The 72,089-nt window shown below is 41.0% G+C and overlaps 1 protein-coding gene across 1 annotated transcript; it reads left to right on the top strand.

Annotated features, from left to right (window-relative positions):
* The first annotated feature begins 15,237 nt into the window (after positions 1–15,237).
* Positions 15,238–51,087, top strand: LOC124595730 (glutathione S-transferase D6-like). The gene is made up of 6 exons (XM_047134601.1): positions 15,238–15,261; positions 25,184–25,336; positions 37,435–37,493; positions 42,874–43,012; positions 45,418–45,579; positions 50,880–51,087. The coding sequence occupies exons 2-6, from the start codon at positions 25,193–25,195 to the stop codon at positions 51,036–51,038; spliced, it is 663 nt and encodes a 220-aa protein (XP_046990557.1). The 5' UTR covers positions 15,238–15,261; positions 25,184–25,192; the 3' UTR covers positions 51,039–51,087.
* The last annotated feature ends 21,002 nt before the right edge of the window (positions 51,088–72,089 follow it).

Below are 72,089 nucleotides of genomic sequence, written 5' to 3'. Positions count from 1 at the left end.
AATATAAGTGACTTATTCGGAAATGAATTCTACGTAAACGCTTTCCTTGCCATCGCCAGTCAACATTTTATATCCTCTCTTCTTCGACCATCATCAGTTATTTTGCTGCCCAAATAGCAAAACTCATGAACAACCTTGAGTATCATATTTCTTATTCCGATTCCTCAGCATCACCTAATTTAATTCGACTACATTCCATTATCCTCGTTGTGCTTTTGTTAATGTTCATCTTATATTTTCCTTTCGAGACACTGGCCATTCCGTTCGACTGCTCTTCCATGTTCTTCGCTGTCTCTGACAGAATTACAATGTCTTTGGCAAACCTCACGGTTTTTTATTTCTTCTCCCTGTAGTTTAATTCGTACTCCAAATTTTTCTTTTCTTTCCTTTACTGGTTGCTCAATATACTGATTGAATAACATTGGGGATAGGCTCTGACCCTGTCTCATTCCCTCCTCAACCACTGCTTCCTTTTCGTGCCTCTCGATTTTTATAACTGCCATCAGGTTTCTGTACAAATTGTAAACACCCTTTCGCTCCCTGTATGTTACCTTGCTACGTTCAGAATTTGAAAGAGAGTATTCCAGTCAACATTGTCAAAAGCTTTCTCTAGGTCTACAAATGCTATAAACGAATGCTTGTCTTTCCTAAACCACCCTTCTAAGGTAAGTCGTAGGGTCAGTATTGCTTCGCGTGTTCCTACTTTTCTACGGAATCCAAACTGATATTTCCCGAGGTGGGCTTCTATCAGCTTTTCCATTCATCTGTACAGAATTTGTGTTAGTATTTTGCAGCTGTGACTTATTAAGCTGATAGTTCGTTAGTTCTCGCACCTGTCAGCACATGGTTTCTTTGGAATAGGAATTACTATATCCTTCTTGAAGTGTGAGGGAATTTTCTCTGTCTTATACATCTTGCTCACCACATGGTAGAGTTTTGCATGGCTGGCTCTTCCAAGGCAATCAGTAGTTCTGACGGAATGTTGTCTACTCCCAACGCCTCGTTCCGACTTAGGTTTTTGAGTACTCTGTCAAATTCTTCACGCAATATCGTATCTCCCATCTCACCTTCATCTACGCCCTCTTCCATTTGCATAATATTGCCCTCAATTACATTGCCCTTTCATAGAACCTGGTCAGGAGCGGATAGAGGTTCAGGGCACTCTCTTGTCCTAGGGGTGGGAAATTGCCCCTAAAGGCGGAACAATCAGCAATGATCAACGACATGAGGGTGCAGAAGGCAATGGAAACCACTGCATTAAAGACACGTAACGTGTATCCACAGGACATGTGGCCTGTAATTGAAGAAGTGTCATGATGATCTCTCCATTGGCAAAAGATTCAAGAGTAGTCCCCCATTCGGATCTCCGGGAGGGGACTGCCAAGGGGGAGGTTACCATGCGAAAGAGATTGAATAATCAACGAAAGGGTAGCGTTCTACGGTCGGGGCGTGGAATGTCAGAAGCTTGAACGTGGTAGGGAAACTAGAAAATCTGAAAAGGGAAATGCAAAGACTCAATCTAGATGTAGTAGGGGTCAGTGAAGTGAAGTGGAAGGAAGACAAGGATTTCTGGTCAGATGAGTATCGGGTAATATCAACAGCAGCAGAAAATGGTGTAACAGGTGTAGGATTTGTTATGAATAGGAAGGTAAGGCAGAGGGTGTGTTACTGTGAACAGTTCACTGCCCGGGTTGTTCTAATTAGAATCGACAGCAGACCAACACCGACAACGATAGTTCAGGTATACATGCCGACGTCGCAAGCTGAAGATGAACAGATAGAGAAAGTGTATGAGGATATTGAAAGGGTAATGCAGTATGTAAAGGGGGACGAAAATCTAATAGTCATGGGCGACTGGAATGCAGTTGTAGGGGAAGGAGTAGAAGAAGAGGTTACAGGAGAATACGGGCTTGTGACAAGGAATGAAAGAGGAGAAAGACTAACTGAGTTCTGTAACAAGTTTCAGCTAGTAATAGCGAATACCCTGTTCAAGAATCACAAGAGGAGGAGGTATACTTGGAAAAGGCCGGGAGATACGGGAAGATTTCAATTAGATTACATCATGGTCAGACAGAGATCCCGAAATCAGATACTGGATTGTAAGGCGTACCCAGGAGCAGATATAGACTCAGATCACAATATAGTAGTGATGAAGAGTAGGCTGAAGTTCAAGACATTAGCCAGGAAGAATCAATACGCAAAGAAGTGGGATACGGAAGTACTAAGGAATGACGAGATACGTTTGAAGTTCTCTAACGCTATAGATACAGCAATAAGGAATAGCGCAGTAGGCAGTACAGTTGAAGAGGAATGGACATCTCTAAAAAGGGCCATCACAGAAGTTGGGAAGGAAAACATAGGTACAAAGAAGGTAGCTGCGAAGAAACCATGGGTAACAGAACAAATACTTCAGTTGATTGATGAAAGGCGGAAGTACAAACATGTTCCGGGAAAATCAGGAATACAGAAGTACAAGCCGCTGAGGAATGAAATAAATAGGAAGTGCGGGGAAGCTAAGAAGAAATGGCTGCAGGAAAAATGTGAAGACATCAAAAAAGATATGATTGTCGGAAGGACAGACTCAGCATACAGGGAAGTCAAAACAACCTTTGGTGACATTGAAAGCAACGGTGGTAACATTAAGAGTGCAACGGGAATTCCACTGTTAAATGCAGAGGAGAGAGCAGATAGGTGGAAAGAATACATTGAAAGCCTCTATGAGGGTGAAGATTTGTCTGATGTGATAGAAGAAGAAGCAGGAGTCGATTTAGAAGAGATAGGGGACCCAGTATTAGAATCGGAATTTAAAATAGCTTTGGAGGACTTACGGTCAAATTAGGCAGAAGGGATAGATAACATTCCATCAGAATTTCTAAAATCATTGGGGGAAGAGGCAACAAAAGGACTATTCACGTTGGTGTGTAGAATATATGAGTCTCGCGACATACCATCTGATTTTCGGAAAAGCATCATCCACACAATTCCGAAGACGGCAAGAGCTGACAAGTGCGAGAATTATCGCACAATCAGCTTAACAGCTCATGCATCGAAGCTGCTTACAAGAATAATATACAGAAGAATAGAAAAGAAAATTGAGAATGCGCTAGGTGACGATCAGTTTGGCTTTAGGAAAAGTAAAGGGACGAGAGAGACAATTCTGACGTTATGGCTAATAATGGAAGCAAGGCTAAAGAAAAATCAAGACACTTTCATAGGATTTGTCGACCTGGAAAAAGCGTTCGACAATAAAAAATGGTGCAAGGTGTTCGAGATTCTGAAAGAAGTAGGGGTAAGCTATAGGGGGAGACGGGTCATATACAATATGTACAACAACCAAGAGGGAATAATAAGAGTGGATGATCAGGAACGAAGTGCTCGTATTAAGAAGGGTGTAAGACGAGGCTGTATCCTTTCGCCCCTACTCTTCAATCTGTACATCTAGGAAGCAATGATGGAAATAAAAGAAAGGTTCAGGAGTGGAATTAAAATTCAAGGTGAAAGGATACCAATGACACAATTCGCTGATGACATTGCTATCCTGAGTGAAAGTGAAGAAGAATTAAATGATCTGCTTAACGGAATGAACAGAATAGTGAGTGCACAGTATGGTTTGAGAGTAAATCGGAGAAAGACGAAGGTAATGAGAAGTAGTAGAAATGAGAACAGCGAGAAACTTAACATGAGGATTGATGGTCACAAAGTCAGTGAAGTTAAGGAATTTTGCTACCTAGCAGTAAAATAACCAATGACGGACGGAGCAAGGAGGACATCAAAAGCAGACTCGCTATTGCTAAAAAGGCATTTCTGGCCAAGAGAAGTCTACTAATATCAAATACCGGCCTTAATTTGAGAAAGAAATTTCTGAGGATGTACATCTGGAGTACAGCATTGTACGGTAGTGAAACATTGACTGTGGGAAAACCGGAACAGAAGAGAATCGAAGCATTTGAGATATGGTGCTATAGACGAATGTTGAAAATTAGGTGGACTGATAAGGTTAGGAATGAGGAGGTTCTAGGCAGAATCGGAGAGGAAAGGAATATGTGGAAAACACTGATAAGGAGAAGGGACAGAAGGGACAGGATGATAGGACATCTGCTAAGACATGAGGGAATGACTTCCATGGTACTAGAGGGAGCTGTAGAGGGCAAAAACTGTAGAGGAAGACAGAGATTGGAATACGTCAAGCAAATAATTGAGGACGTAGGTTGCAAGTGCTACTCTGAGATGAAGAGGTTAGCACAAGAAAGGAATTCGTGGCGGGCCGCATCAAACCAGTCAGCAGACTGATGACAAAAAAAAAAAACCTCTATATACTCCTTTCCGCTTTCCCTTAGGACTGGTTTTCCATCTGAACTCTTGATATTCATACGGGTCTCTTTAGTTTTCTTGTAGGCGACATCTATCTCACTCCTAGTGATATATGTTTCTGCATCATTATATGTTGTGGTAGATATAAAGACAAACATATTACAGAGACACCAAAAGCACAACATGTTATCACGCCCAGTACGTTGCAGGAAAATTTCTGGCTAACCACTAGCTTTCAGAACAGCTCCCAGTCGTGTTGTAGAGGATAAATGGGGGCCCCGTATGGTTTTCAGGGGAATGATAGACCATTATTCCCGTAAAATAGTGGCACGTTAGATAACTATGATGGTGATCACGTCCCCTTCTCTCCAAGTAGGCCATAAAGGCTCAATAATACTGTTACCTGCTGACTGTGGCCGCCCGGTGGGATGCGACAATTCATCCTCCTGCTCGCAAAACCAGTCCTGGACGATGCGAACTGTGAGAACAGAGACACCGTCGTATTGGAACACTTCCTCCCCATTGGGAACAAATATTGTACCATGTGATGGACACATAATTCTTGGCAATAATGGCCCTTGCAGAGAAGCATGTGGCCCACGATATGGCTGCCCGAATCATCACCGAACTGCCACCGCGTTTCACTCTTGGGGCGTAAACTGGGCTGTAAGTTCGAAACAGTGTGAAGCAAGACTCGTCCGATCAAAGAACTTTCTTCCACTGCACCATAGCCCCGGGTTTTATAGCTCCGGCACCAAGTCATCCTGTGACGGACATTTGTGACAATGATGTGCGATTTTGGAATCCCAGCTCGCCCTGTATTCACGAGGTCGACGTTATATACTGCAATGAATTTTGCAGCTGCCGTCCTCTTTAATTTTCATCACAGTGCTGTTAGAGAATTGTCTATCATGCGTTTGCCCGCATTGTGGCATAATGGGTGACTGGTTTCCCTCTATGAGGCAAAAATTTCTGATACAGTGACTCGTGAAATATCAGACACTTGCGCTATGATGGTTACGGAAGCACCCACCATACGAACACCAACAATTTGCGTAGGTTCTACTAATTCACTCAACACTTCATAGAACACTATTGTGACCGCGACTGACGCTTTTAATCTTTTGGGGTTTTGCTTACGTGCCGTTCGTGATCAAATACAACAGCGCAATCTGCAGGTTTGCCGAGCATCTGCAGCTATGCGTTTTACAAGCTGTTTCGATATTTTTGTCCTATCCGCGTACGAGCTACTTGTTTTCTTACATTTGGTGCAATGCCGAACAGCGAATGAGACGCTGCCATCTTGTTTGTGTTTGATTAAGGTCTTCTTCTTAAGGTCTTCCACAGAAAAAAAGTTAAATAAGAAATAGTAACCTCCCAGAAAACAATATTGGTATATGAATATGGCAACAGTAAATACTACAGATCACTTGCGTAGGTCATAAATTCATCACACTGTGCGCTATAGCTTAGTAAAAGCCGTACGTAAATATGTTTACTTGTTTTGTATGTGTTTGTAGCTCTCCGTCTCAAGTGCTTAAGCATGTATGTTTACTGGGAGAACGCTGCTGAATCTACTGTATATTTTAAGTGTTCTCTTCGTAAATGTGTGATGATGCATATTGTATATTCCCTAGTAATATATTCCTATATCTTCTGTTACAGAATATTCCAAAAACGGAATTTAATCCATACAAGTACAAAAATATTGCTGAGTGGCTCTCTAGAGTTGAGAGGTCTAACCAAAACTACGCAGACGAGATGAAAGTATTCCGTGAAGCCGTGAAACGTCATCTAGATAAGATGCAAAACAAATCAAAATGATAAATTTTTTAGTACCCACTGTTTTGCATATATTTCACAAATAATGTTTTAAATTAAAAATATATTAATTTATTATGAAGTTGATAACTACCATACAAGTATGCATTTTTGTTTTCAGTTCTTAGTGCGACATACCCAGTTATCAATGATTTCATAGTTTCGTCAAGTCATTACGTATAAAAAAAGTGTTTAAAACACGAACTGCCGTTGATGTGGACTGAGTGGCACACCAGATGTAACACTTCGACGATTTGTAAGGAATGGGTCGCCAGATTGTAAACATAAAGGCACTTCCACCTTCACCTCTAGCAACATTCGTCTGAAGTATTTAGGTTTGTCTAAAGTATTTTTCTCGATGACTAAATCAAGCCATGTATTATCGTGTCTAGGTAACATTTATAGCACCAGCAAAGTTTTGAAAAATTCTTCTGGTGGCCTCACTGACCTTACAAAATGAAATATCTTGGAAATGCTATTTATATGAACAAAGGGACAGTGAACTTATCACGCCGCCGGAATGTGAGCAGAGTACAATTAAACCTGATGACCCCAACCACTCTTGATGAACACCTCTGATAATGTTACGCCAGTGTATGTTAAATGAAGGCGGTATTTTCAACTTTTACTGTATTAATTTTGTTTCTTCACAGCTACTTACAGCCTTTAAGTCCTTCTAGAGTGATTTATGGTTCTTGTGAACAAATAGAATTAATACAATGAAGATTCTAAATACCCCTTTCATTTATAAATTCCTTGGTGTGGTACCCTCCATGAAATAAATCAGTGTTTGTCGTAACATTGTGCATGCCCACTGCGACAATCCACTCCAGTACACTTCGTACAAACGCGCTTCGTCATCCATACACATAGCGGGAATCTTCCAATATATAGGAATGGTAGAAGAAAGGTTAGAGCTTAATGTGTAGTTGACTACAAGGTCGTAATCGACGGAGCTCAGGTGGTAGTGTTTGGAATGCGATGAGGAAGAAAATACCCCGTACACTTTCAGAGGAACGTTACTAGCCTTCCCGCCAACCGATCTAAGAACATGGCAGAGATCGTCTAAAAAGTCTGGATACACAGGCGGGGATCCAGTGTATTGTTAATGCGCCACGTCGCTCGGTATGTTCCAATACTAGAAAAAGAAAGAGAATTGTCCTTAAAGGAGTGCAATCTACACGTTCATTGGTATTAGTATATTAGCTTCATTTGTATGTTGTTATTCTGTCCCTACATGTCATCATCTAGTGGTCGTTTGATTAGCCCTGCTGTCTCCCGATCACGGTGTTCCAGGATCGATTCCCGGTCGATCGGGGATTTTCGCTGCTCGGGACCGGGCTTGTGTTGGTGTGTGTGGTTCTTGTCGCCATTTCATCATCAACGACGACCAATTCGCTGATTTCGCATCAAATAAAAAGAGTTTTGGCGAACAAACTAGATGGGATTTCCCTGCCAATTATGCCATACACATATTCCATATTGTTCCCTCTACAATTATTGATCAGAATAGGATGCATGAAAGCATAAAGAACACCTCATTGTTCCGGACATTACCCAGTGTACTACTGTTTAGTACAGGAGGAAAATTTATGTCACCTGAGATTCACCTGCAGAGGGATGTGGTCATCTGTCTCGAAAGCTTTACTGTATTCCAACGAGTAATTTACTCACCTTAAATTTGTCTGTAATATTAGATTTTCCATTGCTTTTTGCAGAACGACTACAGTGTTCTCTCCTTTTCCGCTTATTTACCCTGTTATCATCACGTTCTAGACAGCAAATGAATACATGCTCCCAGCGCAGTAAAATCTCTCTCTCTGTCTCTCTCTCTCTCTCTCTCTCTCTCTCTCTCTCTCTATATATATATATATATATATATATATATATATATATATATATATATATATATATATATCAACAGTCACAACGCCCTCACCTTCCTTTTATCAGCTTCGTTGTGAGATTAATTAAATATTTCCGTCATCAAGATCTCTAGTGTTCATGTGATTTTAACACCATTTCAAAAACACTGAAGTTTTTATAGCTTACAAGCTTTCAGATTTGCAGTGAGTTCTCATTATCACTTCAGACGATATCCCAACAACGTCTAGGCTTCCTTGAACAGTTTCATCGGGGTTCGACAGCGACCAAAAATATCTTCGGTGGTCATCTGAAAACGACAACAGGCAGATTGTCAAAGCAAAGCGTGAACACGACAACTAGGCTGCAGACTGAAAAACTTATGAGCCATCAGTTTCGCGTACGAAACGCCAGGGATCATGAAGTTATATATTTTGCTCTGATAATTTCTAGTGTCATCTCTTTGTCTACATTTTGCTATTACAACTATTACCATAAATCTCTTATATTTTGCTTTGCTAAAAAACCTATTTTCACTTACTCAATTGTAACTATGATAAAATTATTACACTATTATTTATATATATATATCTAACGGAATGGCAGTTTAATGGAAACTGAGACATTTGAGAAATCATATTTTATAGAAACTGGACAAACGTAGTACTTGCAATAAAAGCGAGCTATTTGGCTCACGTAGGTAATTGGCGACCAAAGACATCCGGCATATGAAATCACCCTCATTCTAACAACAGCCTTACAATGAGGGCGGGGGAGCGGACAGTTGTTCAGGGGACACTCTTGCCCTTGGGGTGGCCCATTTACCCTGAAGGCGGAAGAATCAGCAACGATTAACGGCATGATGATGCAGAAGACAATGGAAACCACTTCATTAAAAACACGTGATGTGTATCGACAGAACATGTGCCCTGTAATTAAAAAACAGTCATGATGATCTCTCCATTGCCAACAGATTCCGGAGTAGTCTCCCATTCGAATCTTCGGAAGGGGACTGCCAAGGGGAAGGTGACTATCGGAACGTTAGAAGTTTCAGCGTGGTAGGGAAACTAGAAAATCTGAAAAGGGAAAGGCAAAGGCTCAGTCTAGATACAGTAATGGTCAGTGAAGTGAAATGGAAAGAAGACAAGGATTTCTGGTCAGATGAGTATAGGGTAATATCAACAGCAGCAGAAAATGGTATAACGGGAGTAGGATTCGTTATGAATAGGAAGGCAGGGCAGAGAGTGTGTTACTGTGAACAGTTGAGTGATAGGTCTGTTCTTGTCAAAATCGACAGCAAACCAACACCGAAAACGATGGTTCAGGTATACACGCCGACTATACAAGCTGAAGATGAAGAGATACAGTAAGTATATGAGGATATTGAGAGTGTAATATAATAAGGGGAGACGAAAATGTAATAGCTATGGGGGACTGGAACGCTGTTGTAGGGAAAAGAGTAGAAGAAAAGTTAACAGGAGAATATGGACTTTGGACAAGGAATGAAAGAAGGGAAACACTAATGAATTCTGTAATTAAGTTTCAGCTAGTAATAGCGAATACTCCATTCAAGAATCATAAGAGGATGACGACTTCAGTTAGACTACATCATGGCCAGACAGGGATTCCGAAATCAGATACTGGATTGAAAGGCTTATCGAGTAGCAGATACAGATTCAGATCACAATATAGTAGTGACAGTAGGCTGAAGTTTAAGGGATTGGTCAGGAAGAATAAATAGGCTAATAAGTTGGATACGGAAGTACTAAGGAATGAGGAGGTACGCATGAAGTTCTCTAAGTCTATAGATACAGCAATGAGGGAGTAGTTCGGCAGGCAGTACATTTGAAGAGGAATGGTCATCTCTAAAATGGACAATCACAGAAGTTGAAAGAAAAACATAGGTACAAAGAAGGTAACTGCGAAGAAACCATGGGTAACAGAAGAAATACTTCAGCTAATCGATGAAAGAAGGAAGTACAAAAATGTACAGGGAAATTCAAGAATACAGAAATACATGTCACTGAGGAAGAAAATAAACAGGAAGTGCAGGGAAGCGAAGACGAAATGGCTGCATGAAAAATATGAAGAAATCGAGCAAGAAATGGTTGTGGGAAGGACTGATTCAGCATACAGGAAAATCAAAACAACCTTCGGTGAAATTAAAAGCAAGGATGGTAACATTAAAAGTGCAACTGGGATTCCACTGTTAAATGCAGCGGAGAGAGCTAATAGGTGGAAAAAGTACAACGAAGCACTTTATCAGGGGGAAGAATTGTATGATGTGATGGAAGAAGAAACAGCAAGAAGGGGATGTTAGGAGATCCAATATTAGAATCAACATTTAAGAGGGCTTTGGAGGACTTAGGATCAAATAAGGTAGAAGGGATGGATAACTTTTTATCAGAATTTCTAAAATCGTTGGGGGAAGTGGCAAAAAAAAAAAAAAAAAAAAGTCTACTGGTGTGTAGAATGTGTGATTCTGGAGACATACCATCTGACTTTCGGAAAAATATCATACACACTATTCCGAAGGTTGCGAGAATTATCGCAGAATTGACTTAATAGCTCACGCATCCAAGCTGCTGTTAAGAATAATATACAGGGGAATGGAATAGGAAATTGAGATTGTATTTGATGCTGATCAGTTTGGCTCTAGGAAGTGTAAAGGCACCAGAGTGGCAATCCTGACTTCGTGGTTGATAATGGAAGCAAGAGTAAAGACAAAACAAGACACCTTCATAGGGTTTGTTGACCTGGAAAAAGGGTACGAGAATGTAAAAAGGTGTAAGATGTCCTAAATTCTGAGAAAATTAGGTGTAAGCTATAGGGAGAGACGGGTAATGTACAATATGTGCAACAGCCAAGAGGGAATAATAAGAGTGGACGCCCAAAAACAAAGTGCTCGGATTTACAACAACGTAAGACAGGGATGTAGTTTTTCGAATCTTCTTTTCAATATGTACATCGAAGAAGCAATGATGGAAATAAAGAAAATATTCAGGAGTGGAATTAAAATTCAAGGTGATAGAATATCACTGATACGATTCACAGATGACACTGCTATCCTGAGTGAAAGTGAAGAAGAAATACGTGATCTGGTGAATGTAATCAACGGTCTAGTGAGTATGGAATATCATTGTGAGTAAATCGAAGAAAGACGAAAGTAATGGGAAGTAGCAGAAAGGAGAACAGCGAGAAACTTAACATCAGGATTCATGGTCATGAAGTAGATGAAATTGAGGAATTCTGCTACCTAGTCGGTAAAATAACCAATGACGGACGGAGCAAGGACAGCAAAAGCAGTCTAGAACTGGCAAAAAAAGCATTCCTGACCAGGAGAAGTCTACTAGTATTAAACATAGGCATTAATTTGAGGACTAAATTTCTGAGATTGTACGTCTGAAGCACAGCATTGTATGGTAGTGAAACATGGACTGTGGGAAAATCGGAACACCAGAAAATCGAAGCACTTGAGATGCCGTCCTATCGACGAGTGTTCATTGATTCAAATGGCTCTGAGCACTATGGGACTTAACTTCTAAGGCCATCAGCCCCCTAGAACTTAGAACTACTTAAACCTAACTAACCTAAGGACATCACACACATCCATGCCCGAGGAAGGATTCGAACCTGCGACCGTAGCGGTCGCTCGGTTCCACACTGTAGCGCCTAGAACCGCTCGGCCACTCCGGTCGGCGACGAGTATTGACAATTAGGTGCACTGATAAGGTAAGGAATGAGAAAGTTCTGCGCAGACTCGGAGAGGAAACGAATATGTGGAAAACACTGACAAGGAGAAGGGTCAAGATGATAGGACATCTGTTAAGCCATCAGGAAATGACTTCCATGTTAGAGGGATCTGCAGATGGCAAAAACTCTAGAGGAAGACCGAGAGTTGAATACATGCAGCAAATTGAGGACTACTTTGCAAGTGCTGCTCTGAGATGAAGAGATTGGCACAGGAGTGGAAATCGTTGTGGGCCGCATCAAACCAGTCAGAAGACTGATTACTCAAAGAAGAGAAAAAGTAACTGAACAGTTTTTGAAATTTGGAAAGAATTCTATTTTCTTTACCATAGCTGCTGTTTTTCGTTATTATTATTATTATTATTATTATTATTATTTTCGATTATTCCCATTTAAGAGAGCGTTTGAACTTGAATTCCTTTATGATGATTGTTTGTGTTTTTTCTGAGCCCAAATTTTCTTCATGTGTTCACTGTGTTGTTTCTTTCGTTCCGCTGTCCATTTGCATCCTGGTCTCTTCTGTGTTGTGGTGTCAAATTTATGTTTTTTGATGATGTTCCTGAATTCAGTTCTGTTTTCTGCATCGTTTACTGTTATTTGTGCTTGTCTGAGGTCCTCTTCAACTTCTTTTATCCATTTTGTTTTTCCCCTGCCTGAGTTGATGACTTTAAGAATTCGCTTTGAAATTCTGTTTTCATTCATCCTGTGGATATGTCCGTAGAACTGCATTCTTCTTTTCCTTACTGTATCTGTAATCTTGTCTGTGTATTTATATAATTCTGATGTTGGTCTCTTCTTCCAGATTCCTTGCTCTTGTATCGGGCCAAAAATTTTCCTGAGAATTTTCCTTTCTTGTTTCTCTATTTCTTTGATTTTAGTTTGCCCACCTATTTGTGTTGTTTCAGATGCATACAGTGCCTCCGGAAGTACGACAGTGTTGTAGTGCCTCAATTTTGCGTTAGTGGATATGGACTTTTTGTTATAATAGTTCCACGTGAGTTTATATGCTTTCTGTAATTTTTTTATTCTTTCCTCATTGGCCTTTAGGTTGATCCCTGATGGCTGAATGATTTCTCCCAGGTATTTAAAATGTGGTACTTGTATGATTTTCCCATGGGTTGTCACAATAGGCAATTTGTCTTGTGGCACTCTTTCTATGTACTGGGTTTTCTCATATGAGATTTGCAGGCCAGTTCTTTGTGCAATTTCGTGTAACTTCTCTATGGCGTTAGTGGCTTCTTTTCTATTATTTGTGAGGATTGCAAGGTCATCTGCAAAAGCTAAACACTTCACATTGAATCTATTATCTTTTCTAATGCCAATTTGGATTCCTTTGACTTCTTTTTCCCATGTCCTGATGATTTTTTCAAGAATGATATTAAAGAGTAATGGTGAAAGTCCGTCGTTATTATTATTATTATTGTTATTATTATTACAATTGTCTACGTTAATTCCTTGCTAAAATTATTTGAAGGATATTTTGATGATGATTGTTAAGCTGCACATCAACATTTCTAAGACTTAGTAGTTACACAACGACATTTCTGAAACGTAGCAAATGTGATTGGTAATCAGAACAGCTTAGGTATAGGTTCGAGCCCACTCGCTGCATAGATGCCGAATACAAACCATCAGCAATTGCAGCGGAAGATGTTCGGTGAAACGAGTTACCCTCTTTCTGCCAGAAACCTTGTCAAAGAGGGTAGGAAGTGTACAGAGGTTCGTGAGTGGAAAAGTTGCCGTAAATGGTGGAAGAATCAGCAATGATCAATGGATAACGGTGAGAAGTATCTCACACTCGGTTTAAGAGCTCACGTATCTAAGCTGCTCACAAGAATAATAAGCAGAAAAACGGGAAAGAAAATTAACGCTCTTTTACATGAATATCAGTTTGGCGTTCGGAAACGTAAGGTCATCAGAGAGGCAGTTTTGACGTTGTGACAGATTATGGAAGCACACTTGACAGTGTAAAATGGTACACGATGTACGAAATTGTGAGAAAAGTAGGGGTGAACTACAGTAAAAGACGAATTAAGTACAATACTGTAGAAACCGAAAATGCTCAGCAGTTGATAAATACGTATGAGAATGCTTATACATTGCGTCCTAAACTCCTTCTCCTCCCTCTCTGGCCATCGCCTCCTTCCCTATCTCTTTGTAGTCTTCGACCCCTGTCAATATTCTCGCTCTGTCTCTATGTGCCGGCCGCGGTGGTCTAGCTGTTCTAGGCGCTCAGTTCGGAACCGCGGGACTGCTACGGTCGCAGGTTCGAATCCTGCCTCAGGCATGGATGTGTGTGATGTCCTTAGGTTAGTTAGGTTTAAGTAGTTCTAAGTTCTAGGGGACTGATGACCACAGATGTTAAGTCCCATAGTGCTCAGAGCCATTTGAACCATTTTTTGTCGCTATGTAAATTTCTTCCTCTGTCCATATTTCTTCTTCTCCCCTCTCACTGACCTTGAACCCTGTTTATCATCATTGAAAACGAGGCGTTGATTAGCAACTGAAGTCGCTTCATATGAGTGGGTAAAATCGGTTGAGGTCATTGGTGTACGGAGTATGAGAGAGAGACCTCTCCACCTGCTATATGTGTCAGATGCGTTGCTACATACTAAATTTTCAACTGCAACTAAATATACAGCTGCAAACTAAATATACAAAATTTTATAGTCTTACAAAACTGTATTATGCTGTTTCCATAGGCCAACAGCTAAATTCTCTCAGCTAGCCACTAGCTTTAAGTCTATTGCGTTCTGCGCGCCCCTACTCACAATCGATTCTGCCACTCATGCAACGTCTTTGGTTCTGTGGTGTCAAGGATACTATCCCTTCCTTGTGTGATAAACATTTCATATCATTTTTTATGAAATATATTATAAAATCTGGCACCACGTACAAGTGGATCCCTCAATTTCTGTTCACAAAAGTGTTTAAAACCCATTAAAGGACTTATTGTTAATTATTAAAATTATTGTCTTTGTGAATTTCAGGAGAAATAGAAATCAGTTCCGCGTTCGAGATCTGTTCGAATGCACAGCACTAGTCTGGTACGAAGTTTCGTTGATAAGTACAGTCTGAAGCACAGTGATATTTACATTAAGCACTTCCTTACCTGTGAGAAACAAGACCCTCTGTCATCAAAAGGAAAGACATGTTATTCAGATTAATCAGAGTGACTAATGTATAAATGTTTAGTGTCGCGCCTGTAAGAAACTTTAGGATGTAGCTCGTACATGGCAGAGCCCCGTTCACTGTTTAGTAGTTTGAAAAAGAAAACTGTTTGTTTGATGAAAACACGATGATCCTCTGGAATGTAGCCTATCGTCACAGTGAATCGCCGTTGAGTACAGATTATGCAGGTTGGCATGACGTAGCAGTCCATGATGACACAACGATAGCTCTGTGATGCCTCTGACGTAACAAGATAAGGACGGCAGGCTGAGCTGTATATAAAAACGCCACGCCGCTCTAACTGCTTAGTGCTGGGGCCTCCACACCGCGTCGTGTCTTTATACGGTAGGTGCTTGCTTGCTGCTGGTATTCTTCAGGAAGCATGTCGGATTATTCAAACGTTAATTCATTAAATTATTTTCAGTGATCAGCACGTTTGGAGATTAAGGTTATTCAGTTCTTTTGCGGATTCAACTAAATGATAAAAAAGTCCACGTATATCTCAGTATTCAAGCTAATAACCTCCTTAGGTCAAAACACCCAGTTTGCTCCGCCCCTTTAAGTGAATAGAAAAGTCTTGAAAACAAGAAAAAAGTTTTCTCTACTGCAAAAAGTACATGAAAACTTACGTACATGATGATTAAAATGTTTCTGGGTGTTGTCCCGCGACATCCTGTAAAATACTTTAGCGTTTAGACTCTATTAGAATGGCCCTTAGGATGGCGTTGTAATACGATCGAAACGTTCGTTTTACAGATTATAATTAAAGTATTTTGTACGGTGACACAGTACAACACCAAGAAGAATTTTAATCGTCATTATACCGACCGCGGAAACCTAACAGTACTACGAACAAATTGTTTTAAGTACCAACGTACGCTATGATGAAACGAAGTTACAGACGCAGTAGTCGTCTTCTTACTCAGCATCGGAACAGTTTTCGTGAGTCCAACCACAAGAAGGTCCATTAATCCTTCGATAATAAGCCAGAATGTAGCCTATTACAAATTATGCATTCTTCGTCTGCACTTTCGACTGATGAAGAATGTTGGTTTTTTAATTAGTTTCGAGTCGGTCAAATCTTTTCCTGTGTCGATTTCTGCTTCTTCGCCTTCTTGAGGACTTGCACCTTTTGGTTCTTCCCCATAAAAGCATTCGTTCTAAATTTTTCTCTTCTGCTTTCTCTTTCCTGCATTTTCTTCAGCTCCCAAAGAACTTTTTCGTGAACTGGTTAGTATTACGGTTTTGCTCTTTTTTCTGTTGGTGAATTTCCTTGTACTTTCTAACAAGTCACCCGTGGTGGAGGCATTACAAGCCTCGGTGACACAGATATGACGACGAGGTACCAGAAGTTCCAGCAACCGGAATCGATCCGTCCGATGGTATTTCCACTGACCCAGGAACAGCTAGCAATTCATTTCGTAAGTCTGGAAATTTTTCCGTTGCAGAAGGCTGAGAAACTGTCTTGGAGCACACTGGCTTGAGGGAAATCGCCTTGAAATGTCTCAGCGCTGATACTGCCTCTTGTGTTGCGTTGCCTTGTGTTTCTCCTTTTCTTTTTAAACTGCGGTGCGAAAACGGGTTGACCCGGTTCTGTCCCACATGTTGTACCTACTTTTGCACCACAGAGCATGTTCATCATATGTAGAAAAATCGTGCTTAGTCCAATTAATCACATATCCATTTCTTATTGGGTGATGTCTGTCTTCACGACGCACCAACGTCGGAGAAAATTCCAGAAAAACAATGAAAGATTTAGAAGAAAAATGAACAGACATTCGATCATGAGGATTATCTACAACTTCCCGATATGACGGGTGCTACTAGTTCCGAGCTCTATCAGACCAATGTCAGCACTAGTCAGTCAAGGAGACCTGGAGGAACCAGGTTTGCCCTACATATCCTGTTTTACCCAGCTACGAGGTAAATGCTGGAGACCAACAACAGAGAGAGAACTGTGTTACATTCATAATTTATCTTTAAAATAAACTGATTCTGTGGCTGGACTGAACAAAAAGCTGCATCGGACTGGGAGTGAGTAGACTTACAGGAGAAATAGAAATGTTTACTGTTGTCTTTGACGCGTGTGTAAATAAGAATGTAGCTAGTAATTACGGTTTTAGTCTGTCCATGACATGTCACACTAACATTTTATTTCTTCCATAAAACTGAAACTTATTGTCTCTTAGGTCACTTCGTTGTGAATCTTCTTCTTCTGTCAGGTTTTATAACGACAGTCCACGACTCAACTCTTTCAAACAGCCCTATGACGGGACTATTCACTCGTTTTGTTAGTGCTATAGTGAGACTCTGATGTTAGTATACTGATTCTAATTCAATTTCAGCAATAGTCAGAAACAGTTCTAGAAGATAAATTGTCTGCGAAGGCCTTCATCAAGGAATCATTTTCTCTTTGCATTACTACAACATGAAAATACGGATTTCGCATTTCGGGGAGGTCCGGCTGTTTGTTGTCGATAAATATTCGTTTCATTTTTTTTTTTTTATATAAATTGTTTCTGTCAATTCTCGCCAAAGGGAACTAATCTTTTATTTCCCGGCGTAGTTACGAAGTTGCATAGTGGAAACTGATGAGTTACTTCCTCACGCAATGAAAGTGTGGTGTCGTCTAATAACTGTGTTTGGTAATAAGAATAATCATAGACGGGGATGCAGGACTAAGAGGAGATTGCCTTATAACGCCTATGGTCACGAGCTGGGATTATAATCGTTAATTCTTTGTTTCTCTCAAAGGACTCTCTGTCCTCACGCCACGTTCATGAAATACCAGACTGGCTACATCCTACGAATTTATAACGTTAAATAAAGGTAAGCACATTAGAGAACATAAACAGAGAATCTATGATATGCGTAGGATTATATAAATCAATAATCGATACCCTCTCGCAACGATTAGATAAACTGTTATCACACATCAAAGTGGGATGCAGTGGAATCATCTGCTCTGTTGGAAACTTATCCAGCTTCACGTTCGACACAGTGAAAGAATGCGGAGGATGGACAAGGGTAACGTAATCCACACACATATTCGAGCATCCGGGAACTCTAGTTGCGGTTTACAGTAATTGGCTAAATCACAACTCATCTAGAACGTACAGAAACAGGAAACTGCAAATAAGCAAAGAATGGTCACCGAGGGTGGATTAAGTTTCACTTTGACAATACATGGTGGCCTAATAGACAAAGGCATGCATTTTTGTTGCACAAGGTATCTGGTTAAAATGGCGTTACATTCGACAGAATAATTATCTCAAGACTAGCGGGAAGATACGAATTCATGTTAGTAGGCAAGCAGCGCAGGAAAATTTAAACACATTGTCTTATAGTCACTCAAGGGGGCAAGATTGAAAAGAACAAAGCGCACCATACTGAGTTCCTCCCTGTAGGAAAATAAGTAAAATGAATCGTGAAGCACTTTCGCTGACATAGCACCGCTGAAAGTAATAGATTAAGCACTGTTACGTGTAAAGATTACTCAGTACAGGGTGTGACGACATACTTAGAAAGCTGGGGAGAGAGTATACTGTGTGACCATATCATTCCCGTCTTGGTTGACTGGAGTGGCAGTTAAGTTACGTAAAGTCACCCATTCTCAGCCCGGTTGGTCGGCCGGAACCATCCCCCACTCATCTCTGCCTTCACCCCCCCCCACCCCCCTGTCCAAGCTGGTCACCGACCGGCTGACTATGTGTGGGAACATTGTTACTGCGTGGTGGAACGTTCCTGTTTGCTCTGTCGGAGTGTGATCAGACAGCAGATAGCCGTCGGGCAAGAAGGTAGAGATTCGCCAGCAAACCGAAGCTCCTGGACCACGGTCCCTACCAGCTTGGCAGGGGGATCGGCCGACTGGTGGAGTTTTATTTTGGGGTCTTTACAGTGGTTTCATCAACGTTGCATTGCCATGCGCCGAACGACCGTTCATCTCTGACGCTGACCACAACCATCTGCTAGTCTTATCCACCGGGTTAAGCTACTGAAACTGATTCTCTACGCTACTAATTCTGGCTACCTGTGCAACATTTAAATGAAGACACTTTCACGTTCAGCCATTCTCACACTGAAATTTGGGTACAGATTGGTGTTGTAACAACAAGATAACTAAATGTACTCGTACGTTCTCTCGGAATTCATTATTGTCTTTACATGTCAATTCTGTACTGTGAGCACTTCTGTAAGCTTTATATTCGTGATATTTATGAAAGTGATCTGACTGACCCGTTTTTACAATATGGGTGTGATTAAATAATACCACTCTAAGCCACGCACTTTGTAGTTTTCGTATCTGAAGAGATATCCGACCGTAAATATCAAAACAAAATGTTCCATGTTCTTTGGCCATTCACTTTCCACATACCTATGAGCAAAAAATTCCGGGACGAATATTTGCCTTGTTGCCAGGTCAGGAGAAAGCAACTGCTGAATATAAGTGATTTTGTATGGGTACAAATGCAGCACGTTTTATAGGATTTTACGCACCATGCTCGCAGCCATGTCCAACGTTTGAGCAATTCCAAGTGCTCTGCATGTTTGCACATCACAGCCCGTCGCCTCTTGCAGCATTGTGGCCATATCTTCCACAGGTGTCGGATCAACTGCTGTCCTCCCTCTGTCATATGGTACTTTAAGAGAGTCTGTCTTTCTGGATTTCGTAATTATTTTCTACTGACCCTTAGTAGTCATCGCACTAGTGCCTTTTTTCGTGCCCTTGAGTGCCCGGAACTACTTCAGGGCTTCTGGCGGTGTCACCGGTCTTGTAAAAGAGCTTCATCCGCAGCACACTATCCTTCATGGAGACAGTTACGCTGGAAGTCTCGGAGGCAAATTGAGGAACTTCCGCGTGATCAAAATGGTTCGAATGACACTAAGCACTACGGGACTTACCATCTGAGGTCATCAGTCGCCTACAGTTAGAACTACTATAACATAACTAAGGACATCACATACATCCATGCGCGAGGCAGGATTCGAACCTCCGGCCGTAGCAGCAGCGCTGGTCCAGACTGAAGCGCTTAGAACAGCTCGGCGGATGAGCATCCGCGTGCACATTCTGACGCTTACAGCGCCGTCTATTGGGCAAATTATTCTTAAATAATTTTGCTCCTTGACATTCTCCCCTTCAGTCAGTAGTACGCTGTTTAAATTTGACATCATTCTGAGGAGTGGCTCTCTTCCTACAGCGTTTTGGATCTGGAACTTCAATTACAGACGCCCTGTATATGTACGACTTGTTACGTCGCCCTCCACTAGAAATAAACGGATCGTAACAAACGCGAGAGGAAACCCTAACCCACATCGTATCACATCTATCATCAAAAGACCTGTAAAACCTATAATATTGGGCAGTGCTCACGATGAGCTTCGTTTAAGAGCGGGAAATATACAGGCAGTCTTCAACCAAGTTTGTAGGGGGAGGTGAGAGATGAGACATCGAGGTATGGAGTATTTTTAATATTTTGGAAGAGGAATGGTGACTTGTAAGTAGCCACAAAATGTTAGTTAGAACCCAGTTAAAACATACGTAATATTGACATTTAGTTAATTTTGTGGAAAGAATATCACCTGTTACCGACATTTAAATAATTTTCTGGAATGAAAAACACCTGACTTCAATAAATTTTTTTCTTTGTCAGAGCTGTGGAGGGGGACGGGCGGGGAAGGCGGGGAGAGGGGTGGCGGGGGGCAACCCTGTCCCCTGGCACGGGCAACCTTGTCTTCAACTCATAACAGCATGATTACCATCCTGACAAATAGGGGTCACCAATCATGGGTAATTGGTTTGCTTGGAATTTGTAGTATATATTCATCAATGGAACGAAATCTCTAGGAGTTATAGTTTTTGGTAAAAAATCTCTAGATCTTGAACAAATCAAAGTAGAAGTTCCTTTGTGTTGCCTGAGCTGTCACGACTATTACGTCTCAATGTACCAGATACCGTGGAACAACAGCGAACGATTCGTGCATTAGATTTGAATTGTTGTAGTTCGCTTGCTGATATCGGGAAAGAGCGAAAGAGCGAAAGCGGATCATTCATTTGCCGCAGTATAGCCTAGTGTCCTGCTACTTTTTAAGGTAAAAATGGTGTAAAAGTCATGGAATAATACAGTTTAAGTTCATTTGGGTAGGTAAATTTAATTTTACACATAACAAAAATATTTTCGCATCAGCCCGGTTCCAAAAACTCGTCAAGATAGAGGCTGACTGTGGATATTGTATCACAGACACGCTCCCTTTGACTGTTCAGAGATGTCACTAAACCCGCCCAAAGATGTAAACAACCATGCATGAGCAGCGACTATTAGACGGAGGGGGTCCGACAGCCGATCAGTTCGTCATTCGACCAGGAAGGAGGTACACAGGTCGTGTTGTCTGTAGTTCAATCATGCCTAGACGGTCAATACAGCTATTCGATCGCGTCATCATTGTTACTTTGTTCCAGGAAGGGCTCTCAACAAGGGAAGTGTCCAGGCGTCTCGGTGTGAAACAAAACGATGTTGTTCGGACATGGAGGAGATACAGAGAAACAGGAACTGTCGATGACACGCCTCACTCAGACCGCTCAAGTGCTACTACTGCAGTGGATGACCGCTACCTACGGACTATGGCTCGGAGGAACCCTGACTGTAACGCCACCATGTTGAATAACGCTTTTCGTGCAGTCACAGGACGTCGTGTTACGACTCAAACTGTACGCAATAGGCTGCATGATGCGCAACTTGACTCCCGACGTCCATGGCGAGTTCCATCTTTGTAACCACGACACCATGCAGCACGGTACACATGGGCCCAACAATGTGCCGAATGGACCGCTCAGAATTGGCATCACGTTCTCTTCACCGATGAGTATCGTATACGCCTTCAACCAGACAATCGTCGGAGACGTGTTTGGAGGCAACCCGGTCAGTCTGAACGCCTTACACACACTTTCCCGAGAGTGCAGCAAGGTGGAGGTTTCCCGCTGTTTTGGGTTGGCATTATGTGGGGATGACGTACGCTGCTGGTGGCGTCGAACAACTATACGATACGAGAATGCCATCCTCCGAGCTATAGTGCAACCATATCGCCAGCATATTGGCGAGGCATTCGTCTTCATGGACGATAATTCCCGCCCCCATCGTGCACATCTTGTGAATGACTTCCTTCAGAATAACGTCATTGCTCGACTTGAGTGGCCAACATGTTCTCCAGACATGAACCCTATCGAACATGCCTGGGACAGGTGGCTGTTTATGGACGACGTAACCCACCAACAACTCTTAGCGGTCGACGCCGAATCGCCGTTGAGCAGTGGGACAATCTGGACCAACAGTGCCTTGATGATCATATCGATAGTATGCCACGACGAATACAGGCACGCATCAGTGCAAGAGGAAGTACTACTGAGTATTAGAGGTACCATTGTGTACAGCAATATGGACCAATACCTCTGAAGGTATCGCTGTATGGTGGTACAACATGCAGTGTGTGGTTTTCATGAGTAATAAAAAGGGCGGAAATGATGTTTATGTTGAACTCTATTCCAATTTTCTGTCCGTCGGAACCGAGGTGATGCAAAACTGTTTTTGATGTGTGTATTTTGATACTAGCTGGCCACGCTCTGCTGTGGCTCAATCTGCTTAAATGGAAAAGAGAAATCACACGTTTGTAACGTGCACGGGAATTGGATATGCTTCCTAATATCCTTCTTTGCCCTCTACTCCAGCCCCCATTCTCTGTATCCATCTCCTCCTTCCCGTTTTCCATTTCCTCCCACTCCTCTGTCCATCTTCTCTTCTTCTCTCTCTGTAACCGTGACCCATATTTATTATTCTTGCAAATTCAGAATCTGCAGTAGTATTCAAATACTAACCCAATAAGCCATGAAGACAACATAACTGTTTGCTAACAACTTTTTACTGGTGTATATTTGATGTATATACATTAAACAGTGAATCGTCTATTTGAATCTAAATGTTTATTACCGCAACTTGTAAAAAATTGAGGTAAATCCGAATGGTTTATTTTGGGGTTTTTGGTAACAGTGTATGTATTAAAAACATACGTATATTAAAGAATCATGTACTTAAAAAAAAGGGCCATTTTAGAATTTAACGTTGTGTCAAGTTTCAAAGTTATGGGTCAAAACCTTCCGGAGATTCATGATTCTGAGCAAACCAGCAATGACATTTTTTAACGTTTGCCCTTACATAAAATACATATCAAACGTATACCAGATGGTGTTCCAGCAGATACATAAAAATATGTGAGTATACGAAAGCAATGTTGTATCAGAATTTTAAAACAATTCGTGAAGAACTTCCGGAGATTTGAGATTTTAAAGAAACGAATATCATTGTTTGTACTTATGCAGAAACTATGAATGTTCCTAGTAGCAATCTCCTAATGTTTTTTGGTCGAATGCTTCTTTGAAATTTTGATAAAACGTTGCATTGGATTGAACGTATGTTTTTATGTACCTAATTTTTTAAAACATAAGTAATTTAGTATGTACATGTAATTGTATATGTATATGTAATTTAATATATGTAAAACGTAATTTTTCATAAATTTAAAAATGGAAAAACAGTGTTACAAAAATTTCAAAAAGATATATACCTAAAATCGCGCCTTTATTAAACGCAACGTTGTGTCAAAGTTGTTTACACGGTTCGTAGAGCACATTAGTTCCCTTCTGGAGATTAAATGACGAAAGTAGTGGCAAGTATGTCAGCTGCTCAAAAAATTTCAAAAAAATAAATTTGTCGCATAATAAATAATTGTAGTCGACATGAACACGAAGAGGGAAGAGAGGTATTGACAAATATAAAAATTCTTTCTATTGCGAGGATATCGGCATTTCAATGTTCCGAAGCAATCAGTCGAGAACTTTCGTAGATACATGATTCTGAATACACAAACATTTAAATCTTTATTTATACAGATATAATGATGAAATTAATCTGGTAATGGACGAAATAAACGAGGGAAGACAAATATTCACGTTATTTCCATAGTAAACGACTAAAAATGTGTGTGTTATTGAAATGGCGATATCCTTGTGACATAAAGAATTTTTATATGTGACGATTTCTATCTTCTCTCGTAGTGTTCATGTCGACTAAAATGATTTATTATGTGAGTAATTTATTTTATTGTAATTTTGTAAGTGGATGCCATACTTGCCGCTGTTTTCGTCATTTGATTTCAGGGACGGAAATAATCAGTGCTATCAGTCTACGAACTATGTAAACGTTTGTGTTATCGTATTTTAACTGCTTGTATATCGCATTTTCTTAGGCGCATAGTTGTAACCAGTGGAGCATTTGCTTAAACAGCCATGGAAAACTGCTCAAAAGCAAATCAATGGTCATAAATGCACAGTGTGGATTCACTCCTCCCTATCTCATAAACAAGCATATTGCACGGGGGCTAAATTAGCAGTATTTTTTGTTTTGCATTGTTTCCTCAAAAAATTACGTCGATTAAAACCAAACAAAATATTACGGAGTGTTGAAACAAAAGCCAAAACAAATGGCGGGCGCAATTTGCAATGACGAACATCTGTGCAAAATTCAATCCAGATCTTTGAGTTACAGTTTCGAACCTTGCCTTGTGAGAACGAATTAGCATCCGTATAGGCCCGTGTAGAAAGGCAAACATTTTCAGAGTAGAGCAACGACACACATAAGAGAAAAGAGAAACAAAGCTCTATCCATACAGATATTCGAAGACAGATTAGGACCCACTTCATCAAACTAATGGAGTTACAACGGTGCACCCAAATACATAGGACTATATTTTGCACCATCAAACACAAGCAATGTGGTAGAACAGTCCACAGGTGTATTGCCGATGCTTGGTGACCAGTGAAGATAATATTTTGGAGAGCAACCCTGGCGTCATCATCAGGGAGAAGCTAAAGAACTGTTTGACAAATAAGCCCTTAAAGGTAGGATAATGCCATGAAAGGAATATAGCGTTCCCAGTAGGCGATCACTATATACTTGAAAACGAGGTTTGATAAAAGAATTATATGCGTAAATATATGTGCCTTCACCACAAAGGTGATTCATCCTATACAATCAAGAGTCACGTTAATTCCTGTTTTCGTTTCCCAAGCAAAAATCGCGCTCGCCTTAAACTCTAATTAGTTATAATGTAACGTCGTCCGATGATGCAAAGCCCTTTTTTTATATCTCAAATAAGTGATTTATTAAAAGCTACTTATCCTGTGCAGTTACCGAATTTAAGCACTGAAAATATGTTCCAGGAATCAGCTATGGCGCCAATAATTCTATACGATTACGACGCGAGCCCTCCGTGCACCCTAGTGCGTATTGTAGCCCGCCTGGTTGGCGTGGAGCTCAAGAAAGTGAAACTAAATGACGTCATACAAGAACTGGCTTCTACTGAAATGACGCAGGTAAGTTTAGTGCTATTTACTATTCCAAACTAAAGAGAATACTTGAAATCTTGAAAGTAGCTCCTGTGTTTGAAACTACCCGTTTACACACAAGCGCATGCGGTTCCTCTTAGGAAATTGTGCTATACGTAGATTGTGATAGTGTACAGAGAAATTCCTGTGATATTCATAACGTTACTTAATTGTAAAGTATCGTTTCAGAAACACGGTGGAAAAGATTAAAATGTTATGTCCTTTCTTGTATATGTTACACAAATTTAACCCGAGAGAAATCAGTATTTTCGGATAAACATAAAATTACATTTTAAATGTTCGTAGTACGACACCACAGTGCAAGTGAAGGACTAGTTTTTCAAGTGAAAAGCATTAAGAAATAAGAAAATGAGTTTAAGGTTTTACGATGAGCTAAATTATGACAATCAAGTTATATAGCTAGTTCTGAATCTTCATAACCCCTAATTTCCTGTGAAAGCTTAATATTTTTAGTTCCGTCATTGCAATGAAAAACTACTGCAGATTTTCCGCCTCATGTAAGGCACAATTACTCACTTTTCTTCATTCGAATGCTTTTTAGCATCTCCACTGCTATCGTGACTGCGTAGTAGCATTATCCAACAAACATTTAGGCGGACTTAGGAGTTCTAATTACACAATATATCGACAGCTACTTATAGAAGTAAATCGTCGCACAGACGAAAGCGATAGCTTTGGAAATACCATTTCAATGGAATAAACGTTACTAAATGATAAAATATTATTTACGTCATGGATCAAACCTACAAAGATAAATACTTTCAACGAAACTCAGTGATACGCTTCTCTGAATATGCAAAAGGTGTTAAGGAACGTGTGGAACGAACAAATCTAACACAGTTATTTTATTCGCTTCATAATACGCAATTATGTGAAAAATTATTAAAAGCTTTGAAAATTGTAAAAGGTGTAAAAAAAAAAAATTGATGAAAAGTTTTCACATACAGTTGGGTGGAATTTTAAGCATTAAATTCAGACAGAAAAAAAGAATATTCTTTTTTTAAATTAGTGAAATATTGTACTATAATTCAGATTATATAGCAGTTACCTCTGAGTGAGGTAAATCTTACGGTTCCATTTCAATAAGTGGAAGAATTTTTCAGTGGCTATATTTTTAGTAAGCATTTAACTTGGACGTAATCCCTGGGCCGGTGGACAGGCGAGAAAGTGTCCCATATATTCGTCGAACGTGCCATACTCTAATAGTACTAGAAATATTTATCATCGCATTTCATTACTTACCGATTTATTCATCCTAGCAAGATTAAGACTATCGGGTCCTCTCTGTACCCTAACAGGAATGTTTTCATTACGTTAATTACGATAAACACGTTATAAGAGACCTTGCATGTAATACAGAATCAGGCATTTAGAAATAACAATAACATGAAAGAGCCATAGTCTTTGCCAAGGGACATAACTTGCTTGCCTCTATGGTCCAGATAGCCGCGCTGTAGGAACTGCAATATCGTATGGACACCTTTGAAGAGGCCAACATCAATGCTGTTCCTGAAATGGAGCAGCAGCCTTTTCAGTAGTTATAGGGCCAAAAATTTGTGTGATTAACTGGTCAGGCCTTGTAACATCGTCAACATGACCTTGCTGGACGGGTACTGCGAACGGCTGAAAGTAACTGAAAAGCCCAGCTGTTGCTTTTCTGAAGGGGATGATGTTCTACTGCAAGGTTAACTTATGATAGCATTTTCTTGCGTAAAACATTCCTATGTTAAAATAGTCCTTAGTTCTGATCCCCAGGCGTTACTCGGTATAATGTCGTCATCAGGAAAAATAAAACTGGTGTTTTACAGATTAGATTAATTAATCGGCTAGGTAGATTAGAAAATTTTAAAAGGGAAATGGATAGGTTGACGTTAGTTTTCGTGGGAAGTAATGAAATCCAGTGACAGGATGAACAGGTCTTCTGGTCAGTTGAGTATGGGGTTATAAACACAAAATGAATCGGGAATAATGCAGGATTGCGTCGATAATGAATAAGAAAATGGGAATACGAGTAAGCTACTATGAACAGCACAGCGAATACATTATCATAGTGAAGATAGCACGGAACAACACCAAAGACTGTAGTACAAGTTAACATGCCAACTAGCCTTGCAGATGATAAATTGAAAGAATATGTGATGAGTTAAAAGAAAATATTGAGATAGTTAATGGAAAGGAACATTTAATTGTCATGGGTGTCTGCTGGAAAGGGGGGGGGGGGGAAGAGGGAGAAACGAAAGAGCAAGCTGCCTGGTAAAAATTTTCACAGGCCTAATTTAATCATTGCTAACACTTTAATAATCATGACGGAAGGTTTAATACGTCGAAGAGGCCAGAAGACGCTGGAAGGTTTCAGATTGAACTCGTAATGGTAAGGGAGAGAGGTGGGAACCAGATTTTAAACTGTAATATCTAGGGGCAGATGTGGAATTCGACGATAGTTTATTTGTTTTAAAATGCGGATTAGAACTAAAGAAACGGCAAAAAGGCAGGAAGTTAAAGAGGTAGGATCTATATAAGTTGAAAGAAGCAGAGCTCGTTTAGAGTTCCAAGCAGAGCAGTAGACAACCACTGACTATAACAGCGGAAAGGAATACAGTAGAAGACGAATAATTAGCTTTGAGAGACAAAATAGTGAAGGCAGCTGGGGATTAGATAGACTAGAAGAAAGACCTAGTGGAAATCCTTGCATATCGCAAGAGATATAAAATATAACTAATTGTAAATTTGTGGTAAGGTCTTACGGGACCAAACTGCTGAGGTCATCGTTCCCTAAGCCTACACACTAGTTAGTGTAACTTAAACTAACTTACGCAGTGGACAACACACACCCATGCCCGAAGCAGGACTCGAATCTCCGACGGGAGAGCCGCACGGACCGTGACAAGGTGCCCTAGACCACGCGGCAAATAAAACTGATGAAAGGAGAAGAGAAATTTAGCTAATGATTTCGGCGAAAAGGAATACAGTGGTCAAAAAATGAGACTGACAGGTAGTGCAAACTGGCAATGCAGGACTGACAATAGGAGAGATGTAAGGTCTTAGAAGTATACATCGCTGTGAAAGAAATACATACCACCAATATGGGAACAGTAGACAGTACCTGTAGGAACGTTAAAGTGACATGTGGAGAAAAGAGAAGCAGCTGTATGAATGCCAGGAGCTCAGATGGAAAGGCAGTACTGAGCAAGTAAGGCAAAGCCGAAAGGAATATACATAATGGTTATATAAGGAAAATGTACTTGAAGGCAAGAAGAAGTAGATAAAGATGAGATGGGAGATATGTAACTGTGAGAAGAATTTGGCAGAGCTCTGGAAGGCCAAATTTGGAACAAGGCCCCTGCAAAAGGCTTACGATCAGATCTACTGGTTAAAATGGTTCAAATGGCTCTAAGCACTATGGGACTTAATATCTGATATCATTAGTCCCCTAGCGTAAAACTACTTAAATCTAACTAACCCAAGGACATCACACATGTCCATGACCGAGGCAGGATTCGAACTTGCGACCGTAGCAGCAGCGCGGTTCCGGACTGAAGCGCCAGAACCGCTCCGCCACAGCGGCCGGCAGATCTACTGGTATCTTAGCGTGAGAGAGCCATGACAAAGCTATTTCACTGGTATCCAAGATGCATGACACAGACGAAATAACTTCAAACGTCAAGAAGAATGTGATAATTCCAATTCCAAAAGACGCAGATGCTGTCTGGTTTGAATATTACTATTAGTTTAATAGCTGGTTGCAAAATACTGACGCGAATTATTTCCCAAAGAATGGTTAAACAGGTACAAGCCGACATCGACGAAGATCAGTTTGGATTCCACAGAAATATAGGAACAAGCAAGACACTAATGGTTCAGTGACTTAACTTATAAGCTAGGTTATACGAGTAGGAAGACAAATTTACGTTTATAGCATTTTTAGACCTAGAAAAAGCTTTTTAAAATGTTGACAGGAATACGATCTTCTAAATTATGAAGTTAGTGGGGTTAAAATTCAGGGAGCGGAAGGTTACATACAATTGTATAGAAAACGGACTGCAATTGTAAGAATCGATGACATGAAAGAGAAGCAGTAGTTGAGAAGAGAGTGACTCAAGGTTGTAGGCTATTCGCGATGTTATTCAATCTGCACGCTGAGCACGCAGTTAGAAAATTTTGGAGAGGGAACTAAAGCTCAGGGAAAAGAAATAAAAACTTTGAGATTTGCAAATGACATTCTAATTCTATCAGAGGTGGCAAATTAGTTGGAAGAGTGAAACTTCCTCTCGGATTGAAACTGTGAGCTGGACCGAGACTCGAAATCGGGAGCTTTGCCTTTGGAGGAGAAGTGCTCTACCATCTGAGCTACCCAAGTACGACTCACGACCCGCCCTCACAGTTTTAATTACGCCAGTACCTCGTCTCCTACCTTACAAAGGTTGTTGAACCCATTGGCTAGAGTCTGGAAAGGAGAATACAAAATTAGCTTGGGCAAAAGTAAAATAAGGCCAATTGGATGTGCTCTAATTAAATCAGTTGATGCTGGGGGACTGAGACACTAAAAGTACTATATTGAGTTTGATATTTTTGACGATGGCCGAAGCAGAGGGGATATAAAATGTATACCGACAATGGAAAGCAAAGCATTTCTAAAGAAGAGAGATTTGTTAAAACAAAATATAGATTTAAATGTTGGGAAGTCTTTTCTGAAGGAATTTGTGTGAAATGTAGCCTCGCTTGAAAGTGAATCGTGGACGATAAGCAGATCAGAAAATACGGAACAGAAGCTTTTGAAACTTGATGGTACCGAAGAATGCAGAGGAATACATAGTTAGATAACGTATCTAATGATGAATTGCTGAACAGAATTGCGGAGATAAGCAATTTATGACGTAACTTGACTAAACGAGGCGTCAGTTGATGGGACACAGAGAATCATCGATGTATTAATGGAAGGAAGATCGGGGAGTAGAGAAAAAACCGCAAGTTATTCACCATTTGGATTTGCAGTTCCTTGTGTCTACCGTGTTTGCAATTAAAATTGTAGGATGTGAGGTCCACCATATTAAACAGAACTCCCACGAACAAACAGAACTACACACAAGAACTAAACACATAAAACAAATAGCAGTAGAAAATCTTTATGATACCCATATGGTAGACACGTTAAATCAAAAAAATATGTGAACAGTACAAAAATGAACATACCACACAGACACAAATCCTAACCCAACACAGAACAACACGAAACACAGACAACGACTGCCGGCCGGAGCATCCGAGCGGTTCTAGGCGCTTCACTCTGGAACCGCGCGACCGCTACAGTCGCAGGTTCGAATCCTGCCTCGGGCTTGGATGTGTGTGATGTCCTTAGGTTAGTTAGGTTTAAGTAGTTCTAAGATCTGGGGGACTAATGATCTCAGCTGTTAAGTCCCATAGTGCTCACAGCCATTTTTTTGAACAAACAATGACTACACACAAGACACAACCGAGCAACAACACACACACAGAACGAAATGGCACAGACTAACCTACAACATGAACATTGTTCACAGAATAGACAACATATTATAGAAACAGGGACTCGTAATAGGATACAGGACAGCCGCGCGGGATTAGCCGAACGGTCTGAGGCGCTGCAGTCATGGACTGTGCGGCTGATCCCGGCGGAGGTTCGAGTCCTCCCTCAGGCATGGGTGTGTGTGTTTGTCCTTAGGATAATTTAGGTTAAGTAGTGTGTAAGCTTAGGGACTGATGACCTTAGCACTTAAGTCCCATAAGATTTCACACACATTGGAACATTTTAGGATAAAGGACAGAGAACACAACACAGAAAAAGATCAGAACACAAGAAACACCCATGGATAAATTTAAAAGTTCAGGGATATGTGAACCCACATGCAACACTTGCCAGTCATTGTACATAGGACAAACATGCAGAAACTACAAAACCAAATATTCAGAACATCTCAGAGCTTTAAAATGCAACAGCTCTCATAGCACATTTTCTGACCACCTTATAGCCCACAATCACCACCCAACTACGATAGAAACAGACTTAAGAATACTAAAACCCACCCACAGCCTATACAGAAAACTGACTACTGAGGAAAACTTCCACATACAGAAGGTAATAGCAGAAGAAAAACAGGTCATAAATGAATACACTACACTCTGCAAGGGAACACCATTTAACAAATTAAAGGAACCTTACAAAAAAGGCAACACAAACTGGTAAACTCTACCCACGCACAAAAACACACACACTCAGACACACACACACACACACACACACACACACACACACACACACACACACACACACGTACACGAAAAATGGATACACTACAATCTGCAAACACTCACGATTTACACACAAAAGGAACACAATGTAAAAGACGACACAAACAACTAATAAGCGTACAGAAAACACACACGCACGCACACACACATTCAGATAAAATGTAAGGAAAATTCAAATTTGGAGCCGAACTCTCTGGTGAACAAATGAACACTGACTGGGCTGTGACACACATCAACCACAATTACACTGTGTGTTGGTGAAGTATAAAGTGCTTTAACGACCTTATTTGTGAAAATACGTGTTATATTTACGTATGAGTCACAAAACCTGACCATGATGCTGAGAATAAAAGGGCTTGACTCACGAAAACGTAAGTAAGAACGAATATAGCCGCGAAATATCGCGACAAATTAAATTACATTTTAAATGATAGGTTAACTCCCAACAAAATTTCTCATCAGCATCGTTTGGTTGCAGATGACAAGCTACTTATCTACATCTACATCTACATCTATACTCCGCGAGCCACCTTACGGTGTGTGGCGGAGGGTACTTATTGTACCACTATCTGATCCCCCCTTCCCTGTTCCATTCACGAATTGTGCGTGGGAAGAACGACTGCTTGTAAGTCTCCGTATTTGCTCTAATTTCTCGGATCTTTTCGTTGTGATCATTACGCGAGATATATGTGGGCGGTAGTAATATGTTGCCCATCTCTTCCCGGAATGTGCTCTCTCGTAATTTCGATAATAAACCTCTCCGTATTGCGTAACGCCTTTCTTGAAGTGTCCGCCACTGGAGCTTGTTCAGCATCTCCGTAACGCTCTCGCGCTGACTAAATGTCCCCATGACGAATCGCGCTGCTTTTCGCTGGATCATGTCTATCTCTTCTATTAATCCAACCTGGTAAGGGTCCCATACTGATGAGCAATACTCAAGAATCGGACGAACAAGCGTTTTGTAAGCTACTTCTTTCGTCGATGAGTCACATTTTCTTAGAATTCTTCCTATGAATCTCAACCTGGCGCCTGCTTTTCCCACTATTTGTTTTATGTGATCATTCCACTTCAGATCGCTCCGGATAGTAACTCCTAAGTATTTTACGGTCGTTACCGCTTCCAATGATTTACCACCTATGCTATAATCGTACTGGAATGGATTTCTGCCCCTATGTATGCGCATTATATTACATTTATCTACGCTTAGGGAAAGCTGCCAGCTGTCGCACCATGCATTAATCCTCTGCAGGTCCTCCTGGAGTACGTACGAGTCTTCTGATGTTGCTACTTTCTTGTAGACAACCGTGTCATCTGCAAATAGCCTCACGGAGCTACCGATGTTGTCAACTAAGTCATTTATGTATATTGTAAACAATAAAGGTCCTATCACGCTTCCCTGCGGTACTCCCGAAATTACCTCTACATCTGCAGATTTTGAACCGTTAAGAATGACATGTTGTGTTCTTTCTTCTAGGAAATCCTGAATCCAATCACAAACCTGGTCCGATATTCCGTAAGCTCGTATTTTTTTCACTAAACGTAAGTGCGGAACCGTATCAAATGCCTTCCTGAAGTCCAGGAATACGGCATCAATCTGCTCGCCAGTGTCTACGGCACTGTGAATTTCTTGGGCAAATAGGGCGAGCTGAGTTTCACATGATCTCTGTTTGCGGAAGCCATGTTGGTTATGATGAAGGAGATTTGTATTATCTAAGAACGTCATAATACGAGAACACAAAACATGTTCCATTATTCTACAACAGATTGACGTAAGCGAAATAGGCCTATAATTATTCGCATCTGATTTATGACCCTTCTTGAAAATGGGAACGACCTGCGCTTTCTTCCAGTCGCTAGGTACTTTACGTTCTTCCAGCGATCTACGATAAATTGCTGATAGAAAGGGGGCAAGTTCTTTAGCATAATCACTGTAGAATCTTAAGGGTATCTCGTCTGGTCCGGATGCTTTTCCGCTACTAAGTGATAGCAGTTGTTTTTCAATTCCGATATCGTTTATTTCAATATTTTCCATTTTGGCGTCCGTGCGACGGCTGAAGTCAGGGACCGTGTTACGATTTTCCGCAGTGAAACAGTTTCGGAACACTGAATTCAGTATTTCTGCCTTTCTTCGGTCGTCCTCTGTTTCGGTGCCATCGTGGTCAACGAGTGACTGAATAGGGGATTTAGATCCGCTTACCGATTTTACATATGACCAAAACTTTTTAGGGTTCTTGTTTAGATTGTTTGCCAATGTTTTATGTTCGAATTCGTTGAATGCTTCTCTCATTGCTCTCTTTACGCTCTTTTTCGCTTCGTTCAGCTTTTCCTTATCAGCTATGATTCGACTACTCTTAAACCTATGATGAAGCTTTCTTTGTTTCCGTAGTACCTTTCGTACATGATTGTTATACCACGGTGGATCTTTCCCCTCGCTTTGGACCTTAGTCGGTACGAACTTATCTAAGGCGTACTGGACGATGTTTCTGAATTTTTTCCATTTTTGTTCCACATCCTCTTCCTCAGAAATGAACGTTTGATGGTGGTCACTCAGATATTCTGCGATTTGTGCCCTATCACTCTTGTTAAGCAAATATATTTTCCTTCCTTTCTTGGCATTTCTTATTACACTTGTAGTCATTGATGCAACCACTGACTTATGATCACTGATACCCTCTTCTACATTCACGGAGTCGAAAAGTTCCGGTCTATTTGTTGCTATGAGGTCTAAAACGTTAGCTTCACGAGTTGGTTCTCTAACTATCTGCTCGAAGTAATTCTCGGACAAGGCAGTCAGGATAATGTCACAAGAGTCTCTGTCCCTGGCTCCAGTTCTGATTGTGTGACTATCCCATTCTATACCTGGTAGATTGAAGTCTCCCCCTATTACAATAGTATGATCACGAAACTTCTTCACGACGTTCTGCAGGTTCTCTCTGAGGCGCTCAACTACTACGGTTGCTGATGCAGGTGGTCTATAGAAGCATCCGACTATCATATCTGACCCACCTTTGATACTTAACTTAACCCAGATTATTTCACATTCGCATTCGCTAATAACTTCACTGGATATTATTGAATTCTTTACTGCTATAAATACTCCTCCACCACTGGCGTTTATCCTATCCTTGCGGTATATATTCCATTCTGTGTCTAGGATTTCGTTACTGTTCACTTCCGGTTTTAACCAACTTTCCGTTCCTAATACTATATGCGCACTATTTCCTTCAATAAGAGATACTAATTCAGGAACCTTGCCCTGGATACTCCTGCAGTTTACCAATATTACGTTAACTTTTCCTGTTTTTGGTCTCTGAGGACGGACGTTCTTTATCAACGATGATAATGTCCTCTCTGGTAAGCCGTCAGGTATTTTATCGTTTCGCCCAAGGGGGGGTCCCTCTAACCTAAAAAACCCCCGTGTGCACGCCACACGTACTCTGCTACCCTAGTAGCTGCTTCCGGTGTGTAGTGCACGCCTGACCTGTCTAGGGGGGCCCTACAGTTCTCCACCCAATAACGGAGGTCGATGAATTTGCAACCATTATAGTCGCAGAGTCGTCTGAGCCTCTGGTTTAGACCCTCCACACGGCTCCAAACCAGAGGACCGCGATCGACTCTGGGCACTATGCTGCAGATATTAAGCTCAGCTTGCACTCCGCGTGCGATGCTGGTTGTCATCACCAAATCAGCCAGCCGCCGGAAGGAACCAAGGATGGCCTCAGAACCCAAGCGGCAGGCGTCATTCGTTCCGACATGTGCTACTATCTGCAGCCGGTCACACCCAGTGCGTTCAATAGCTGCCGGAAGGGCCTCCTCCACATTACGGACGAGACCCCCCGGCAAGCACACCGAGTGCACACTGGCATTCTTCCCCGACCTACCCGCTATTTTCCTGAGGGGCTCCATAACCCGCCTAACGTTGGAGCTCCCTATAACTAATAGGCCCGCCCTCTGTGACTGTCGGGACCTTGCCGGAGAATCGGCCACTGGCCCAACAGGCGAGGCATCCTGTGGTGGCTCGGAAACGATGTCATCACCACTAGGAAGCACCCCGTACCTGTTGGAAAGGGGTAAGGCAGCTGCCACGCGGCCAGATCCCACCTTCGCCTTTCGGCCAGGCACGCGCGAGCCCACCACTGTCCGCCATTCACCCTGGAGTGATGGCTGACCGGTAAGATGCTCACTGCCGGAAGACGCAGCGACATCAGGGGTTCCATGTGATTCCAAGGCCACCGAAGTAGGCATAGGTCTCACCACAGTTGCCCCAACGCCACTACGAGCCGACGCCTGCGCCTCGAGCTCGATGAGCCTAACAGACAAAGCCTCCACCTGCCCCCGAAGAGTGGCCAATTCTCCTTGCGTCCGCTCACAACAACCACAGTCCCTACACATGACTATGTTTACCCTACTCTATACGGTGACAAATTCCCAAGATAATCTTCTGATGAGCTACTCTGATAATCAAGAAACACTCACTGAAATACGAGACGCGAAAACTACGCTAGGTTTCCCCAGAAAAACTATTTAAAAGCTAAGCGCAGCAAATAAGTACAAAAACGCTTTATACAAACAGTATATACACAAATGGCCTGGAATAATCATGCACACCGAGTGTAAAGGTATTCACCAAAAGAAACGAACTATTGTTTGACCTAAATATCCACATAATTTTGTAATCATTTAATAAAAATATTCACATTGCAGAATAAGTAAAACGGAAACCCACTGATGATGGTACAGTGGTGCTGAAACATGTTTGGGTAGTGGGAGAAAACGGTGTTTTGCATAATTGACGTACCTCGCATCCTAAAAATAGAAACAGCAAGAGTCGAAAATAGTAATCAGGTTCAAATATATGTAGGTTGCAGTAGTTATTTGGGGATGAAGAGGCTTGCAGAGTATAGAGTAGTTTATAAAGCTGCATCAAACAAGTCTTTGGGCAGAAGACCACGACAATCATGAGATAAATGAAGACGAATAAAGGAGACGAAAATTTAATTTTCATGGGTGTATAAGAAAATAGAACTGAGAAGAGGTATGAAAAGCGAGGCCACCTGCTAGCTTAGTGCATGTATCACAATTTTATCACTGCCATCACATGGTTTATGAATTAATAGGCTGTGTACTTGTGAGAGACCTGAAGACATTGGGAAGTTTCAGAATCATTATATACAAGTAAGAGATTTCGAAAACACATTTTAAATATTTCCCGGGGCACATGTGTACAGTGGCCACAATGTAGTTTATGAACTGCATACAGGGAGAAAAACTAAGGAAATCATGGTTTTCTGGCGACGTAGTAACATTGACCGATACAACAGCCAATGAGCTGGGTTAGCAGTTGAACGGAACTAATAGTCTTGAAAGGAGGTTGCAAGACGGATATCAACAAAAGTACAACAAGATTTATGGAAATGTACTCTAATTACATGAAGTCATTAGGTTATAAGCAGCGAAGCGTAATTACTAATACAACCTAATCAGAAAACATGACATCTTTCATTACCCAATTCTGTAGAAGGTCGTTGTAATTAAACGGCTAAGTACTGCACTAGACGGATTTTCTAGCCAGTGTTTCTTTAGCTTTCGATTTCTCGTTAAATCTTCGTTAGAAGATTTTTATGTATTTTCTGTACTTTCCTTAATAATTTCTTAAACGATGTGCATTGCGTTGTTATCTTAAAGAAAAATAATGTGTAAATGGGTAATTCAGATGAAATGATATCCTCTAGGGTAACACGATGTGCAATGCCATAGTTATGTGCTCTATGTTGTTTCAGAAAAACCCGCAGCGCACAATTCCGACGCTGGACGACAACGGTTTAATTCTTGCTGAAAGGTTAGTGCAAACATAATCTTATAACACACGGGGAAGGATTAGCAATGGCGAACTCGCTAGTAAGGACATTCAACAGTCTGGGACTAGTGTCGTGTCTATTGAAAAAAAGGGACGTTTCAGTCATAAAAGAAAAGCCAGTAATTGTTCAAATGATTATTTTAAAAGTAAATAATTTGTTCGACACAGTCATAACAATTTAAGTTCCAGATTCCCTATTTCGGCCGTCATCGGCCTTCTTCAGATTATAAGACAGATGATATAGTTCTCTCCAACCACTGAGGAAACCACTTTGTCGCTGAGACTTTCTTATAGTGTATGCTTTTGCCTACCCAGATCGGAAAAACGAATTAATTATTCATATACAGCCTCTTTGGCTGTGCTACACTGTAAGGATGTTTTGTTATATTTTTCTCTCAACAGGCTTCAAAGTTCGTCTATGTTTTCATTTTTGGAATTCCTAATCTCAATCGGTAAAATCGAAAACCCTAGAGGGTAACTTTGTTGTGCGTCTGTCCGCTTGCCTGTCTAACCGACTGCTAAAAATGCTTTTCCTCGGGGGAGGGTAGATGTATCAAGTCGAAATATATGTCTACGGTCCCATGACGGTGTAAATAAATGAAGCTTCGTAGTCAGGCACGGTCATTTATGTCATATATTTTGATACTCGCAAACTCACTCATCAAAACCTATGGGGTATTTCCTATTGCCTCGGAATCATTAAATTTTGCAAGAAGCAAAGTTTCACAATACAACCACAGGAAAAAACCGACTTATTAATTTATAATTACATTCCCCCCTCCCCCCAGAAAATTGTCATTTGTTATCTGACTGCCTGTCCGTCCATCAGTCTTTCTCAGGAACTGATCGACGGACGGTTCAACTTGAAATTTGTGTCATGTACTAAAATCTCAGTTCTCTTGTCAGTGTAATAAACGTAAGCTCCGAAGTCTATACAATAAAAAGATACGGCTGTATATGTTACATGTTTTGATACTCGCAAACTCAATTATCAAAACCTGTAGGATATTTTCCGTTGACTAGAACCATAAAATCTGGCAAGAAACCAGATTTCACATTACAAGTAAAGTGGAAAAAGCATTCATTTGTTATCACATCACACAAAAAATATTTCTTTTCTCATTTGCTAGTCGACTTCAGTTTTAAAACATTCCCAACAGTCTTGGTATTCTATGCCTATTTCAATGTCGATAACAGATATAAGTCTTAGATTTTATATTCGCGCTATGGATGTACAGTCTATGTACATAATTAAGGTTTTTTTTTACGGACTACAAGGCCTGGGTGTACATTTTGCACTACTTAGTGCCCTTCGTACAAGAACTGCACAGTGCTAGAGTGCGGTAACCTATAACACGATCACGCCTGAAATCAAGTCTCTTGTTTACGGTTGCCAGTTTAGTGCGTCGAATGACTAATTATAAACTGAAGGTATATAAAGTGAAACGCCATCTCTCTTGAGTACTAATCCCTGGACTACAGTCTTCATCTCTCGTGTGCAAGCCTCTTCGTCTCTGCAGAACTATTGCAGCCTAGATCCACTACGACCTGCTTGCTGTAGAGAATCTTGCTCTCTCTACAAATCTTATACGCCAAACTTCTCTCTGAACCATGTTTACTATTCGTTGATGCCTCAGAATCCCCTTTAATAATTACGTTCTGCCGTAAAATACTTCCCTCGCCAGTCAGTTCAGTACACATTTATTTGTTAACCTATACATTATGATTTAGCCTTCTTCTGTTGCACCACATTTCAATAGCGTCTGTTCTCTTCTTGCCGTTCCTGCTTATTCCACAAGTTTCACTCTCATTTACAGCTACATTGTAGACAAATACCTTTCGAAAATACTTACCAACACTTACATTTGGTGTCTTTGTTCTCCTTCAATAGCGTGTAATATTAACCGCATAGTCTTGGCGTCTATAGTTCAAATCGTTGCTTGTACTCTTCGCAGTTCGGACTTTTCTGACTTTATGTTTGTGCATGTCGTTTCATAATTCTAACAGCCGTGCTTCATTTCTAGTAAGATAATTCTCCGTTTATAACGCCCCTTCTTCTCTTTTTGGCACCTCTTTGAACGAAAGGTAATGCAAATGCAAGCCGTGTATGAGCTCCATCACCCAGCTATGTACCTAATCTGCTTGTAATGTTCCACACTTAATCTAGGACAAGGTAATGAATTTTATAAATTAATGTTTAATTCTAAATTTCTTTGCTGATTTTATCACATTCAGTACTATTGTACTAAAAATTTCTGAAACTCTTTACTTTTTTTTCGTACTTGGCAACTGTATTTTCGTATATTGTCAGTGACTTAGATGCACAGGCTATGATTTACAGAATATTTACGAAATGTTTACTGTTTAACATTACAAATTTTTTAACATCTTTCCTATAGTATTCACCGTACAAAAGATTCGGAAATTTATCTGTCTTTCAGAACGTCGATCATGACCGTCACGTTCTTTGTATATTATGATCGTAATGTGTTTTTATGCCTCTTGTAGCTGTATTGCGAGATAATCGCCCGTTATAAGGTATGCCAAATGTAAATACGTATATGTATGAAAGAAATTATTCTGTGGTATCTGGCACAAAATTAATTTCTTTTTGTTATCAGTCGTTCAGTCGCGTGACTGGTTAAATGTTGCCCACCACCACTTACCCTTGAGGCGCGTTCTGAAGCTGTAGTCAGAGTGAAACTAATATGTCAAGGATGCTACTGAAGGGATGATATTTGAAAAGATTCGATCACCCACGTTCTGTCACAAGACTGACTGAGGAATTCGTGAGCCTTAACATTACAAAAGAGACTTCACTGGAAGATTTGTAGTTCGTGGTAGTGTGGTGTCCTTTGAAGATTGTGACAAAATTCTGTCTGTAGAACAACAAAATATGAGGTAGAAACATTTTACGGTCTCAATGTGCCACTAAATCTGGAAGAATCATTAATGTGAACACCTGACGTCATACTGGGTGAATTTCTTTGAACTTGTCCATGACCGAATTTTTTCACATACTTGATTTCTTGCAGCAATAACGTTGACGTCTACGGCTCATTAAACGCTAATATTGTTTTCATTATTTTGATTAACAGCACTATTTACTTACCAATACTATTGTGTATAGCCTGTGAGGCAGAATGTTGGGCTTCCGTAAGTGTTTAATGTAGCTGCTTAAAGCGTTCTGTATGCGTTAACATCACTATGTTTTCGTGTACCAGGCAAATTGTCACCACATACGCGCCTCGTATCAGAGAATACGTAATGGATTCACCGCGTCGTTCCGTGTTATCCTCCACTTCTTCTCAGAGACAAGCAGCAGTCGGACTAGGGAATTACCATTCAATGTTTTAACACCGTTGAATGTTTTAACACAATAACACAAACGGTTGTGTTTCAATGGTGTAGTAATTTGAAAGCATGGAGTCTTCACAAATGCATTGGCATTGCGTTGTACTATATCCCAGGTAACCATCGTCGTCGATTATGGAGGTGACCTGTGGAGAGAAATCATTCTCCCAGTGTATCGAAATGACATAGCGGTGTAGCTTCTAGCCCCTCGTATGCGTACAGATCAAGAAAACTATACAGCATATCGGTACGCCACGAACATCCTGCGACCTCATGTGATACCTCTCACTTGACAGTATCGTTCTGCAGTTTTACAACAGGTCGGTGCTCGTTCACACATGGAGCGGGTCTCTACGAACGGTCTGCGTGGTGGTGAGGTAGTCCCATGGGCAGAAAGATCTGCAGTTCCCTCCTCGATAGAGTACGTGTGGAAGTAGATCGGACATCAAGTCATTACCTGTGCCAGTACTAACAAGGGAAACTCCCCTCAGAATTAGTGGTAAGGGGGCTCAGTGAACAGCCCGTCAAAAACTGAACAAAGACCAAACTTGAAAACGGGAAGAAGGTGTACTGAACTGTGAAAAAAAAGCAAAATAGAAACACTGAACGGTCCAAGGATAAGAAATGTAATTCAGAGAAACGTAAAGCAGCAACGGCGTCGTGATTAAGTGGTCACGGTGTTGAACCGCCAAGCGAGCGAGCGATGTTTCAACCTCCCTCGGGCATTTTTTTTTTCCCCCCTCGCTGCACGCTGTATTGATATTTGCGTCTGTGTCATGGCGTAACGTCCGTTTCAACACAGCAAACAGGGACCTTTAATGACAGTTGATTCTGCAAGACTATTAGCATCCGAAAGGGAATGGCTTTCGAATGGGAACCGTTTGATAACAAGGCGGCAAGCCACCCGAATCCTCCAGCGGAAAACACATCTGTTGTGTCATACACAGCATTCCTGATAGTACGTGTGTCATATCATAGGAACCTCTTGACGACGCATCTAATTTGTACGCCTGGTAAATGAGTGAGATATACCTCCTTGCGCGATTTAGGAGTTCGTTGAATGTGAATGTAATCGCTCCGAAGGACATGATGAAAACATAATAGTTTGTCACATAAGCTGCAACAAATGAACGTAACTGTTTCTCAATCACACAGTTTCTATGCGCTCCGTCAGAACATCTGTTTTTAGCGTTTCTGAAGCTGCGTTCCGTTTTGCAAGGTTAAACTCTTAAATACCTTCGTTGTGACATAGGTCAGAGCCGCTTTTTTGTTATTTCGGTGAGACGTCTATTTGGTATCTCGCCTGCTCTCACTGTCGATCACATTTATTTGCGACGGTAAAGTTTTCTTACCACGTACCTCATTTTCTATAGCCAATGTATCGTATGACAGTTGCCAAGGCAACCGAAAGAGAACAAACATTTCAATGACCAACGGACAGTTCATAATACCGAGAAAAATGAGATAGCACGAGGGAGTTTTCAACACGGCTCGTCCGGTTTATAGCCCAACACTGTAACCACTTAAACACGAGGCCGCGGCTATTAGATTTGTTTTGATATTGCACTTGTCCGGCTTGGACCTTTTACTGTTTCTATTTTGCTTCTTTTTCACAGTTCAGTACACCTTCTTCCTCTATTCATGCTTGAACTGTGTTCAGTTTTTGACAGGCTATCCGCTGGGTTATCTTACCACTAAATGTGAGGGAGATGCGACGGGGAGTTTCCCTTTTACGGACCAGTTACAACAGCTGCGGCTCAGCTTGCTTCATGAGGGGCTGGAGCGACTCTGTCACACCCTTCCCAACGGAATCTGTGAATGGATTCAGGCCAGAGGTGGTGGAACATCATACTATCAAGTTCCTTATAAACGTGACTCGATATTGTAACCACTGAACTAACATCACATACCATCTCTTTTATTCTCAGGCTGTGCATTTTGTTTTAATAATTTCATGACCATCTTGTTTTCGGCACATAATAATAATAATTATTATTTTCTTTTACAGCCGTGCTATCGCTATGTATCTAATATCGAAATACGCGAAGGACGATTCACTGTACCCGAGTGACCCGTCTAAGCGAGCTCTTGTAGATCAGCGGCTGTTTTTTGACTTCGATATCTATGGAGCTATTGGGAAAATATGGGTAAGTTCTGCAGCAATTCAACCTGTGAAAATACATGAGTAACGCTCACACAATCTATAGAAAACCTGTCGGTTCTTGATCTGATTTATTTTTCTTGCCTGCACAGATACCTACCTGCTTATCTCCTTGTTAATCATCGGGCATCACGCTGTCGAGTAGTTTGTGACGCATGGTTTGAGCACGAAAAAGCACGATCTAGGAACACAAACTGTGGTAGGAAACTACTCCGTAACCTAACTGGTGGTGATCTGGAAAACACTGTAGAATAGCAAACAAAGAAAGAAACGGTTATTTTCTACAGTTTTCACTCTAGCCGAATATCGCCAATTGTTTGAAGTGTTCTGTAGCCACTTCGTGAGTTACAGCAATTCATTACAACGAAAGAACATTCCTCTTCATTCAACATTAAGTCAACAGAGAAATTCAACCTCCTTGACTGCTAAGTGTGTGTCACTAGCTCTGTGAGAATGAGTTACAGTACATTCAGATATATTACAAAAAACAAGCAATATGTGAAGCTTGCAACTTCTCACCTAGCATGTGACGCTAAGTAGTATGGATTTTACTGAAATGCTGCGGACATTCTAGTCTGAAAACGCAAACCAATCGAGAAACGCTGTTCTATGAATTCATGAGAATGAAAAAGATGCCGAAGCTCAAAAAGGTTGAGACGTGGTTGTAACTTATCCATCTTAATCAAAGTTGATGTAGAGAAAACAGTAAAAGAATACAAGGAGAAATTTCGAAAACGGACTTACATTCAGAGAAATAAATAAAAATATTGAGTTTCGACGTTGTCATTAATTTTGCCAGGGAAAGCAAAAGACTTAAGTGATTACCTGTAAACTGGTTGTAAGATGAACATCAATAAAATTACAATAAGGATAAAAGAGAATAGCAAAATTAAGTTTGGAAATTTTGGTGTGCATGGAATAAGAAATGAGATGCTGTAAGTCATAGTCGTATATTGAGCATCAAACTGATTTACGCCATAACAGTGAAGAGGACATTAAAAGCAGACTAACAGCAAGAAAAACGTTTCTAAAAAGGGAGAAACATGTTAACTTTGAATACAGATAATTAGATTTTTTTTCGAATTTTTTTCTGTGTGGAAATGCAACGTAAACCATAGTCAGTACAGACAAAGAGAGAACAGAAGCTCTTCATATGTTGCGTTGTAGAAGAATGCTGAACATCATATGGATAGAGCCGATAACCAATGACGGAATACTGAATCGTTGTACGGGGACTACAATATAGCGTAGATTCACATGACAAATCATGAGGCATCGAAAAACAGTTAACGCATTAAGTACCGGATATTTCTATTTTTGCTTATCGTAGTGGCCTGATATTGTTTGGTGCTGATTTGCATGTAGAGAACACAATGTAAGTGTCTAGGAGGACCTGTAATCTGTTATCGGTACAGTCGTTTTACTCCACAAAACACTATTTTATCGGCTAGTAGTTTTGTGTAGGCACATAATGATAAAAAATTTACATCTCATCAACTCTGCATCAGTTTTATTATAAACTTGAACATAAAAAGTTTCTGCACGTTGTGAATCAATAATTTTTGATGCCAATAGAAAGGAACCACTTTTCATAAACTATAATCCTGACATAATTGTAAACTACATTTAAAAATAATAATCACATCCATTATATTATTGAGCACAAGAATAAATGCAATCCGAATCTGCGGAAATAATATTTGGGTCATCATTTGCAAAATCCTAATTCGTCTCTCTACCCCAACCCTATGGGGAGAGAGGGAGAGTTTTAGTTTTAGCGAATAAAATTTACGAGGTAAATAAATATTTTTTATGTATCCGTAACCATTTTCCACGCAAAAATGAGAGCATGGATTTTCTTGAATTACAGCGCCAGCTACCAAGAATCAAAACAAATGTTTAAGAGAAAATGTACATAGTTTTTGATGTAGAATCTGATTCTGCAATGAAAAATGGAGGTTCCCATTTGAAATTTTAAAGTTGCCTCCCACCCCATCCCCAGGGGACTGGGGTGGGGGTCAAATTTTAGCACCAGGATGTCCCCCTCGAAAATAATCAACTTTGGATTCTACACATTTTTTCGTCTGAAGCTTATTTTTCGAGTTATTCTGGTTTGTCAACTTAAAATTTACACCCTGTGCACCATAACGGATATGTCTGTTATGTGTTGTACATCTTTATTCCTGTGGTAAGTAGCATCTGAAACGAGATCCTTTACTGACAGCCTAACCATAAGTAATAAACTGATATAAAGAATATGAGATTATGAAAAATTTAAAACACATGTTAGCTTCATTTTCATATTATTTTGTCATAGTAAGTAAACTTTTTACGTATATTTTGGTCTATGATCGATAACAAAGATCTGTCAATATTTCTTTTTGCCTGCAGTATGCAGTTATTGACGGAAAACCACCAGACCAGACGTATGTGGACAAAGTAAACGGTGGACTAGAGACTTGGAACAGAATGCTAGAAGGAAAGCAATGGCTCGCAGGGGATAACATCACACTGGCTGATTACTCTGCTGCTCTAATTGTGTCAACAACTCAGGTAGTTCTGTTCTATTTATGCACATTTAGTCTCTAAGTGAAAACACAAAAGTAATAGCTACGAATTCAATTTTCGAGTTGTGATGAAACAAATAAAACTGATATGTTGACAGTGTTGAATCGATCTGACTTCTCTTCCGTCACGGTATTATACTGCCTCTTACGTAACCCTTACTCAGTTAACGCGAGTTTATTTGAACGCGATATCCTATTTTCTCGTCTGAATTTTTTCGTTTAAAATGCTGAAACAATGTAATTGCTTTGGTTTTAACTATTAGGCTTTATTTTATAAGACTGTACTTTTTGCTTTGAAATATTTATATCTCCTTTACTAGGACATTTCTTAAACACATAATTAATAAATTATATGTACTTTGGAATTACTTTAGATTTTAAAGTGTATTGGCTATGTACAGAAGAAATCTCAGTTCCATTGTCAATGGAATTATATATCAGCATAAAGCAGATGCAAGCTGCAAGCTGTACTCTGCTTTCTGTACTTACTAACTTTAAAGCGATCCTGCGGGTGTATAGGTTAAGAAGACAATTTCAATAATTGATAGCAGTTAGTGGAGCGAATTTTCTGACGTTATTAATGCCATAACATATGTGAAATGTGATTAGATAGCAACAAGACAAAATCGCAGCAAACCACTGTTCCAACGTCAGTTGAAGAGGTCCCATAAACATCTAACCTACTACATTAAACGTAAGAGAACGCCTCACTCATATTTCGTTCTTCTTCTTATCATTGCACCTGAAAGTATTCCGTGAAAATCGGTTGAAGTTCTAGGAATGGTGTCAAGGAAAACTGTAAACTGATGCGGGTTTCTGTTCAAGATGTGTGTATAGATGAAACATCGCTTTCAAACCATTGACAAATCAGTAAAATTCCAATATGCACCACCAGTCAGTTGAATATCCACACTGGCTGCTGAAGGTGAAAAAGAATAATGTTGGTCTTTCAATGAACGTTTTGGAATTTCGCGAATAATTGGGATTAAAAAAAAGCACAGTTATGTACACCTCCGAAGGTATGCTACCACACTTATTGCTAGACATCAGGGTGGACATAAGACACTCTTGTGGTACCAATATGGTGGATATCGCACTCATTCTTTGCAGATAATTACAGGCCTTTGCATGAAATTTGGAAGTCGTTCGACTTGTCGTCCATGAACACAAAACAGCATATACACCTAATAGTTTTCACTGCCCTTTTGTTGTGAATAATGTTAAAAGAAATAGTCTATTAGGAAATGCAGACTCCAGAAGACAAAAATGTCCTTTAACAGAGGACTGTGCTACAAGAAGGCTAAATGACATTCAGCGTTAAACAAGGTCTGTCTGGAATTGCATGAGTCAATCAATTCCCATGGTCAGCCTTTTGACCACTTGTTGTGTCTGTTGTGGTCTTCAGTCAAAAGACTGGTTTGGTGCAACTCTCCATGCTACTCTATCCTGTGCGAGCCTCTTCATCTCCGAGTAAATACCGCAGCCTACAAATGGTTAAAATTGCTCTGAGCACTATGGGACTTAACATCTGAGGTGATCAGTCCCCTAGAACCTAGAACTACTTATACCTAACTAACCGAAGGACATCACATAGCCGGCCGAAGTGGCCGTGCGGTTAAAGGCGCTGAAGTCTGGAACCGCAAGACCGCTACGGTCGCAGGTTCGAATCCTGCCTCGGGCATGGATGTTTGTGATGTCCTTAGGTTAGTTAGGTTTAACTAGTTCTAAGTTCTAGGGGACTAATGACCTCAGCAGTTGAGTCCCATAGTGCTCAGAGCCATTTTTTGACATCACATACGTCCATGCCCGAGGCGGGATTCGAACCTGCGACCCTAGCGGTCGCGCGATTCCGGACTGAAGCGCCCAGCACCGCTCGGCCACATCGGCCAGCCCACAACCCACATCCTTCGGAATTTTCTTAGTGTATTCATTTCATTCTTGGTCTCTCTCTACGATTTTGACCCTCCACTCTTCCCTCTAAAACTAAATTGGTGCTCCCTTGATGCCTCAGAATGTGTCATATCAACCGATCCCGTCTTCTAGTCAAGTTGTGCCAGGAATTCCTCTTCTCCCCAGTTCTACGTGATATACCCATCTAATCTTCAGCATTCTTCTGTAGCACTACATTTCAGAAACTTCTATACTCTTCCTATCTAAACTATTTATCGTCCATGTTTCACGTCCATACTTGGCTACAATAGAAGCAAATACTTTCAGAAAAGACTTCCTAACACATCTATATTAGATGTCAGCAAATTTCTCTTCTTCGGAAACGCTTTCCTTGCCACCGCCAGTCTGCATGTTATATCCTATCTACTTCTACCGTCATTAATTATTTTGCTGCCAAAATAGCTAAACTCCTCTACTACCGTAAGTATCATATTTCCTAAACTGACTCCTCAGCATCACCTACTTTAATTCGACTACATTCCATTATCCTCGTTGTATTTTTGTTGAGGTTTATCTTATATTCTCCTTTCAAGACAATGTCCATTCTATTAAACTGGTTTTCCAGGTTCTTCGCTGTCTCTGACAGAATTACAATATCATCGGGAAACATCAAAGTTTTTATTTCTTCTCCCTGGAGTTTAATTCGTACTGCAAATTTTTCTTATGTTTCCTTTACTCGTTGCTCAATATACTGGTTGAATAACACTTGGGATAGGATCCAACATTGTCTCATTCCCTCCTTAGCCACTGCTTGCTTTTCGTGACCCTCATCTTTTATAACTGCCATCTGGTTTCTTTACTAATTGTAAACACCCTTTCGCTCCCTGTATGTTACCCTGCTACCTTCAGAATTTCAAAGAGAGTGTCGCACTCAACATTATCAGAAGCTTTCTCTAGGTCTATAAATGCTATAAAAGTAGGCTTGTTTCACCTAAACCACCCTTCTAAGGTAAGTCGTGGGGTCAGTATTGCCTCGCGTGTTCCTACTTTTCTGCGGAATCCAAACTAATATTTCCCGAGATGGGCTTCTACCAGCTTTTCCATTCGTCTGTATAGAATTTGTGTTAGTATTTAGCAGCAGTGACTTAATAAGTTGATAGTTAGGTATTCTCACACCTATCAGCACATGCTTTGTTTGGAACAGGAATTACTATATTCTTTCTGAAGTGTGAGGGCATTTCGCCTGTCTCATACATCTTGCTCACCAGATAGAAGAGTTTTACATGGCTGGCTTTCCCAAGGCAATCAGTAGCTCTGACGGAATGTTGTCTACTCCCAAGGACTTGTTTCGACTTAGGTCTTTCAGTGCTCTGTCAAATTGTTCACTCAGTATCGTATCTCCCATCTCTCTTTCATCTACGCCCTCTTGCATTTGCATAATATTGCCCTCAAGTACATCGCCCTTGCATAGACCCTCTATGTATTCCTTTCTGCTTTCCCTTAGGACTGGTTTTCCATCTGAGCTCTTGATATTAATACAGGCCACTTTAGTTTTCCTGTGATATAAGCTTCTGCACCATTACATGTTGTGGAAGACATAATAGTGTGCATACTAGGGGTAGACAAATATATTACGTAGACACCAAAAGCACAACATGTTACCATGTTTGGCCGAGCGGTTCTAGGCGCTTCAGTCTAGAACCGTGCGACCACTACGGTCGCAGATTCGAATCCTGCCTCGGGCATGGATGTGTGTGGTGTCCTTAGGTTAGTTAGGTTTAAGTAGTTCTAAGTTCTAGGGGACTGATGAACTTAGATGTTAAGTCCCATAGTGCTCGGAGCCGTTTTTTTTTGTTACCATGCCCAGTACGTTGCAGGAAAGCTACTGGCTTTCCACTGGCATTCAAAACGGCTCCAAGTCGTGTTGCAAAGGATAAATAGGGGCCATATGTGGTTTTCAGGGAAATCATAGACCATTCTTCCTGTAAAATAGTGGCATATTAGATAACTATGACGGTGATCACGTCCCCTTCTCTCCAAGTAGGCCATAAAGGCTCAATAATACTGATACCTGCTGAATGTGGCCGCCTAGTGGGATGCTCATAAAAGCAGTCCTGGACGATGCGAACTGTGAGAACAGAGACACTGTCGTCTTGGAACACGTCCTGACCGTTGGGAACAAATATTGTACCATGGGATGGACACATAATTCTTGACAATAATGTCCCTTGCGGAGAAGCATGTGACCCACGATATGGCTGCCCGAATCACCACCGAACTCCCGCCGTGTTTCACTCTTGGGGCGTAAACTGGGCCGTAAGTTCGAAACAGTGTGAAGCAAGACTCTTCCGATCAAAGAACTTTCTTCCACTGCACCATAGCCCCGGGTTTTATAGCTCCGGCACCACGTTATCCTGTGACGGACATTTGTGTCAATGATGTGCGATTTTGGAATCCCAGCACTGTGTTCCTTGCTTACGGAGCTCCCTTCGTATTGGTTTGGTGCTGACAGGTTTCACGAGGTCAACATCATATACTGCAATGAATTTTGCATCTGACGTCCTCATTAATTTTTATCACAATGCTCTTCGATGATTGTCTGCCACGCTTATGTCCGCATTGTGGCATAATGGATGATGTTTTTCTGGTTTCCCTCTACGAGATATAAATCTCTGATGCAGTGCCTCGTGAAATACCAAACACTTGCGCTACGATGGTTACGAAAGCACCAACCATACGAACATCAATAACTTGCGTAGACTCGAATTCACCTAACCCCTACATAGTGCACTCAACACTTGGCAGAACACTGTTGTGAGCGCGACTGACACTTGCAATCTCTTGGGGTTTTGCTTATGTGCCGTTCGTGATCAAATACTACAGCGAAATCTGCAGGCTTGCCTAGCATCTGCAGCTATGCATTTTACAAGATGTTTCCATATTTTTGTCCAGTCCGTGTACGAGCTGATTGTTTTCTCACATTTGGTGCAATACCGAAAGGTAAATTTCGACGCTGTCTTCTTATTTGTCTTTGATTAAGGTCATGTATCGTAAATTGTCGAAGTCTTCTTCTTAAGGTTACAAAAGTTAAATAGCTGTTAGTAACCTCCCACAAAACAATGTTGGTATATGAATTTGGCAACAATAAATATTACAGATAACTTGCGTAGGTCATAACTTCGCCACACTGTGCGCTATAACTAAGGAAAAGCCGTACGTCAATATGTTTACTTGTTTTGTATATGTTTTAGTTCTCTGTCTCATGTGCTTAAGCATGTATGTTTACTGGGAGAACGCTATTGAATATGATGTATATTTCAAATGTTCTCTTTGTAAATGTGAGATGACTGATATAGTGTATCCGCTAGTAATATATTCCTAAATCTTCTGTTACAGAATGTTCCTAAAACGGAATTTAATCCATACAAGTACAAAAATGTTGCTGAGTGGCTCTCTAGAGTTGAGAGCTCTAACCAAAACTACGCAGACGAGATTAAAGTATTTCGTGAAGCCGTGAAACCTCATCTAGAAAAGATACAAAAAAAATCAAAGTGATAATTTTTTTAGTACCCTTTGTTTGGCATATATTTCACAAATAAAGTTTTAAATTAAAAATACATTAATTTATTAAGAAGCTGATAAGTACCTTTTCAGTTCTGCTTATGTTAAAGATACAAGTATGCATTTTTATTTTCAGTTCTTAGTGTGACATACCCAGTTATCAATTACATACAAAAGTGTGTTTAAAATATGAACTGCCGTTGATGTGGACTGAGTGGCACACCAGATGTAACACTTCGACGATATGTAAGGAATGGGTCGCCAGATTTTAAACATAAAGTCACTTTCACCTTCACCTCCAGCATCATTCGTCTGAAGTATTTACGTTCGTCTGAAGTTTTTTTCTCGATGACTAAAACACGCCATGTATTATCGTGTGTAGGTAACATTTATAGCACGAGCAAAAGTTTTGAAAAATTCTGCTGGTGACCTCACTGACCCTACAAAATAAAATATTCTTGGAAATGCTATGTATATGAACAAAGGGACAGTGAACTTACCACGCCGCCGGAATGTGAGCAGAGTACCGTTAAACCTCTTGATCTCATTCACGGTTTATGAACACCTCTGATTATGCTAAGCCAGTGTGTGTTAAAGAAAGGCGGTATTTTCAACTTTTACTGTGTTAATTTGTTTGTTCACAACTACTTACAGCCTTCTAAGTTTTTCTAGAGAGACTTATAAGATTAATACAACGAAGATTGTAACTACTACTTTCTTTTATAAATTCCTTGCTGTGGTACCCTCTATGAAAAAAAAAATCAATGTTTGTCGCAACATTGTGCATGTCCACTGCGACAATCCGCTCGAGTACTCTTCTTATAAAAGACCTTCGTGGTCCATACACATTGCGAGAATCTTCTAATACATAGGAATGGCGGAAGAAAGGTTAGAGCTTAATATGTAGTTGACTACAGGGTCATAATCGATGGAGCGCTAGCTGTAGTGTTTGGAATGAGATGAGGAAAAAAATACTCCGCACACTTTCAGAGGAACGTTCCTAGCCTTCCCGTCAACAGATTGAAGAAAATCGCAGAGATCGTAAGTCTGCATGACAGATGACAGGCGGGAATTTGAAGTGATGGCCTCCCTTTACGAATCCAGTGTACTGTTAATGCACCACGTCGCTCGGTGTGTTCCAATACGAGAAGAAGAAAGAGAATTGTCCTTAAAGGAGTGATATCTACACGTTCATCAGTATTAGTATATTAGCTTCATTTGTATGTTGTTATTCTGTCCCTACATGTCATCATCCAGTGGTCATTTGATTAGCGCTGCTGTCTCCCGATCACGGTGTTCCAGGATCGATTCCCAGTCGGGTCGGGGATTTTCGCTGCTCGGGACTGGGCTTGTGTGGGTGTGTGTTGTTCTTGTCGCCATTTCATCATCAACGACAACCAATTCGCTGATTTGGCATCAAATAACAAGAGTTTTGCCGAACAAACTAGATGGGATTTCCCTGCCAATTATGCCACACACATATTCCATATTGTTCCCTCTACAATTATTGATCTGAATAGGATGCATAAAAGCATAAAGAACACCTCATTGTTCCGGACATTACACGATGTTGTCAGGAAATGACCTATACATGGAACTACTGTTTAGTACAGGAGGAAAATTTATACCATCTGAGATTCGCGTGCAGAGTGACGTGGTCAACCGTCTCGAGAGCTCTACTGTATTTTAACGAGTAATTTACTCACCTTAAGTTTGTCTGTAATATTAGATTATCCATTGGTTTTTGCAGAACGATTATAGTGTTCTCTCCTTTTCCGATTATTTACCCTCTTCACGTTCTAGACAGCAAATGAATCCTGCTTCATAAGACAGTCAGTGGTCTCCTAGTTGTTATAATATTAATGTCCTCCAAGCATATACTTTCGGCTCACTCGTTTCTGTATTCTGTCGCTTGCTTCTCTATTGCCAACAGTCACAACGCCCTCAACTTTGTTTTATCAGTGTCGTGATATTAATCAAATATTTCCGTCATCAAGATTTCTAGTGTTCATTTGATTTTTACACCGTTTCAAAAACATTGAAGTTTTTATTGGTTTACAGGCTTTTAGATTTGCAGCTGAGTTGTCATTATCCCTTCAGACGATATCCCAACAACGTCTAGGCTTTGTTCAACAGTTTCACTGGGGTTCGACAGCGGCCAAAAATATCTTCGATGTCATCTGAAGACAACAGGCAGATTGTCAAAACAAAGCGTGAAGGGAACACGACAGCTAGGTTGCAGCCTGAAAAACTTATGAGCCATCAGTTTTGCCTACGAAACGCCATGGATCACGAAGTTATGTCTTTTGCTCTGATAATTTCTAGTGTCATCTCTTTGTCTATATTTTGCTATTATAACTATTACCATAAATCTCTTTTTGGATAGCTAGAAATCAATTATCACATACTCAATTGTAACTGTGATAAAACTATTACACTGTTATATATCTATATATATATACACACACACATATATATATATATATATATATATATATATATATATATATATATATATATATATAACGGAATGGCAGATTAATGGAAACTGAGACATTTGAGAAATCATATTCTGTGGAAACTGTACAAATGTATTACTTGGGATATATATATATATATATATATATATATATATATATATATATATATATATATATATATAACGGAATGGCAGATTAATGGAAACTGAGACTTTTGAGAAATCATATTCTGTGGAAACTGTACAAATGTATTACTTGGGATAAAAGCTAGCTTCTCGGCGCCAGTAAGTAACTGACGACCAAAGACATCCGGTATAAGAAGTCACCTTCACTCCGCCAACGGCCTTGCCAAAGAGGTCGGAGGAGCGGACAGTTGTTCAGGGGACACTCTTGCCCTTGGGGTGACTCACTAACCCTAAGAATCAGCAACGATCAACGGCATGATGACGCAGAAGACAGAAGAAACCACTTTTGACACATGTTGTGTGTCGACAGAACATGTGGCCTGTAATTTAAAAAAAAGTCATGATGATCTCTTCACTGCCAAAAGATTCCGGAATAGTCTCTCATTCGAATCTTCGGAAGGGGACTGCCAAGGGTGAGGTGACTATTGGAAAGTTAGAAGTTTCAGTGTTGTAGGGAAGCTAGAAAATCTGAAAAGGGAAATACGAAGGGTCAGTCTAGATTTAGTAGGTATCAGTGAGGTGAAATGGAAAGAAGACAAGGATTTCTGGTCAGATGAGTAAAGGGTAATATCAACAGCAGCAGCAAATGCTATAACGGGAGAAACATTCGTTATCAATAGGAAGATAGGGCTGAGAGAGTGTTACTGTGAACAGTTCAGTGATACGGTTTTTCTTGTCAGAATCGACAGCAAACCAGCACCGACAACGATGGTTCAGGTATACACGCCGACGTCACAAGCTGAAGATGAAGAGATACAGAAAGTATATGAGGATATCGAAAGCGTAATATAATACATAAGGGCAGAATAGTTATGGAGGACTGGAACGCAGTTGTAGGGGAAGGAGCGGAAGAAAAGGTAATAGGAGAATATGTGCTTGGGACAAGGAACGAAAGAGGGGTAAAACTAATGAGTTCTGTAATAAGTTTCAGCTAGTAATAGCGAATACTCTATCCAAGAATCACAAGAGGAGGGGGTATACATGGAAAAGGCCAGATGATACGGGAAGACTTCAGCTTGACTATAACATGGCCGGAGAGAGATTCCGAAATCAGATACTAGATTGAAAGGCTTATCCAGGAGCAGATACACATTCGGATCACAATGTAGTAGTGATGAAGAGTAGGCTGAAGTTTAAGAGATTGGTCAGGAAGAACCAATACGCAAAGAAGTGGGATACGGAAGTACTAATGAATGAGGAGGTACGCATGAAGTTTTCTATATCTATAGATTCAGCATGAGGGAACAGTTCAGCGGTTAGTACAATTGAAGAGGAATGGACATCTCTAATAAGGGCAATCACAGACGTTGAAAGAAAAACACAGGTACAAAGAAGGTAACTGCGAAGAAACCTTGGGTAACAGAAGAAATGCATCAGCTAATCGACGAAAGAAGGAAGTACAAAAATGTACAGGGAAATTCAAGAATACAGAAATACAAGTCGCTGAGGAAGAAAATAAACAGGAAGTGCAGGGAAGCTAGGACGAAATGGCTGCATGAAACATATGAAGAAATCGAACAAGAAATGATTGTCGGAAGGACTGATTCAGCATACAGGAAAGTCAAAACAATCTTCGGTGAAATTAATTGCAAGGATGGTAACATTAAAAGTGCAACTGGGATTCCACTGTTAAATGCAGCGGAGAGAGCTAACAGGTGGAAAAAGTACACTGAAGGGCTTCATCAGCGGGAAGAATTTTCAGATGTGATAGAAGAATATACAGCAGTCGATAGGGTATGTTAGGTGGTCCAAAAATTGAAGAGGGTTTTGGAGGACTTAGGATCAAATACGGTAAGAGGGATAGATAGCTTTTTATCAGAATTTCTAAAATCAAATTGGGGGAAGTGGCAAAATAACCTCTATTAGTGTGTACAACTTGTGAGTCTGGAGACATAAAATCTGACTTTCGTAAAAATATCATCCACACAATTCCGAAGATTGAGAGAATTATCGCAGAATCGACTTAATAGCTCATGCATCCAAGCTGGTGATAAGAATAATATACAGAAGATTGGAAAAGAAAATTGGTGATCAGTTTGACTCTAGGAAGTATAAAGGCACCAGAGAGGCAATTCTGACGTCGCGGTTGATGATGGAAGCAAGTGTAAAGAAAAAACAAGGCACCTTCGTAGGGTTTGTCGATCTGGAAAAAGCGTTCGACAATGTAAAATGGTGCAAGATGTCCGAAATTCTGAGAAAAATAGGGGTAAGCTGTAGGGAGAGACGGGTAATGTACAGTATGTGCAACAGCCGAGGAGGAATAATAAGGGTGGACGCCCAAGAACAAACTGCTCGAATTTAAAACAGTGTGAAACAGGGATGTAGTTTTTCGACCCTACTTTTCAATGTGTACATCGAAGAAGGAATGATGGAAATAAAAAAAAATTCAGGAGTTAAAATTCAAGATGAAAGAATATCACCGATACGATTCACAGATGACATTGCTATCCTGAGTGAAAGTGAAGAAGAAATACACGATCTGTTGAATGAAATGAACGGTCTAGTGAGTAGGAATATGGTTTGTGCTCACAATCGAAGAAAGACAAAAGTAATGGGAAGTAGGAGAAAGGAGAACAGCGAGAAACTTAATATCAGGATTCATGGTCATGAAGTAGATGAAGTTAAGGAATTCTACTACCTAAACGGTAAAATAACCAAAGGCGGATGGAGCAAGAAGGACAGCAAAAGCAGACTATCAGTGGCAAAAATGGCATTCATGACCAAGAGAAGTCTACTGGAATTGTGTGGTAGTAAAACACGGACTGTGGGAAAATCGGAACATCAGAGAATCAAAGCATTTGAGATGAATTCCTATAGGCGAGTGTTGTAAATTAATTGGACTGAAACGGTAAGGAATGAGGAAGTTCTGCGAAGACTCGGAGAGGAAAGGAATGTGTGGAAAACACTGACAAGGAGAAGGGTCAAGATGATAGGACATCCGTTAAGCCATCAGGAAATGACTTCCACGGTACTAGACGGATCTGCAGAGAGCAAAAACTGTAGAGGAAGACAGAGGGTTGATTACATCCAGCAAATTGAGAACTCAGGTTGCAAGTGCTACTCTGAGATGAAGAGATTGGCACAGGAGTGGAAGTCGTGATGGGCCGCATCAAAACAGTCAGAAGACTAATTACTCAAAAAAGAGAAAAAGTAACTGAACAATTTATGAAATTTGAAAAGTATTCTATTTTCTTGTGAAAACAAAATGTACACTACCATAGCCTACAATTTTTAGTTATTATTATTATAAAATTCCTTCGATGTCACCCTTTAATTAGATCTGTTACGGATCCCCAACGCTCGAGCAGTACTCAGGAACAGATCACACTAGCGTCCTGTATGTGGTCTCCTTTACGGGTGAACCACATTTTCCTAGAATTTTCACAATAAACAGAAGTCGACAATTCACCTCTCCTGCCTCAGTCGTCAGAGGCTCGTACAATTTCATACCCCTTTGCAACGCTACGGCCAGATATTTAAATAACGCGACCGTGTCAAGCAGAATACTATTAATGCTGTATTCGTACATTACAGGTTTGGTTTTCCTACTCATCCAGAGCCAGCTGCCATTCGTCACACCAACTAGAAACTTTGTCTAAGTCATCTCGTGTCATCCTACAGTCACTCCACTTCGACAGTTCACCGTACACCGCAGCATCATCAGTAAAGAACAGCAGATAGCTGCCAAAGCTCTCCACAAAATCTTTTCCGTATACAGAGAATAGTAACGGTCCCATGACACTGCCCTGGGCCACTCCTGGCGATACCCTTGTCTCGTCGAGAACAACTTTATAACTTCTATAACTTAAAAAGTTTTCGAGGCACTCACATATCTGTGAACCCATTCCATACTCTCGTTCCTTCTTCAAGGACCTGCAATGGGGCACCGTGTCAAACAATTTGCGGAATCCATAAATAGGGAATCTGCCTGTTGCCCTTAGTCCATAATTTGCAGTACATCGTATGATAAAAGGGCATCGCGTGAGAGATGCTTTCTAAAACCATGTTGATACATGGACGTAAGCTTCTCTGTCTCAATAAAATTTATTGTTATCAAACTAAGAATATGTTCAAGGATTCTACAGCAAGCCAATATTAGGGATATTGGTCTGTAATTTTGGGCGTCCGTTCTTTTACTCTTCTTTGCGTACCGGAGTCACCTGGTCCTTTTCCAGTCTCTTGGGACTTCGTGCTGGGCGGGAGATTCGGATAAATGCAAGCTAAGTAAGTCGTAGAGTACTCTTTGAAAGCGAACTGGGGTTACCTGCAAACCTGGTGACTGGTTTTCAACTCCTTCAGCTGTTTCTCTGCGCCACGGATGCTTATTACTATGTCGTCCATACGGGAGTCTGTTCGATGGACAAATGACGGTATGTTTGTGTGATTCTTCTGCGTGAACGATTTCTTGAATGTGAAATTCAAAACTTCGACTTTCGTTTGCTGTCTCCAATTGCCGCAACAGACTGATCAAAAAAAAATTACTGGACGGAAGCCATAGACGCACTTAGCGATTTTACACGGGGCCAGAATTTTCTCGGGTTCCATACCAGATCTTTTGCTAAGATATGTCGGTGGTAATAGTTGTATGCTTTGCGCATGGATATTTTCACAGATGCACGAATCTCTACTAACCTTTGCTTGACGTTATATGTGCGTTCTCTTTTGAACCGAGAGTGCCAAATCCATTGTTTCCTCCGCATTTCGTCATTAAAACAAGGTGGTTCTTTTACATCCTTAATCCACTTGTCAGGCAAATAATTATCCAGGCCACGATTTACAATCTGCTTAAACTTTACCAATTTTTCCTCAACGTCCATCTTACTGGAACCAAGTGATGACAGCTCATTGTTTACATGAGATACTGACAACTCCTTATCTTCTCTTTCTAGCAGAAATACTCTCCTAGCCTTCTTAACTGAGTTATGAACTGTCGTAACCATACTTGCTACAATGACATCGCCATCGCTTATCACAATTTCTAAACTGACATTGCCGATAAGATACGGTCTATTTTTAGCTACAAGGTGTAAGATATTTCCATTCCTTGTGGGCTGCCGAAATAACTACTCAAGACAGATTTCAGAAAACGTGTTCAAACGTACTTCGCGTGACTGTTCGTCTGTAGCCCCTGTAACGAATGCATGAACATCACATTCTACATTTCATAGATTACAATCGTCTACAACTAGTAATGCATGATATAGGCATTCACTCACTACTGATCATAGACACTCTTTGTATGACTCTCGAGGTTTCACGTCAGTATCAGGTGACTGCTAAAAACATCCAATGATTAACTTGGTTTCACCTAGACCTGATACACCTGACCATATAACTTCAATGTCATATTCAACTTCAAGCTCAGTAGAGTCAATATTTTTGTCACCATCTCCTACGGCCTCCCATCAGTGATATAAGTTCAATGATTCGCTAAATATCTCAGCCTTCCACTTCTGGTTTCAGCCGGGTGTAGGTCTCGAGAATAATTTGAGCAGGAGAACATGGGGTGCAGTAAATTCTGAAACTTTATTAGGAATATTTCGACAGCTTACGGATAAAATTTTGACAATCGAAGCACCTTTACTCTGAATGCAGTTTGACTGCCTTTGCTGAGTACTAACTGGCGAGGGTTCATCAGAGTACCTCAAACTATCGCCTAGCCTAAAAAAAAAACCTCATGTGTACTCCACAAGTACTCTGCAATAGCTACTTAACTTGTGTTCTTCACCCCTGACCTCTCAAGAGCAGTCCTACAAATCCCCAACCGATAACGCAGGTCTGCAAATCTGCTTCCAAGACTATCACAGAGAGGACAAATCCTTTGACTGAAACCCTCCACTTGACTCCCAGCCAAAAGACTTCGATGGTCCCTGGGATTAGTGCTACAAACTGCGAGCTCTGCTGGCAGTCCTCGCCTAAAGCCAGGAGCCTTCACCACTTTCGCCAGCCACCTATATGAACCGGGGATGGCTTCGGAACCCGTCCAACGGGCTTCATTGGTGCGGATGTGAGCCACGACTTGCAGAAGACTGCAACCTGCGCTCCTCTAGCTGCAGGCACGGCCGCCTCAACATCTCGGCAGACACACCGAGTCCACATTAGCTTTCTTTCCAGCCCAGGACGCTATTTGCTTGTGGGGCTCCGTAAGGCGCCCCATGTTGGATCTCACAGTAAATAGCAAACTCCTGCCCCCCGTGTGTCTGCTCCGACTCAGCTGAAGGAGTGGCCACCTGAAAGCTCACAGGGTGGTTGGGCGAGGCCAGACGACCTGTCTCCACACTGGGCCTACACCTCGAGCGATGCGAATGCGTTACCACCCGCCACTCACTCTGCTGTAAGGGCGGATTCATCGCGTCGGGTGCACTAGAGGGTGCCTCGGTAGCAGAACGTGTGGGCGAAGCAAACGACACCGGATGAATCCCATGTTACGCGCCACATTCTTCGCCATCGCTACACCCCAAGGAGGCTGACCATAGCCAAAAGCGCTCTCATATATTATTAAACTGCGGGCAGCTCCTCCTTCGTCCGCAAACACCATTAACAAGTCCTCCCCAACCTAGCGAGAGTAATTGAAGAAGTAATCTGTAAAAGCAGACAGGATACTAGGTATACAAGTTGCTGCCCTCCGAATGAGTCACCAATTGCTGCTGTAGCCTCAATGAGCCATGTAGCTGGCTGTTCAGAAGAACTGAAAACTGCGAAACAGACTTCTCGAATCTACATATACAAAGTGCGATCTTACACCTCTTAAACGGAAATACGCATGAAATTTTAGAAATATGCTACGAGGAAAAGACAGGAAAAGATGATCACTTAACTTGCGCTCTATAGATGTGTATCAATCGAGAGCTGGAGATTCACTGACTGGCTTACTAAACGGAGGAATGCTTGCCTTCGAAACAAAGCAAATGGGCAACTAATGCACTATAGGCTCAATGAATTTACACGTACAAAAGAGCGAGATTACACCTCTTAAGCAGAAAAACACCACGAAATTTAAAAAAATATCATATGAGGGAAAGACAGGAAATGATAAACACTTTGTGACGAAGCAAGCTGGGTCTCTTTACTTCCTCTCTTGTTTTGTGCTTAGATTTGTGTATTTAATTATTTTCCTGATTTATTTTTACTATTCCTAATTAATATCTTTTGTTATAGGGTGAAATCAGTAATTGATTAATGATTCTTAAAATATTTATTTGACTCTAATCGAAAATTTACTAGCAGAGCCAGCCCTTAATTCCAAAATAACCACCGGATTTGTCAAAAGCATTGTTAGCGTAACTATATGTGTTAATTTCATCATTTAAACAAATACTTCGGCCTAACATTGTAGTAGAAGAAACAGTTAAAAAGAAAGAACTTTTCTATATAATCAGTTAACTGAATGAGTTATGTTTTAATTGCAATTTCTGTAACTTAAACATCGAACAATTTATAGTTTCAGTACCTATTATTGTGAGGATATACACTCCTGGAAATGGAAAATAGAACACATTGACACCGGTGTGTCAGACCCACCATACTTGCTCCGGACACTGCGAGAGGGCTGTACAAGCAATGATCACACGCACGGCACAGCGGACACACCAGGAACCGCGGTGTTGGCCGTCGAATGGCGCTAGCTGCGCAGCATTTGTGCACCGCCGCCGTCAGTGTCAGCCAGTTTGCCGTGGCATACGGAGCTCCATCGCAGTCTTTAGCACTGGTAGCATGCCGCGACAGGGTGGACGTGAACCGTATGTGCAGTTGACGGACTTTGAGCGAGGGCGTATAGTGGGCATGCGGGAGGCCGGGTGGACGTACCGCCGAATTGCTCAACACGTGGGGCGTGAAGTCTCCACGGTACATCGATGTTGTCGCCAGTGGTCGGCGGAAGGTGCACGTGCCCGTCGACCTGGGACCGGACCACAACGACGCACGGATGCAGGCCAAGACCGTAGGATCCTACGCAGTGCCGTAGGGGACCGCACCGCCACTTCCCAGCAAATTAGGGACACTGTTGCTCCTGGGGTATCGGCGAGGACCATTCGCAACCGTCTCCATGAAGCTGGGACGGTCCCGCACACCGTTAGGCCGTCTTCCGCTCACGCCCCAACATCGTGCAGCCCGCCTCCAGTGGTGACGCGACAGGCGTGAATGGAGGGACGAATGGAGACGTGTCGTCTTCAGCGATGAGAGTCGCTTCTGCCTTGGTGCCAATGATGGTCGTATGCGTGTTTGGCGCCGTGCAGGTGAGCGCCACAATCAAGACTGCATACGACCGAGGCACACAGGGCCAACACCCGGCATCATGGTGTGGGGAGCGATCTCCTACGCTGGCCGTACACCACTGGTGATCGTCGAGGGGACACTGAATAGTGCACGGTACATCCAAATCGTCATCGAACCCATAGTTCTACCATTCCTAGACCGGCAAGGGAACTTGCTGTTCCAACAGGACAATGTACGTCCGCATGTATCCCGTGCCACCCAACGTGCTTTAGAAGGTGTAAGTCAACTACCCTGGCCAGCAAGATCTCCGGATCTGTCCTTCATTGAGCATGTTTGGGACTGGATGAAGCGTCGTCTCACGCGGTCTGCACGTCCAGCACGAACGCTGGTCCAACTGAGGCGCCAGGTGGAAATGGCATGGCAAGCCGTTCCACAGGACTACATCCAGCATGTCTACGATCGTCTCCATGGGAGAATAGCAGCCTGCATTGCTGCGAAAGGTGGATATACACTCTACTAGTGCCGACATTGTGCATGCTCTGTTGCCTGTGTCTATGTGCCTGTGGTTCTGTAAGTGTGATCATGTGATGTATCTGACCCCAGGAATGTGTCAAAAAAGTTTCCCCTTCCTGGGACAATGAAATCACGGTGTTCTTATTTCAATTTCCAGGAGTGTATAAAGGCCCGACTTTTCGTCCCGAGTTAGTCAGTCCACGGCCAATGTTCAGATGAGAAACCTGTATTGGTTAGGTCAAGAACAATTCATCGACTTAACCGTGAAATAAGTGTTTCACCAATAGGCCATGTGTTACAACAATAACAGTGTCTGTTCAATTTATTTGAAAGACTGTGAACTGTGTGGTTACGTTTTTACTGCTCATGCCAGCCAGCCTGGATGTGGTTTTTAGACGGTTTTCCACATCCCGCTAGGTGAATACCGGTCTGGTCCCCAAGTTCCGCCTCAGTTACACGCCTCACAGACATCTGAAAATATTCGCACTATTTCATGACTTACACTAGACGCACTGGGTTACACTACTTCCATCCCGGGGGGTTCGGGGTGGCGGCAGGAAGGTTATCCAGCCACCCTCTGCAATTAACACTACCAAATCCGTCATAATAAAGCCGACCCCGCGTTGGAGCGGGACAAAGTCCCGAGAAAGAAAGCAAGATGTTCAACAGTAAACTATTGTAGCAGTATGCTGATGTTTGCCTGAAAACTTATCAAAAGTTAACCAATAATGAACTGGCCATATTAACTGTGTAATATTGGGACGTTTAGAACAATGAAAGTAAAGGACTGTGAAAGCAACTCTGCAACTGTCGGTTACATCATTTACGGTAGTCCGTGTTGAACTTCCACCACCCATTTTTCAGCCAGGTTAACAACGCAGTACATCGACATCGAGGACTATCAATGAAGAAATAAAGCAGGCAGACGTCACAACTTGACGCTCTGTAGACATACATCAGCTACGAGGTGGGGTCTTAGCTGTGGGAAAGCTCTGACGCGATTTCTTGAGCTCCAAACCATAATCGAAGTTTTCTTGAATGAAAGGAATCTCCTGTACCTAAGTTACAAAGCAAATGAATGGTTATGGATGTTATAATTTTATATTAATTAGTTCAATATATGAATGTCACTAATTTAAAATTACTGGGAGAAAACCAACTGCTGCCAGATTTGTATACTCTTATTAAATCCATTACACAAAAATTTGTTTTGTTTCAATGGCAACTGAACAAAAAAGTGCCAAGCACTCAGTCTGCAATCAGAAACTCCATATCCGGTAGATTTCGCAATTGAAACTTTGAGTGTCTTAAAAATAAATGTTGAATCTCGATTTCCAGATTTTGATGCAATTGGAAACGATAGCAAGATTTTTCAAAATCCTTTTAACTCCAATACAGAAACCCTCGCCAATAACTTCAAATGGAAATGTTTGATTTGCAGTTTAGCGATTCTTATGAAGATAGCTATTTAAATTTATCATTGCTTGAATTGTATATGAGTCCTCCACTCACAGAGTTTGATCAATTGCATAATTTTTCTTGTGGATTTTCGCCGATTTTGGCAACACTCATCTCAGTGAAAAACATTTTCGAATATTACGAACAAATTTACAGTAAATCAACCAAGCACTTTTCAATATTTCTGTAACAACGTTGAACAACGACTTGTCTTTATATACCAGTATAGATGTACAAGAGGGGTTGGGTTGGTTTGGGTTGTTTGGGGGAAGAGACCAAACAGCGAGGTCATCAGTCTCATCGGATTAGGGAAGGATGGCTAAGGAAGTCGGCCGTGCCCTTTCAAAGGAACCAGCATTTGCCTATAGCGATTTAGGGAAATCACGGAAAACCTAAATCAGGATGGCCGGGCGCGGGAATGAACCGTCGTCCTCCCGAATCCGAGTCCAGTGTGCTACCACTGTGCCACTTCGCTCGGTAGATGTACAAGAACCAAGAAGGAATAGCAGGAATGGAAGGCAATGAACGACGTTTTTGTGCAGTCTGTGAATAGAATCACCAAAGATGGAAATAAATGATAGATTTAAGAGTGGGATTTATATTCAGAGTGAAAGGCTACAATGATAAGACTCACTGGTAACAATGTTATTCCTCATTAAACGTTAAGTAGAATTAATGGACGTGCTGAATGGAATGAACGGTTTAATTTGTACAAAATATGAATGAGGAATAAATCGGTGAAAGATGAGTGTAATGAGTGGCATAAAAGAGAATAGCGATAAACTTCATATCAAAATTGGGGACCTCGACGTAGACAAAACTAAGAAATTCTGCTACCTCAGAATCAAAATAACACATTATCAGCAGTGCAAAATGTTCGTAGTCTGCGTTTTACAAAATGACTGCTCTGTAGCCTTTCCTATTGTTGGCTTCATCACCATTAGGAATAAGTACGTAAGTACAACCATACAGCCATCTTTTTTCTCACGATATTTCGTTATTGATCGCATTGAAATCTTCCCTGAACATGTAAAATATAAAACTTCAGAGGTAAGCCGTCTACATGAGTTGTCTTATTTGTTGAAGGAGTCTTTATTGTTAAAAGTATTACGTATTCGTTAAGCATTTTATTAACAAAGAAAGACCCTATCTTCATCAATATCAAAGTCCGACTGTCCTACGTTATTCCTAAATTATATTTTCTGTAAAGGGCTCGTCGCAAATGCTGTGAAACGGCTTCTGGTGCAGTAAACCGCTAAGACCATTTCTCCCTGCCACTATTGAATAGGTATGCCCCAGCTTCAGGTAACGCGACAGGAGAACAAAGGATTTACAACAATCGAACAACTTACTAACAGTCACACAAATGAGAAAAAAAGGTGATTTGTTGAATGAGTAAGTCTGCAACACTGCATGTAATAATACAATGCACGGCCCTCAATGGCTAAGTGCAAATAACAGTAGGTAAACTTCAGAGTACATAGAAAATGAAATTTGCCACAAATGTCTGTTCACGTCTGAGAGTTCACTAAACGACGTTCCCTGTCTTAGTCAGGCCTGGACGACGATCTATAACCCAGTGGGAGAGGGCTGCTCTTCTATCTTACGAGTAGGCTTATGTCCGTTGTCATCCGGTCATCGGCCGATTATACTCGGCCGGAAATTGGCCGAGGCGAAGTCGATATCTTCATCCTCTGCGCCGCCCGTGGTGCGAATATTGAGAGTCTCTGTGGCACTTGAACCAGCTCGCATCTTTGCGCCTATGGAGCTTTTGCCCTAGTTGTGTCTTGTTCGGACGACACAGCAATTTCGGTGTAAGAATTTCACTAAACGTTCACGGTAGAGTGTCACTGAACAATAACGGCAGGCAGCCAAAACACGTTGGCTTGAAACTTCATGATTTTTTTTCTTTCAGCGATAGGAACCATTAATGATTTTTTTCAGATTAGAACAGGTTCTTATTAATGGCGTGAATGCCGACTCTAGAACACAATGAAAATCCCACCATGGTTGGAATGCGCCTTCTTGCCATGACAAAACACGCACGCGGAACATTGATTCAATTGAATTTATTAACGACGTTTAGCTGGAGACTTGTTCCATTGTAGAACTTTCCCTATTGAGAGGGCAAATTTCAGATAGTGACATTTTCCTAGGGCTTCGTGGTAAAATATTCATTGCATGTAATTAAAATTCTACGTCTTTGGTCCATGTACATCAACATACAGCCAAATAAAATACATCTAAGGATGGAGACATAATAGTAAGAAAGGAACAACCAAGGAAAAGCGCAGAAATTACAATTGTAAATTACGAGAAGTTCCGTCCCAAGAATTTTAGGTAACGATATCATCGTTGAACCAACGGAGATTGCAGGCTATGAGTCTTGAAAGATACAGAGGATGGTTACACATCCCATTCTAAACTATTTTTCAGTGATCTTAATTTAAAAAACTACATTGTTTTATAGAGTTGTGTAAAAATGGCTGACTGCGCTAGCGCGAGCGTAGAGTCGAACTTGTTTTTATATCTGCGAGCACTCCATCTTGTGCATTCATTTGATTTAAATTTACATTTCAGTCCACATTCTTTGAAAGTCAGTAAGAGAGGTGCAGAAATTTCATAAAAATTGGGAACATTTACAAAAATGGAATCGGCAAATAACAGTGAGGAAGAATTTCATGATGGAAATAACAATATGGCTTATCGGACAATAGGAGACACAGGTACTGAATCTGTTGCAACTGAACTGGAACCCAGTCCCACTCACTGCTAATACTTCCAAAACAGACAAAAAGTTAAGGCCACTGGCCGAATTATTTGAAGAACTTGTAGCTATAATGGATACACATTTCAAAATATTAGCACGAGATTAATCTGCCCCAACCAGGCCAAATTTAACGAATGAGACGCTTTATTGATGAACGCAACAACTGATTAGCAACTCAAATAAACAATAGTCTTCCTAGTATTTCCGCCAAAGTATCAGGACCTATTGAGGCTTACAAAAATCTACCGCAAGCAGTTAAGCAATTATCAGCTGACAACTGTTCGCTTCAAATGGCTGAGACTGAAACTGAGAATTCTGTTAAGCGATTAAATATAAGGGTCATCAGTTTCAATACTGACCGATGTAAAGTTGCAAGAACGATTTTATGATTATGAAAAGAAATTTTCCTATTGTTTTTCGATGTAGATGTGTGAAGGGTTATAAGTCTGAATACAGACCGATATAAAGCAGCAGGAACAATTTTATGCTTATGAAAATAAATTTTCCGGCTGTTTTTCGAAGTAGGTGTATGATAAAAACGAAGAAATTACCGTAAGAATAGATACAAAACTAAAGGTCATGATACCGATGGCTAGCAAATAATTGATTCCTTTTCAGGTTACTACCAAGGACGAGTTTGATCATGACTTTAATGAAGTAAAAACTGTCCTAACCCGAGACAAGTGAGTGGCGAGCTGGAGTAACCGTAGAAATAAATGCTATAAGGGGAACTGTCAAGAGTAGGATGTTTGATATGTAAATAGCACAAGCCTGTGTGACGGGGTTATATAGGCACAACGTAGAACAATTTAGTCCGTGTCCTAACATCCAGCTTGTGCTTTGGGAGCAGCGTCTATGTTGTCTTCAACATTAATGGAGGAAAGCCTGCTAAGGCCCAGATAATGTCATGTTTCCTCTCCACTCAAGGAACCCACACATCCCATTGTATCTATTACAGCACTTAAAGGCGTTTTGCCAAAAACTTGGACAGATTATCAGAAAATTCAATTCATCACCACCTGTATTCAGAACGAAACCGTCTTCTGGGTGACAGAAACTGAGTAAAAATCTACTTAAGAAGAGTTTGAACAGTATTCTTCCTAAAATGGTGGTCATCTTTCATCTACGAACAACTCCAAAAGACGTCCTTATTCTTGAAATACAACAGCAAGCAATGTAACTAGCGAAAATATTCAAGATTTCGCATAGGCGCGTCCTCGGAATATTAAAAGCAAAGTTGACGACCAGTATTCGTGAAAAATTATTTCATATAATATACCGGAAACCAACCTAGAACACTTTCCATCATTCCACTCCACTCCATAAATACCGCAGTGGCACAGTTACAGCAACCGTAATAGATCTTTAGATGCTGAGGAAACAGTCTTCGATGCACAAGGTAGGTTTATTTAATCCTCACTTTTGACGCGTTTCGCCTGTCCTAGGCATCATCAGGCAGTCTGGGGATATTACAAATTGGTATAATTTGCTATTAAAGGCAGTAATGAATGAGTAAAATAAAAATTACAGAAGGAACATATACATTGATTGCACTATGGAGCACAGGGGCAAATTTGTGTTTCAGGGGGTGGTAAGGGTTATAAATCACAACTCATAAAATATTGCACCATGACCGATAAAAACTCTTGCTAATCGTGACCGAGGTGGCGAAGCTAAGTAAAATTCCCATAGAACTGGGAGGTGACGCTTCTTCTTCCTCACATCCGATGTTTAAAACGTTATTGAGAATTGAGAATTACCAAAAAGTGGTAGGAAACAGCCCAATAGCCACTATTAGTGCTTCTTTACATCGCCTAGAAGCAACACGAACGAACGTAATGACGGTAGGAAAAAGAAACGACTAAAGCGTGCGAGGGGTACAAAAGGGCGAAACGGTGACTGTCGGGGCAGCGACTCAGTGCTGCAGGGTTCACCTGCGAATCAATGCAGACAAGAAAACGCACCTATATTGGCACATTTCACTAGGTGGCAATCAAATAATTACAGGTTTAGCCTTAGGTTTAGTATGAACCGAAATGGTAATCATTAAGATCAGTGGTAAAACCAATTTTGAAGTCAGTAATAGCCAATTTTCATAACTGTGCACAACCTGTTGCCTCAAACACAGGCAACAGATAACAGAGCCATCAAGTGCGTATAGTGGAGGAGATGCAGGAACACCCCTTCACTCCAGACACTCCTAGTAAGTCAAACCAGTCAACACCTGAATACATTCTCTGATGCCGGTCACGTTACGCCATTCGCACAAGACATACAGCACCAACTCAAGGCCTGACGGTGTGGGATGCTATTGGGTACAGCCACAAATCACAGCTGGTGCGTGTAAAGGGCACTGTGACCAGAGTGACCTACGTGAACGACATACTTCGGCCTGTAGCCATTACCATTCTGCACAACACCCCAGTCGCCACTTTTCAGCAAGACAATGCACGACCACATGTTGCTGCATGGTGTCACAGAATGTAAGCCTTTTGCCCTGGCCCGCGAGTTACCAGACATGCCGTCAACCGAAAATGCGTGGTGTATGAGGTGCATTCAAGTTCTAAGGCCTCCGATTTTTTTTTTCTAATTAACTACTCACCCGAAATCGATGAAACTGGCGTTACATCTCGACGTAATCGCCCTGCAGACGTACACATTTTTCACAACGCTGACGCCATGATTCCAAGGCAGCGGCGAAGGCTTCTTTAGGAGTCTGTTTTGACCACTGGAAAATCGCTGAGGCAATAGCAGCACGGCTGGTGAATGTGCGGCAACGGACAGTGTCTTTCATTGTTGGAAAAAGCCAAAAGTCACTAGGAGCCAGGTCAGGTGAGTAGGGAGCATGAGGAATCACTTCAAAGTTGTTATCACGAAGAAACTGTTGCGTAACGTTAGCTCGATGTGCGGGTGCGTTGTCTTGGTGAAACAGCACACGCGCAGCCCTTCCCGGACGTTTTTGTTGCAGTGCAGGAAGGAATTTGTTCTTCAAAACATTTTCGTAGGATGCACCTGTTACCGTAGTGCCCTTTGGAACGCAATGGGTAAGGATTACGCCCTCGCTGTCCCAGAACAAGGACACCATCATTTTTGCAGCACTTGCGGTTACCCGAAATTTTTTTGGTGGCGGTGAATCTGTGTGCTTCCATTGAGCTGACTGGCGCTTTGTTTCTGGATTGAAAAATGGCATACACGTCTCATCCATTGTCACAACCGACGAAAAGAAAGTCCCATTCATGCTGTCGTTGCGCGTCAACATTGCTTGGCTACATGCCACACGGGCAGCCATGTGGTCGTCCGTCAGCATTCGTGGCACCCACCTGGATGACACTTTTCGCGTTTTCAGGTCATCGTGCAGGATTGTGTGCACACAACTCACAGAAATGCCAACTCTGGAGGCGATCTGTTCAGCAGTCATTCGACGATCCCCCAAAACAATTCTCTCCACTTTCTCGATCATGTCATCACACTGGCTTGTGCGAGCCCGAGGTTTTTTCTGTTTGTTGTCACACGCTGTTCTGCCTTCATTAAACTGTCGCACCCACGAACGCACTTTTGACACATCTGTAACTCCATCACCACATGTCTCCTTCAACTGTCGATGAATTTCAATTGGTTTCACACCACGCAAATTCAGAAAACGAATGATTGCACGCTGTTCAAGTAAGGAAAACGTCGCCATTTTAAGTATTTAAAACAGTTCTCATTCTCGCCCCTGGCGGTAAAATTCCATCTGCCGTACGGTGCTGCCATCTCTGGAACATATTGACAATGAAAGCGGCCTCATTTTAAAACAATGCGCATGTTTCTATCTCTTTCCAGTCCGGAGAAAAAAAAAATCGGAGGCCTTAGAACTTGAATGCACCTCGTATAGTGAAACGACGGGTGCAGCGCTGTGAAGCAATGCCAGCCACCACAGATGAACTTTGGAACCAGGTGAACGTAACGTGGATGGCTATGCCACAAGACGCCATTCGCACATTATAAGCGTCATATGTTATATGCTTTGATGCCATTACACGGACCCTGTGCCTACTAGGCAGCAGAACACCTGCTGAAAGGAGGAGCCTGAAATGCTGATCTTTGCTGCAGCACATACAAATATACATGTCCTGTGAATGTGAACGTCCTATCTCTAGTCCTCCAAGGTGTTCTGTTTGTATGTATGTTAACTGTAAAAGGACTTATTGTATTCAAGTCAAAAGGAAGTATCATTTTGTTGTCGGTAAACATAGGATTTGAAGGCATCGGTCCCGTTTTCCGACACTGTTTCTCTTAACTCACGATCGACTGGGGAGACAAAAGAAGATTTGCAACGTTAGTCTGTACACAGCCATTTCGTTCCCAGTACCCATCATGAATTATAAAATGCTAATGCATCTGCCAAATAAACTGCATCTGGCAATTTAGTAGTCCAAACATTTTTGTCTATGTAACTGAATGCTCAAATTGACTGCTTTTGATGCCTTTAACTTCTAACATTCAAGGGGGGATATAGCAATAACGATACGTTATTATGTGATAAAACGCTTTTTTCTGAAACCCGATATTTAAAGTCAAAAGAATAATAACTGTAATCCACAGATTACAAGGCAGCAATGGATTTATCAATAATCTGAGTCTCGGAGCTTACCCATCTTCTATATTTTCTTGTTTTTCAAGCTAATGTTTCACGTTAAATTAATTTGAACTACTCGCTTACCTTTCTCTGTCGAATCGTTGCAAAGAAGATGAATCATTCATAATACCTGTAAAATAATGGACATAACATAGTTAAGCGTAGTAGCTTCCTTAAGCCTACAGCTTTCTGAAGTTATTCATGAAAATATTTTAGGCATTTCAAATCCGTCTTTGCAGCTACAAAACAATGATTATTTTCGTCGTCAAATGGAAATAAAACATCATCTGTGTTTTGTAATGAAACATATTAACAATATTGCTTGCTTTCTACACCTGAAAACAGCTCGATACAAGAGATGTTGCTGTTGCGATATATTATTTCCAATTTTTGCTCTTACCTGAAAACGCCGTCTATTTGCTCCTTTTTGAGGTATCCTCTCTTTTTGCACTGTTGTTAGTTTTATACCACGGTTGTGCAGTGTTGGAATACTGTCGGTAAATTTTTCAACCGTCTCTTTGTACGACTTAGTTTTCACATTACAATTTTTGTACGTTCATGTGTCAGTTTTCACAAACATCTTATTTCACAGTACATATATATGATTGGTCCACTTCCTTTACTCTATTAGTAGCAACTAAAACTGGCTATCACCTGAAAAATACTCGTTCATCTGTGGCGAATTTCAAGTACTACCAACATTTCTGTGCTTGTCACATGTTAAAAATTTTCTTCTTTTGGCAAAAAGTTAATTTTAGGCGAAACAGCTTGTTAAAATTCTAATGCAGTTGTAATTTTGGTAAACAT

Source organism: Schistocerca americana, chromosome 2 (genome assembly GCF_021461395.2).
Source record: "Schistocerca americana isolate TAMUIC-IGC-003095 chromosome 2, iqSchAmer2.1, whole genome shotgun sequence".
Classification (NCBI taxonomy): Eukaryota; Metazoa; Arthropoda; class Insecta; order Orthoptera; family Acrididae; genus Schistocerca; species Schistocerca americana.
This window is presented reverse-complemented; position numbering and strand designations above follow the sequence as displayed.

Bases quoted from the DNA above. Each gene is read 5' to 3' on its own strand.
- LOC124595730 (XM_047134601.1), top strand. From the start codon at position 25,193: ATGGCGCCAATAATTCTATACGATTACGACGCGAGCCCTCCGTGCACC. The intron at 25,337-37,434 runs GTAAGTTTAGTG...ATGTTGTTTCAG, and splicing joins CTTCTACTGAAATGACGCAG to AAAAACCCGCAGCGCACAAT. The intron at 37,494-42,873 runs GTTAGTGCAAAC...TTTCTTTTACAG, and splicing joins GGTTTAATTCTTGCTGAAAG to CCGTGCTATCGCTATGTATC.